The 72,089-nt window shown below is 40.2% G+C and overlaps 2 long non-coding RNA genes across 2 annotated transcripts; both read right to left on the bottom strand.

Annotated features, from left to right (window-relative positions):
• Positions 1–36,556: 36,556 nt before the first annotated feature.
• On the bottom strand, positions 36,557–37,995 carry LOC311285273. The gene is made up of 3 exons (XR_014626330.1): positions 37,913–37,995; positions 37,696–37,807; positions 36,557–37,058 (listed from the first exon to the last, which is right to left on the bottom strand). It is a non-coding gene; the product is annotated as an uncharacterized lncRNA (long non-coding RNA).
• A 12-nt stretch (positions 37,996–38,007) lies between these two features.
• LOC311285266 lies at positions 38,008–40,032 on the bottom strand. Its single transcript, XR_014626327.1, has 3 exons — positions 39,726–40,032; positions 38,213–38,309; positions 38,008–38,110 (listed from the first exon to the last, which is right to left on the bottom strand). It is a non-coding gene; the product is annotated as an uncharacterized lncRNA (long non-coding RNA).
• Positions 40,033–72,089: the final 32,057 nt, after the last annotated feature.

The following is a 72,089-nucleotide window of genomic DNA, read 5'->3' as shown; positions in this document are numbered from 1 at the left end:
GATTGGTTGTGTTCACGCCGCATTTTGGTTGGATGACTCCACGCAGCATTTTATTTATTTTTAACCTCCCTTTTTAAAAAAATCTATTGCGTTTCGTGTCGTGGCTTCATTCAGTAAGAGTTGTCTGTCTGCAAATATGGAATTTAATAAAAAAACTGGTGGACTGACGACGAGTTTCAGGCTTTATTTTGTGGAAGAGGAAACTTTCTGCGCGTTCGTCCCAGCCATCTCACGGTCTGTCCGCAATAGCTGATAACATACAAATTTTATATCTAAGCATTACGAGCTTACTGAACACGCTGTATCAGTGCTCGTCTCTTTTCTGCCACAGCTTTTATTATAATATTAAGTCATTATGTTTACACATCATCTATAGGCACTCTAAAGCAAGGCACTCTAACGCCTCATTTACACTGCACACGTGTGCGGTGCATTACGTCTACGACAAGGTTTTATTCCGTCCTGCACGCGGTGCCAACTCACACCAGGAGCATTTCAGAAGCGGATCGACTGGATGCGCGAAACCACGTGATTTGCCTGTCTGACGTGGTTTTTCTTGATTTTGGGGTTTCTACCGTACAGTCTATGGTTTCTACCAAGGATATTGGTGTGTAATACGTTTGGGAGTTTGCACAGGGTGTTTATTTTGAATTTGACTATGTTTTTTTTACTTTTATTTTGTATTTCTGGTGCGACTTGGACGCGCGTCCGTCAAAAATAGACTAGGCGCCTATATTTAGCGAAGCGGCGCGGAGAGCCGCTTCTGGGAAGCTTCTGAAACGCGCCGCGTCGCGGCCGGTGTAAACACAAGCATTGACTAGAATGGGCGCGATCAGCTCCGGTAGCCGTGTCGCAGCCGTAATGCGCCGCAGACGTGTGCGGTGTAAATGAGGGGTAAAGTTATAAATTTACTATACCAGGATTGAAATAGCGCGTTGAGGTTAGTAACAAACAACTATTTGACTGTAACTATTTATGATTGATAGACGGGGTTCAGGCTTTTTTCAAGAGTATTTGCGAAAGAGGAAATTTTTGCGCGTTCGTCCCTGGCATCTCACAATAACTGATAACACGTTGTCTAATTTTATACGCATACGAGTTTTCTGAACACGCTTTAGTGTCAGTGCTAGTCTATTTTGTTTTGTTAATTACCTCGTTAGTAAACCAATACATAACTGCAGCACAGTTTGAATCTCCTCCATGATTACTGTCCGTCGCAGACTGGGAGGAACAGTTGCGCGCAGTTTACCTTCCCGGTACTTTAGACCGCGGTGTAAACGCAGAAAGCAACGGGTCTGGGGCAAAAAAAGTTCCTGGGAAAAAAGTTCCTGGGACAAATTGTTCCGGGTAATTTCGGTGGAAACGCGGCTTAAGTGAAAATGATCACAATCGCAGACATTTGATATTGAAAGTTTAATGTACGTTTTTTTTGTATTGTCCTGTGCATTACATTTAAGGGGGCACAATAAGGCTGAATCCCAATTCTCTGTCTTACCCCTTCCCCTTAGATTTGCACATTCACGTGAGAGTAAGGGCTATCCCAATTCTCATTTTGATCTAGGGGTAGGGCTAAGGGGAAGGGGTAGATACCCCTTAAAACCAAGAATTTTCGCGAGCTTACTTGAAACTAAGGGGTACCCAGAATGCACTGCGCAACCGGCAACAATGGCAGGCATACCATCAAGAGAGTCCCATAAATGTAAGTATTTTCGGCTTAAATGATTGATTGAAAAATTATGACAGTCTTGTTTTGTGCTCTACACAGTCATGTACATATATATTTGCAACCATGTTGTTAATTGAAATGTTTTTAAACGTTTTTAAAAAATGCTAGTCTGCTACGCTAGGCTATGCTAACGATACATTGCTGGTTTGCACAATCAGTCCCGCATTTCTCTGACTAGCCTTGAATGTCTACAGTTTTAACTAAACTCCATAAGCAGTGAATTTTCTTTTCCCCGGACATGTCCGGCCAGGATTTCGAGATCGCCCAAAATGTCCGGGATTCGGCTTTTGCTTTCTACAGTCGCCATTCATTATGTGTACATTATTTGACACTGACACGTATGTGCCAGCTTTGCAGGTCATGCATTCAGCTTCAAACGGATCCCGACTGATACGATAACACAGGAATTTAAGCAATGCTAAAACGCACATAAACCGATCACTTGTTTAGCGTTCATGTACGTTAAACACTACATTCAGATTCACCGATTTGAATGAATTCAGTCCGATTGAAACAACACCTTGTGCATGTAAACATAATGAATAGCGACGGCAGAAAGCAAAAGCCGGAAAAAGATGAGGACGTTGCATGGTCACCCTGGAGACATTGATACGTGCTTTACATATACTGTCCTGTATCACACAGGGACGCAGGAGGAAACCCGGCAGCTGATCCACTTTCGGGATGAAAACGAGCTGAAGTTTCTAAGATCAAAATATGATCAGATTTTTTTGCCTGTTATGTTTACTTTATTGGCTAATAAAGACAGATTTTTGTTAACAAAGAAAGTGTTTCTGAACATCAGTGACATTCAAAACAGTGATAACTGAATCAGATATACAAAACACCATGCAGTGTGTATAAAAAATATTAGTAACGATGTATGATGACGTAACCAAGTGGTGTCTCATTTCATAGGGGTATGTTTTCACCCCTAGCGCTTACCACTCGGTTTCGAGGGTCAAGGGCTAGGGGTAAGACGAAGGGGTAGGGGAAGGGGTAAGACAGAGAATTGGGATTCAGCCTAAGTCATTTGGGGGGGCACTGGCCCCCAATGCCCCCCCTTGACGATGGGCCTGCTTTGTTTGCTCCTGGTATTTACAGTATTTCTGTCATGATAAATCTCTGAGTGTTTGGCAAGGTAATGGGTATGACAATGTTAATAGAGCTGCTCGCTGCAACTGCAGAGCAAGTACGGGACTTGATACAGCCAAAACAAACATGACACACTGCTGTGAGCAAGTAAGACATGCTGCTGCTGTGTACAAAATAGAACATTAATTACCTGTAGCCAATCTTTACTGGGGAAGGTAGAGGGTTTCTGAAAGCGCTGTACTGCTAAGGCAAATGCTGACAAAGTATTTGAAGGTTGAGCACACAAGCTCATTGGCTACTGACACAGCAGGAACCAATCAGCTGTGACCTATATAAAATGATATAATTGTGTTTGAGTGAAGGACATATGTGATGCGATCTGGGAAAACCCGTCGGATGTCGTGCTGGGCCGTTTTCAGTAAATTCCAAAATAGTTTGAATGTCAGTTTTTTTGTCAAATTTTTTTTTCCATTAAATTATTATTCTATAACATCTTTTCTCTTATCTCTGAAAATATCTTGGCAAAATTCCCTTGTTTAGTGCAGAAAAACAGCGATTTATAGTGTCAAGCTGAAAATACTCTCTTTCTCTAATGCATTCTATGCGACCATTAACGCCCGGCAGAGGTGAAAAAAACAAAACAATCGCCGTATATCCCATACACCTGTCCGTCTCGTAACACTACAAAGATAGTTTACCTTTAAAATAAACCACATACATGTACAGTGAATGTGTATAGTGCGCATTTCGCGCCAATCCTGTTTAAACTATAACGTCACGCAGTTTCATAACAATCACGAGATGGACGCGTCTCAACGGTGACAGTTATTTAAACCTGTTTTTCTCAAAATTCCGTTCCAGAAAATCATAGAGATCGGCCGACTTCAGATAAACGTAACTTCTGCTACCAACAAGCTATGATAAAAATAAAAACAGATTTGGAAAGGGCTTGATACCAGCATCCATATGATATCAAAACCTGTAATAGGTAAAATTTCACCATGTGGTGGGTTTTCCCAGATCGCATCACATATTAGCCTGCGCCACCTAGTTTCATTACAGAAATACATAGATATCATATATAAACACTAGATGTCTTATGGCGCAGTCACTTCCGGCATCATCGTTCGGCCATCTTGTGACAGTGCTCTGTGCATTAAGGTGAATGATCAGCACGCACACAAATCCTCTTATCTCGCTGAAATCTTGACGGATTTACAAACGGTTTGGTTTCTTACAAACGTTATTAACGTAGCTATAATTCCGAATGCTTGAACATGTATGTTATAATTTTTCATATGTATGCAGTGTATGTATGCAGTGTCATAACTACATCTCTGACGTTTATAACAAACCAAACCGTTTGAAAATCGGTAGAAAAATGAGCAAGTTATGGTTATTTAAAAGTACATGCACCATTGAAGTAGTGAGCGAGTACACTGTGGCAAGATGGCCGCCACGTGCGGACGTCGACCTCCATTGGCCAGCAGTGCGCACGAGACATCTAGCCTTTATATATGATATCTATGCAGAAATATATCCCTGTGTTTCAGTAATTCCCTGTCGGTTCACATCATTACTTCCGTGTGGTTTTTCTTATTTTAATTCCTATTGATCCTGTTTGGTTTGTTTATTAAAGACTTTTTAAATAGTAATCTTTTTTTGTGCACATCTTTCTGCCAGCTCCAGACTGGAAGAGTTATCATTGCAGCCCGGAGTGTCCCGCTATGATAGAGAGAACTTCCAGCATGGACCCAGAGATGAAGCCCGCGTCCACCATAGAATCATAACCCGAGCCCACGCTCACCATGAAATCCACGATTAGAGGATTTCCATCCATCCATGGCGTCAGAGCCAGCCATTATGTTTGTCCTGGAGCCTGATCCAGTTGCCACATCTGTCCCGAGCAAAAGCTTGATGCCAGGTCCGTCCCGGAGTCAGCGCAGACTGAGCAGTCCACCTCAGAGCCAGAAGAGGAGGAGCCTCGAGAGCCTCAAGGTGGAGTCTCCACTCCCCAGGCCTCAGCTCCTGCCTCGAAAGGATGCCTGCTCTCTAATTTAGATTCCTATATTTAGATGCAAACACTGATAACTAAACAAGACACACCTGTGAACAATCAATACAATGAACCAATGCCAACATAACACATAAGATTTGGGAAGCACATGACAAGATCACATGAAGGTAGGCTATAAGGGAATCACATGACACACAGGAACATTGACTACAAAATAAAATATATGAACCATGAACAAAACCAAAAACAGACATGACAGTGATCAGATTTCTGAAATGAAAACGGGGGACATTTCCTATTTGAGTGGTCAAAATATCACTAAAATCTCATTTGTTATTATCTATTTATAAAAAAAAGACATTTTATATGAAGAGCTCTTTTCCAAAACGCGATAAACGCCTTTTTTAAAAAAAAATGAGTTTGTCGTGTCATTTTGCTGTGTACTGAACCTATTAACTGCTTCATCAACGTTTCATACCAAATCGCTATATTTCCTTGTTTAAAATGTACTGCAAGATGCAGTTTCGAACTACGCCGAACCTATTTTTAGCCTAAACGCGCTATATCCTCTGGACTAATCAGAATTCTCTCTCTCTTGCTCTCTCACCCTCAAATCACCCGCGCCAGACGCTCAATTCGCCTCATTTGCGCGTCCGCACCGCGCTAAACGCCTCATTCGCGCCGCAGGACCTCCAGATGCGCGTAAACGCGTCTTTACATTGACTTAACATGAAAATCACTTGCGCCAGACGCTCTATTCGCGTTTGGTGTGAACGCCACTCACTCACATACACAAGGTCATGTCGTGATTTGTTCTATGTAAAGTGGACAATGGTTCTACTTTTTATGGGTTCGACACTTTACTGAATGCCAATGTATTTATGCCTTTTTTTTTTTTTTTTTTTTTTTCTTCAAACTTCAAAATGTTGTTGTTTGATTTAATAATCATTGTTCAACATGTTCAGACTGAGCCAAAAAAAAAAACATTTTAACAGGATAAATTGAATATTCACAAAATGTGTGGGTCTAGGAAAAAAAAAAAAAAAAAATCCTGAAACCTATTTAAATGGATTTATAGCGTTTTGGAAAAGAGCTCCTCATATATATATATATTTTTTTTTTAAATTGTTGTGGGTTCACTATATTTTTATTAACATTAATAATTATTATGATTTAGTTTGATTATTAGGATTTTTGGTTTGGTTTTAATACAATCACTGCACCTGCAAAAAAAAAAATCACACAATGAAATCAGTTAATAGTATCCATTGTAAGTAGCAAGCAGTTCAAACCAATATTATGACAAAATTATGACTTTACAAAAACACAATGGGAAAATAAAACAACATAAATATATGATAAATTAAACTATTTGAGAAATATTTAATACTTTATAATTGTATTTAGCCTAATATTTTCATTTTCAAAAGCTGTTTATATTGTATACAGAAATAACAACTTTTTTTGTTTTGTTTCAAATGTTTTGTTAAGTTTGTGCTTGAAAATTACTTTTACTATCCTTAAAGGAATAGTTCACCCAAAAATGTAAATTAGCCCATGAGTTACTCACCCTCAAGTCACCCTAGGTGTATATGATCGGAGTTATATAAAAACATGTCCTGGCTCTTCCAAGCTTTATAATGGCAGTGAATGGCTGTTTCTGTTTTGGAGTCCATAAAAGTGCATCTATCCATCATAAAAGTGCTCCACGTGGCTCTGGGGGGTTAATAAAGGCATTCTGAAGCGCAATATGTGTTTGTATAAGAAAAAAAAATCCATATTTAAACCTTTATAAAGTAAAATAACTAGCTTCTGGCAAAACTAACATACAGATTGCACGTAAAGGCCATTGCACACTGAGTCCGAAATTCGCATCCGAAATTTTCGCACGTAAAAAAAAAAAATTGACCTCGCGTTATGTCAATCACACTTGCACACTGTCTACGAAACTTTCGTCCGTAATAAAAAAATTCGGATCGGGTTCGATTTTCTGCGTTTTTCGCATCCACAGCCAGTTTTGAGAGTTTTTTTGGACAATTCAGAGCCACCGTACAAGTCTCGCAGCACAAGTACTGTATGCAAAACAAAATGCGGATCACAAAGACACTGAATAAAATATAACCTGATACAGCTGTTCTGTCTGCCCAGCGTTTCCGCCGGCCGTGTGTGTGTGTGTGTGTGTGTCCATACTTTAGACATACTGTAGCCTACTGTCAGTCTCTGTTCAGGATCGATTGGTTCACGGAAATTGGTGGTCTTCTTTTTAATATGTGGCTCCAGTATCGCTAGCAAAGCATCAAACTGTTCCACTGACATTCTGAGGTAAATTTTTAATCGCTCGGGATAATTTCGCAACTCCTTGATAAGGAGGTGAAACTCTCCTTCCTCTCGGCGCAATCTCAGGATTGGATGGACCCAATATTTCCTCTTTCTTTTTCTCTTTTTAAGAAGAAAGAGGGCAACAAAATCATCCTCACTGCTTTACGAATCCATTTTGTATTTTTTGCGTTTTTTTCCGCAAAGGTTTAATAAATACGCATCGGACTCAGTGTGCAAGGTTTCTGTGCGTGACGAATTTTAAGTCTGACGAACACGAAAAAACGCATACGAAAATTTCAGACTCAGTGTGCAATGGCCTTAAATCTAAAGTGCAACTTATGCGTGCAATGCGACGTACTGCTAATATTTACGCTACGTCATGACGCACTACGCTAACTTCCGTAAGTAGACTGCGTTTGGCCGGAAGCTAGAATTTTACTTTGTAACATGTTAAATATCAATATTTTTCATGCACAAACGCATGGATTCTCTTCAGAAGGCCTTTATTAACCCCCTGGAGCCATGTGGAGCACTTTTATGATTGATAGATGCACTTTTATGGACTTCTAAACAGAAACAGCCATTCACTGCCAGTATAAAGCTTGGAAGAGCCAGGACATTTTTTAATATAACTCTGATTGTATTCGTCTGAAAGAAGAATGTCATATACACCTACCTAGGATGACTTGAGGGTGAGTAAATCATAGGCTAATTTTCATTTTTGGTTGAACTATCCCTTTAATTGGGCTGTTTTGCATTTTCATTTCATTTCATTTCATTTCATTTCATTTCATTATTCTCTTTTCATGGTAATGCAACACGAAATGCCACAACAACAATCCACACAAACACAACAAAAATACATTCCATGACAAGAAGAACAGGAGTAGGATGAAGAAAAAAGAATCTTATAAACTCCTACCCCATTCTTATAATAAGAAAGTTACAAATTAGATGGCCTAACCGACATGAAGAAAAATAAAAAAATAAATAACAACGACAAAAAATAAATAAATGAAAAATAACGCAGACCAGATGTAATCTACTTTCATTTTTAACAATTTTCCTTAATTTTTTGTGTTTGTTTTACTATTAATTCTGCTTACACAACACTAAACGAACAAAAACAACATTAATGCAATAATGACAACTCTGGCATCAAAGACAATGACGAGACCATGATCATTCATATTATAGTTTTAAGAATTTTCACCATCATCTTTATACAAGTTCAGTATCTTCTCTTTATACTTATATTTAAATCGAACTATATTTGAACAACATTTTAAATCATTCTCTAAACAATTCCATCTTTTCACACCAGAAATTGAAACACACATTTGTTTGAGGGTATTTCCAGCAAAAGGTTGTTTAAAATCATTATTTCTTCTACTTGTCTCACTATTTATAGTAAAAAGGGTTTGCAGTCCATGTGGTAACAAGCAATGTTTTGCTTTATGAACAACTAATAAAGTTTGTAAAGAAACCAAGTCCTTCAATTTAAGTAGTCCTGACCTCAGAAACAGTCCTGTAGTATGTTCTCTTGGAGCAACTCCATTAATTATCCTTATTGCCCTTTTTTGCAAAATAAATAAGGGCATTAAATTAGTAAAATATGAATTACCCCATACCTCCAAACAATACATCAAATAGGGCAAAATAAAGGAACAATAAAGGATTCTCATTGCTTTATAATTTAACATAAACTTTACTTTACTCAAAACAGCAATATTTTTACACATTTTATTTCTTACGTAGGCTATATGTGATTTCCATTTAAATTTTTCATCAATGAGTACTCCTAAAAACCTAAATTCTGACACTCTCTCAATAGTTATTCCATTTAGATTCAAACAAACATTATCAGAACATTTTTGATTCGTAAACAACATAAATTTAGTTTTACTTAAATTTAACGACAGTTTATTTTTGTTAAACCATTTCTGAAGTAGGACCAATTCTTGTTCAATAGTTTTGATTAAGATTTTTAAGTTCTTCCCCGATACAAAAAAATTTGTATCGTCCGCAAAAAGAACAAAACATAAAATCTTTGATTCATCACAGAGATCATTAATGTATAAAATAAATAATTTAGGCCCCAACACAGAGCCTTGAGGGACTCCACACTGTATTGTTTCCAACTTAGATTCATGGCCTAAATACTCTACATATTGTTGTCTATTTTCTAAATAACTAATAATCCAATTTAATACTACACCTCTAATTCCATATGTCTGTAATTTAGATATCAATATTCCATGATCGAGAGTGTCAAAGGCCTTTTTAAGGTCAATAAAAACTCCAACTGTGTGATTTTTATTCTCCAATTCTGTAGTAATATCCTCTGTGATTTTCATCAAAGCCATAGCTGTTGAGCGGGTGCTACGAAACCCAAACTGATTATCGTTTATCAAAGAATGTTTTTCAAGAAAATAATCCAATTTTTTAACAAAAAGCTTCTCCAGAATTTTTGAAAATTGGGAAAGCAAAGATATAGGCCTATAATTTGTAAGACTATGCCTATCACCAGTTTTAAAACAAGGAATAATTTTAGCCACCTTCATTTTATCTGGAAAAAAACCTGTATTAAAAGACAAATTAATTATATATTTTAATGGTCTAATAATGCAACGTAGAGTTTCTTTGACAATATACATATCTAAGCCATCACTATCACACGAATTTTTACTTTTTAATTTAGAGACAGTGGAAATAATTTCACTCTCACTAACTTCGTCAAGAAAAATGGATTGCATGACTCTGCTTTCACCTATCCAGCTTTTATTATGTAATGGTATAGTTTTGGCAAGATTTGGACCAACATTAACAAAAAATGAATTAAATTCATCAGCCATTTTTTCACCACATATCTCGACATTCTGTTCATTCATTAAATATAATGGCTGACTATAATTCATTTTACTGCCTATAACCTCCCTTAAAACTTTCCACATATTTTTGATATTACTTTTGTTTTCCATCAACAAGTTTATATAATAATCTTTCTTTGCACGTCTCATTATAGTAGTCAACTTATTTTTGTAAGCTTTATATTTATTTTCTACATTTACCGTCCGATATTTTACAAAATCCCGATAAAGCTTATTCTTCTTTTTACACGATTTCAATATACCTTTCGTTAACCAAGGTTTATTATTATTTCTTGCTTTATCATTCAATATTTTTATTGGGCAATTATTATTATATAACCATAAATACTTTTTCAAAAATAATTCATATGCCTTATTTACATTATTTGTACTATAAACATTGTCCCAGTGTTCTTTCATTAGATCATCCCTAAATCTATTTAATCTTTCCTCAGTTCTTAACCTAATAACTTTACTATACTTTTCTTTATTTGTTTTTACTTCACAGAAGTGAGTTACAAATATCGGTAAATGATCCGTTGTATCATTTATCAAAAGACCACTTTTGACCGTTTTTTCAAATATATTTACAAAAATATTATCAATTAACGTGGCACAACTGGAAGTTATTCGGCTAGGCTTAGTAATAGTAGGATAAAGGCCTCTACTGTACATTAAATCTAGAAAATCTAAACTACTAGTATGATTTGACACATTCAAAAGATTTATATTAAAATCCCCACAAATTATAGACACTTTATTTTCATTCAACCCAAATAATAATTGCTCCAGCTTGTTATTAAATGCTGTAATACTAGATCCTGGAGTTCTATATATACATGTGACAACAATATTCCTCTGTTTCTTCATTTCGATCTCAACAGTTAAACATTCCATTAAATCTTCTGTTGCAGTAGTCATACACTCAATTGTTTTGCATTTCAGATCACTACTAACATATAGAGCAACCCCCCCTCCTCTCTTATTAATCCGATTAACATAAAATAATTCATAACCCTCAAAATGAAATTCCACACCTTTCTCATCCGTTAACCAAGTCTCAGACAAAGCTATAACAGTAAATTTATTTTGTAATGTGTTCAAATAATCATGTATTTTACCAAAATTTGAATACAGGCTTCTACAATTCAAATGAATAAGAGAAAATGAACCAGCCGTTTCTATATTACTAATAAATTCTGCGTCTGTGTAATATTTACATGTATCATTTATGTTTGGAAATAAATTAGACTCCGAGTCCAGTTCATCATAGTCATAGACACATCCTTCTGAATTTTCAGCTTGTGTAGGGATATGTTCACACACTGCGGACATTGCACTCATTTATACAAATTAGCGCTTGCCACAATGTAATCTCCACATACCTTATTCAGTATTTGTCTTTTCGTTTTCATAACTGACCAATGAAAGTCGAAGTGATTCAACGCTGGTTGTTATTTCCCCAGCAGGAGCATGTTTGCTCCTACTGTGGGGGGACTGCCATCCTACAGCCCGCAGCGCTGAGTCCCAATCCGGCTCTTTTCTTGGAACTTCCATCGTTACGCCAAAGTCCTTTAATCCCTCAGCTGCTTTTCGAGGGTTTTCAAAAATTTTAGTCTTTCCATCCTGCAGAAACAGCATGAGTTTTGCGGGGTAGAGAATGCGAGACTTGATTTTCCTCTCCTGGAGTTGTTTCCTTGCACTCCTGTACTTTGCACGCTCCTTAAAAACATCGGTGGTGTAATCCTCATCAAAATATATCCGTTGATCCTTGATCCGAATGTCCTTTAGAGACCATGCAGCATATAGCACTCGTTGTTTCTCCTTAAAACTACGGAAACATACGATGATTGATCTTCCAGGCCCTCACACTTCTCCTCAAGGTACTTTTGTTTACACATCAAATGAAACAGCACCTTAGTCAGATCCATGTTACGATCCTCATTGTCCGCAATCCTCTGTTCGGCGTCATTCACCCTTGTTTTCAATTCTTCAAAGTTCAGTTTAATTTCGCTCACCTCCTTCCTCAGCACACCAAAATTTTCAGCCGTTTCAGTTCGAAATAATTTGAGTTCCTTCAGTATTTCTGAAGTATTATCGGCGTTACCATCGCCCGTTCCCTCCCGGCAGGTTTGGTTTCCTGGCACAATATCCAACAACTCGCCTCGTCTTTGATTTGGTCTTGGCATATTTAGGCACTCTTTTTTTTTTTTTTTTTTTAATGATAACTTGAAAGTTCAGAACTTAATACACTTTATCTGAGTCCACAAGCAGTAGTCAGTCTTCAAGTTTAAGCTTTTGTTTGTCAAGCGTTACACCCTGGCACCGGCAGTTCGGCCATCTTTGATGACACGATTTTAAGCAGAAAGTATGTGTATTCTACAAATGTATTTGTTGCAAGTGTAGTTGTCTAGTTTTTTTAAATATAGGTAAGATGTGTGGGAATTACTGTGTTGTGACTGCAGAAATTTGGGGACTTTTAAAATTGTGCAAAACAATCCCACACCCTGTTGAGGCCTTATTATAAAGCACATACAAACAGTATTACTTAAATTTAACATGAATAGTTAGTATGGTACTACCTTGAAAGCGATAATGATATTCCGTTTGATATTTGACGATAATGGCATTATGCTTGCATCCAGGTTACATTCTTCATACGTGTCCCGTCCTTCGGATGAGACGTTAAACCGAGGTCCTGACTCTCTGTGGTCATTAACAATTCCATGGCACTTCTCGTAAAGAGTAGGGATGTATCCCCAGTGTCCTAGCCAAATTCCATCCATTGGCCCTTGCCAATCATGGCCTCCTAATAATCCCCACCCATTGAATTGGCTCAATCACTCTCTCTCCTCTCCACCTATAGCTGGTGTGTGGTGAGCGCACTGGCGCCATTATACTGTGGCTGCCGTCACATCATGGATGCTGCACACTGGTGGTGGTTGAGGAGAGATCTCCTGATATGATTGTAAAGTGCTTTGAGTGTACAGTAGTACATATGAAAGCGCTATATAAATGCCTACATTTTTTGTCAAAATGTTTTTTCATGAAGTACCAATTACAGTCAGCGTAGCTCGTGTAAGGGTGGATTTCCTGCAGGGGTTCAGGCTGCAAGACTGCCGAATGACTAAAGAAACGTTATTAGCAAGATGGTAGAAAACTGTACATTTCTTGTCTATTACAAACCCACTGCTACTTATACCAACGACGGAAATTAGCGCAGTTACAATAGATTAAAATGTGGGAGAGCGTTGCTATAGAGAGTGACAATATTGTATTGCAATAGGTAGCACTTCAAAGTCAATACCAAATCAAAACTAGATAGCACATCCTTTGTAATTGAAAAGGTTTAATGACAAAATATGTCTATGGTTACACTTAAAATAGTTACAAAATAGATGTATGAGATGATGATAACTTATACCATTAATTGTACTCAGCATATATGTAAAATGTTACCTGAGAGATTACAACTTCCCCCACCATACTAAAGGTGTGACAATTCATAGACCCCTGAAGTACACACATCTTGGCCTACAGGCCTTGATCGCTATCAGCACCTATGTGCCTTTAGGAACTCCAAATGGTCATTGGGAAAAGAGGGGGTGGAAAACAGTAAAGCAAATGTCTTTGTTCATTTCAAATATCTTGGATTATTTTCAATCCTACACTCGCAAAGCCATCTTTTGGTGAAAATAATCACTACAGGAATGCTCCTATAACCAGCAGCCTGCTGTATATTGGTCAGGCTTTTTTGCAATGTATTGTTGTAAGTTGTAAAACGGGGACACCTGGTCACCTTAAATTACAGTAGTAACATGAATAGTTGTAATTCTTTATTCCCACTTCTGCTATTGTTTTTGCTGTGAAATCACAGAGAGAAAACTTGTAATATAAGTAACAGAAAGTAGAGGTTAAGACTGTCTTAAGGCATTACTGGGACATGAAAATGACATTTAACCAATACAAGAGAACTAGCCCCCCCACCCCCCTCAGCACCTTAGCAAAATGAATGACAGATAACCCTCACAGAATTAAGATAAGAAAGAGGGCTGCTGTCAAAGTGTCAGCTCAAGGGCTTTTTGTAAAAAAAAATTTAACCAACAGAAATTTACATGCAATTCATGCAGTCAGTAGAACCTCTGGGATTTCTTTGATAGGAATAGATATGAGCCCAGCACAGATTTGAGATACAGTATTTTCAGAGGATTGAGGAAAATCCTCAACTTGTCAAAGAGCTAAATTGTCTAGAGCAATGATGAATCAACTATTTAACCACTGCATCACATCAATACAATAAGAGGCTTCTATGCAAATTCAGTGCGCAAACTATGCTAATGAATTATGGAACAGCACTGAGGTCACAGCTTAGAATGTGAAACAACTTGTAAAAAAAGTATACTAATGTAAGCTAGTGAATCTAAATCTAAATAAAAAAATGTATTCTGTTATAATTTACTCATCCTTGTGCTTTTCCAAAACTGCATGACTTGTTTTCAAGTCTTTTTATCCCTACAAGTATTACAGACCTTAAGCAATTAAAGCAACACAATGACAATGTATGGTTGGAAGGCAAGAGCATGAAGGCAATAATAAAATATAAAAAATATATAAAAGAAATAATACTAATACAAAAAAGAGAAAACAACACTTTTAACTAGTTTTAATGAACAAACTAACTTCCAAACAGAAAATTGGGCCCTGTTTACACCTGGTATTAAGATGTGTTGCCTATCAAAAGCTACACTCATTGCTGCGTTTCATAACATTAATGAGAACATTCTTTGTTCGACCGGTTGTGAAGCATGTGTGGCAAACATGCTAAGAACTTGGCTTAAATGACCTCTGAAGATGACATAATTGGAAGCCATTGTCATGAGAAGCTATAAATAGACGTGAAACAGACACACCTTCAGGTTTCTTTGTCTTCAGAGACAGAATTGTGTGCTACCTCTCTCTTTTTCTTACTGTCACTCTGTCAGGAGTTAATACTGTGTATCACAGTTCAGATGTTATGGGAAGAAGGAGGCGGGAACCGGCAAACATTTAAAGAATTTAATGACAAAATAAAATAACTACAAAACGAAAGTAAAAGACAGCAGCCCCTCACGGACGGCTGCTGTCACAGAATAAAACATAAACAACACAACATAAATCCAGGCCTGGCCTCTCTCGATCTTCACTGTTGTCGCTCCTCCTTTTATGCTTCCGCTCCTCCATGAGAGATACGAGACCGGTGCGTCTCACAGGTGTCGCTCATTATCAATCACGCCACCGGCCTCGCACCGTTCTCCCAGGGCCCTCAGCCTCGTCCTGCTCATCACATACTGTTAGTCAGAAGTTGAGCCTTTTTATCAAAAAAAAAAAGAAAAAAAAAAAAGAGTATAATCATGTTGAAAGATTCCACTAAGAGATGTGTGCCACCTTGCTTACAACCCATCTCTGAGGATGACCCACATGATTTTTTTGTCTGGAATGTCTGGGGGAAGAGCACGCTGTTCTAGCCCTCCAGGGCACCGAGTGTGAACACCATGAGTTATTTCCCATCAGGGTGCTCCGGTCTCGAATCAGGAAGAGCGGGAAGAGTGAACCTGTGCGTCCTCTATGAGATCATGGGGCTCACGTGTCCCTCTCTTTATCTTGTCCTCTCACCAGATGGTGAGGTCCTGGAGCCTGCTTCTAGACCGCAATCCCGCACTTCTTCAGACTGGGCTGAGGACACTGGTTCTTTTGCAGATATGTAATTTGAGAGAGCTGCCTCTGAGCACTCCTCTTGTGACGAAAGAGCTTACAAGCAGTTAATCGAGATAGTGGTTCATGCTGTGGACAGTCTTCAGTTAGAGTAGACCAAACAAATGGCCCATGCCATCAGTCGTTCTATGGGTGCTATGGTCGCCACAGAGAGTGATCTGTGACTCAACCTCACGGGCGAGAAGGAGAAGGCATTTCTCCTTGATACCCCTGTGTCCCCTTACAGCCTATTTGGCAAATCTGTTAACTCAGTAGTCAGTAGATTCTGGGAGGCTAAAAGGCACGCTGAAGCTTTTGGCAAGTTTCTCCCCCACTGTGCTCAAGAGTCTGGGCTGATGGCCACCCAGCCCCAACCAGGTCTGGCCCCTTTTTGGAGGGAAGCTCAGAAGCAGAGTGTGGTGAGTCGTGAGGAACTAATCAATTGAGGAATTACAATAAAACAGATTAAAATCTTTGAATCTCCTCTTTCATTGTTCAGGCTGCCATACAGCACATTTGATGGGGCAGCATTAGCCATTGGGGGAGTCCCTTTTATCTCCCCTATACACAAGTTAACGCGCCAAATCCCGGGCGGCGCCATAACTCTACACAAATGCATTTCATTTCCACCGGAAGTAGTTTGCTCAGCGTCTGCCGGTGTAAACACAGCTATTTCGTTGCTAGCTTGGGAACACGGTTCTACTACTTTGACTGGAGATGGCGTTACTCTCCCCCACCCGAATTCAGTACAGAACTGGGAGGATAACATGACGACGTGGCCCAGCATAACGTACAGCAAGATTTGCTCCTACTTCGTGCAATCCATGGCAATAGATGGAAAAGCAATGGACAATCTGAAAGCCTCCGAGGCATATCAATATCTGCACAGCAACAAAGTCGGTTGTGTCATGTCATACAAACATGATCATTTTGTTTATCTGAAAGCAAATGTAGAGCCTAGCCAGTGTTTGAACAATGCGTGGCATAATGCTTGGGTGCTGGTAACTGAAGCTGGAGAAGTCAAAACTGCGGGATGTACGTGTGTTGCTGGACCAGGGAGATCTTGTTCCCACTCAGCTGCGATCTACATCATTGGCTACTTGGCTAGAGTGCAAAGTGTGTGTGTGCCATGATTAGGGATGTGAATCGAGCAGAGAGAGAGAGACCCGGTCGCGCGCGCACTCTGTTTTCGGAGCTGGCGAAAGTGGAAACAAGACTTCACCGTCTAAATAAGTTGCCTTATCTTCTCTGAAAATCGTTCCGGACATTCAGCTGACATAAAACAACACTTTAATTAAACGAAAAAAACTATCCAGTGATGAAATGTTTTCTGTGTTGACACAAATCTTGGATGTCCATGTCCAGTGCCGGGATAATCACACAACGCGCATGACATGTCCAATTCGCGAACTAATGACTCCTTTGAACCGATTCATTTTAATGAATGGTTAAAACAACTGATCCAACAGTGAACTCAAGAGACGTCTGAATCGGTGTATAACTAATCAGTAACACTTTACAATAAAGTTCTATTTATTACATAAAAAGTACAGTTTGCTTACTCAAGCTTAAACTTTAAAATAAATAAAACCACTTTCTTTTTTGAAAAGCATATGACATGTGTGCAGTGAACCCATTATAATATCTATGCACTGTTTTTACTATATCTCTCTAGGTAGAAAATGCTGTGAGACAGGGGAAAACCGGGCGTGCCTGCACAGACGGACAGAACCAGTGGAATGCTGGGTCTAAAAGAAATGCTGGTCAGAGGAAGATGAAGTATGTGCGCTTCAAACGATCTCTACCAGCCGCCACCAACTTCACAGCCATCCTCTACCACTCCATAACCGGCACAGGAGGTGACACTCTTTAGGACTCATGAAGAGTGGAGGAAGAACGCACTTGCCTCACCAATGGCAGAACTTTTCAATTGCCCTGGGAATAGCCTCCTGCAGCTCTGCTTTAATGCTAATACCTCCTCCATCACCGAGCCAACACCATGTCCACACCTCCATCTCCTAAACCATGATGAGCACCACACACCACTGGCTTGTGTAAAATGCAGAACCTTCTATGATGAATACATTAACATGTCCACAGCCCAGCTTGAGGAGATTGAGAAGGTTACAAAAGCACAGAGCAAAGAACAGGTCTGGCATGAGCACTACAAATTGGGATGCACTGGACAGGGCTTCAGCACTCCAAGTTGGTGATCTGGAACAAAACTGAGCACCTAGAAATTGAAGTACCCTACGACCAAGGCTTTGTCCAGGGGCATATCATAAGGCTGCGCACATTCTACTTTGCCCACATGCTCCCGAAAATTGTTGATGATTTTGTTGAGGGAAGGTTACAGTTCTGCAGTAAATATCTCAGCATTTTAAAACCAAAATAAACTGCCTTATTTAGGTCATGCCCACAGGAGTCAACAGATGTCCCTTGTTTACATAATGCACAATTTACATTATCTCTTTATGCTGTGCAATATATCAGTGTGCCTGTACTGTTTGAGTGAAAATAAAGTTTGATGTAATTTCATTTCATTTAATTATTGCACTGAACTACGATCATGAATGATAGGCCTTATGTTCCTTAGAGTGCTACAATTTCTTTTAACACAGTTCATCATTCATAGTAAGCTCATACTGTACATAAATAACACTGGATGAATTAATTGTTTTGAGGAAACTAAACAAATGGCTTCAACAAGAAAGATTGCGTGTTTAATCCTAACAGGTATTAAAAAGTAAAATACAAAAGCAGCCCACACAATTACATCACTATGAAAATATTAATATATACTATTAAAAAATGCAATGCATGCAGTATTTGTTGTGTTTATCTGTATTTAATGAACAACATGGCTGGGTGTTGGTTGACAGGGACACAAGGCAAGATTCTAAACCTCATGAGGCACTCTGATCAGTGGACTCTTCAGGCTAACTAGGCCAGCACAGATGGTTAATATGTTGTCCAGTTTCGGTATCATGCTGATGGGAACGGTCTGGGATAAAATCTTAAAGACCTTCAGTCTCTGGATTGCTCTTTCCATGTGTATGCGGACATTGGCTACTCGCCTGGTGCGTGTCGTCTCCTCATTGGTCAACTGATTGCGCCTGTAGTTGAATGCAGGGATGTTCAAACTGACCCTTCTCTCATCAAGCAAGTCTCGAATGGTGAACACACGGTCCGCCATGACCTCATCACCAGCCCTCAGATAGTCTAGGAACCCAGTGTCCATGTTGATAAACTTATCGCTGCTTCTGCCAGCATAGGCATCAGATATAAACATGATTAGCCCATTAGGGGCCACAGCGACGAGATTGTGTTGCGTGATTTGTACTGGCTGAAAGTGTCACTCCTTGAGTCATGGATTGTGGCTCTCTGCATGGCACTTTTGGCACAGTCAATGATGCAGGTGGTTCGAGGGTAGTTCCTCTGAAACGACAAGGGCATGGTGGCACGAATGGTCTCTCTTGAAATCCAGGGGATCAGGACTTTGAACTGTACACCCATCACGTCAATCCAGTGACTAATCACAATGCTTGCCATGGATGTAGACAAACTGAAGCGGTGAGCAATATCTCCTAATATTAGGTTTAGTTTTAGCTTCATCACCTTGATCAGGATTTGGTCAACAAAAGGAAGGGTAATTGATGGCTTACTGAAAGGCAACAACACCGTCACCAGGGTGAAAAATTGAACCATACACACTCCTGTATACAGCCGGGACCTAGCATCATCAATGACCGTAGTGCTAGTCACAGTAGGACCCATTTCTGCCTCGCACTGTGTGGCCTTGTCTACTTTAACAGACTGTGTTGTTGAACAGTACATGTGGTCAATATGTGACGGATCCTCCCATTGGGTCTGGGCATCTCGAAATTTTGGTGTAGCAGGCTCGGCCTCACAGGCAGGCTGACAGGTTTCAGGAGCATCTAAAAAAAGGGGAAGAGAAAACATGAATGGAGCAAAATTAATGGAGGCATAGAGTCCTCTCACTACAAACATCACAATGGCAAAATTTGTACTACAACATTGCACTCACACGCACACACACAATCATCATCACAACAGCCTGCCACCTTGCATTGTATTTATGATGTAGACTAAGGCACATGCAGGCACACACACACACAGACACACACACACACACACACACAGACACACACACACACACACACACACACACACACAATTAATGATGTAGCTATCGTGGGCATTGTTTGTCCCATCTCCAAAACAATCAACTGCCTTAGCAAAATACCGATAGCAATGTTAGTGTATGACAACTTCTTCATAATTAACAGTATTGTCAGCTTCATAGCTAAAGTTGCTGAACTTACCCTCAGATTCAAGTCTGCGTTTCTTTATCTGGGGGGAAGCAGTGGTCCGCTGGGTGAGTTGACGCCTCTTTGGCTGGGGAGGGTGATTGTATCCCAACCACAACTCTGGGAAAGGATTATCCTTGGTTGGTTTTTGGTCAACAAAGTGATAGGAACAAACAAAAACGTTGCAGGGTGGTTTCTTTAGATTCAATGCCTTCAGCCAGGTCCTTGATTCCGAGTCGGTATCAGGCTTGCGAAAAAATTTAAACAATGGAGCACATGGACATTGCCTCTTCGTAGCTGGTTTGTGGTCGTAGCACTCTCTATCTAACCACTCATTCAGGTGCTTTCTCGAGTGTTTGCAACCAACTACCGCACACGTCGTTCCCGAACCACCTTTCTTCATGTTGTAATTGTTATATCCTCTTTGTCACTGCGATATCAGTGCTTTGTCGGCACAATGAAGCTAGCTAGCAAAACAAACCCAGCCCGCCAGAACGGAAGTGGATTGCATCGATGGGAGGAGTTTAGGATGTAGAGCGGAAGCGGCTCAAAAACTTGTTGTTTGTGAATTAGTGGTCAGAATGATTTTCACATCATTTTGTAGTAATAATTCTAGCCTTCAAGATTGATAAATCAAAAGTCTTGTGAACTTGTCTCTCTTCAGACAAAGTTACAACCGAAGGCGTGTCTGTTTCACTTCTATGTATAACCTCTCAAGAGTGCGCATTTCAATGACATTGTCAAAGGTTATTTAAGCCAAGTTCTTGACGTGTTTGCCTCACATGCTTCACAACAGGTCTAACAGAGTTCTCATTAGTGTTATGAAACGCAGCATTTCGTCCCCGCTTTTTCAGGGAACAGGGTTACAGTCAAGTAACATTTTGGTCAATCAGATAACAAGTAGACGAGGGAGACACATTCCTGGTTTACACTTGGTGTTTTAATCAGTCTCTTTGGTCCACTTTCAAGCGCTTCTGTCTTGATTTATTCAAGGGGAGGTTCTATGGGCAGGTAAATGTATGTACTTTTTCTAATGGATGAAATAAGCTTGTGCAATTTACATACGAATGCGATCAGAGAGGATGGAAAAACATATGGAGAGCAGCAGCTTTAGTTTCTGCTCTGATAGTCGCTAGACTATAGCCCTATTCGGACGGGACTAGTTTAAGCTTCTCTGTGATTTTTGTCCCGTCCGAATGTGCCATCTCAGTAATCACTACGAAAAATGTCAGTATAAATTTCGCCAACTTTTACTTTCATTAAAAAGGTCCGGAAAAATTACCTCAGGTAATACTAATCCCATGCGAATAGACCCGCTGTAAGTATGTACGTAAATATTTTGTCATTTCGTGTTTAAAAGTAGTTTTCCGTGGTTTTTCAAGTATCGAGACGCTTGAAAAAGAATTCAGTTGCGTTCTAGATGCTGGGACAAGTCTGTGGCAAAACTCAAGTGTTTTCTACATACCATTCAGATCAGAAAGAAGATCGAAAGCACTTGTTAGAGGCACAAATTTATTTTTTTCGTTATGTAAGTGCCTATTACCAACACAATCCAATCTGAAGTTAATTAATACATCATTATACATAACTGTTTTATATATATAAATATAGGTTCCCTTTCGAAAGGACACTTGCACTGCGTCAGAACGCTATGGGGAACGCCTCCACGTGAACCGGTGTCTGAAATGCTAATCTAATCACAGCAATCCTATTGGCTACAGCCTATTACATCATCACTAGTGCGACCCGGAAGTATATAAGGGGAGCCTGGAGAACATGTCAACAACTTTTTCGTCTTCAGGGACTGTTTTATTTGTACGCTTCAACCTGAAAACTTCAAAAAGGTATTCATGGCTTGTGAAAAACGCTTCAGGAAGTGTGTGCATCCGTGTCTAAGAAATTGATACTTGATGACACACACCTTGTGTGTTTATTGTTTGGCCTCAGATCATGCCCGATCAGTTCCTGAGGGATCTGCTTTTCCCTTGAGAAAACTCCACTCTCGTCTGCTCTCTTCTCGAGGGAAGAGGGACAGACATCTGTACCAGGCAATTCAGGTCCCACTCGTGCTGAGGCAGAGCAGAGACTGGAATCATGGGGTTTTTCAGAGGGAGCTCGCTGAGGAGGTTGAGAGAGTTGTTAATCTCTCACGCCCTTCAGAGACTCGCGAGAGTGAGCTGCAGGAGGAGGATGTGTTGTCACTAACATCCTCTGATCCAGCAGCGAGTGCTCTGCTGTGTATAAAAACAACCAGCCCAAGAGAGCAGGCGATGGCTGATGAGGGTGAAGAGGATATACAACCCAAACCCCCACAGCCACCCTGCACTACGTATATTAAGCTGTTGAGTGTTATAGAATGCACTTCAACAAGGCTTCTGCTGTCGTTGGAGAGCGTGAGGGAAGAGACCGCTCTTGAGAGACTTGACGAATGGTTTCTTTCCAGCCATAAAGCTCCAGCTCTTGTGAGCCTTCCATTCCTGCCGGATCTTCACAATGAGATCGGAAAGGCATTCAGCACGCATTCATCGCCATCAGCGAACTATGCTGATGTTGAGGGGATGCGCGAACACAGGTATGTGTCGATGCCCCAATTGACGAGATGTTCGCAAACTATCTCACGGCTGGAGAGGCATCGACACTAAGTGCTCCGGCCCTGTCTCTTAAGCCACTAAAATATGACAGCACGCTTAAATGGCAGGGCATACGCGGTGGCGGGTCTGGCTGGTGATGCCTTGCACACAATGACAGTGTTGCAAGCATACCAGGCTGATCTGCTGACAGATTTGAAGCATTTAAATCTCTCACCCCAAGCGCTTCTTGCATCAGCCTGAGGCTGGACCAATTATGAGTTGGACCTATCTGGCGATGGGTTTGGCAGTAAGTGCGCTCTTTCGTGCTCTTTCGGTGATAGGCCTCCATTTTGTGAATGTCGTTTAGGCCATCTCTCTATGGGCAGCAGGTTGAGCTCTGTAGGTCTTCGCCCTTTAGGTCTTCGGTCTTCAGTTGTCAGGCTTATAGTAGTGCCAATCTGTAGTAGTGAACAGGTTGGCTGTATAGAAAATTCTCTAGTGAGGCCACCGTTCATCCGAGCACCTAATAGACAATTTTTTTGTGTGAGATGGCTTCCTCCCTATCGGAGTTATTCTACTCTGTCAAGCTCCAGACAGAACTACAAAGCCAAGCATTGGCCCTCTTCGGGCCACCTTGATAGCCACCTTATACTAGTGCAGCAGTTCTCCTCTCACTTTAGAGAGCAGGGCTGCCAACTCTCACGCATTAAGCGTGTGACTCACGCAATTGACACTTTTCACACGCTCTCATGCCACACATCCATTTTCTCACGCACAGAAAAATTGCGGAGCAAAGAGGTACTTTTAATATTAAACTAATTCTCAGCTCTTAGATTCCGTAAATTTTATTACCAAATTGTGAAATGTGACGTGACAGATCGCTGAGCGCCTCAGTTCAAGTGCACATGAACCGATCATCTGTTACTTTTTTATTTAAAGATGCAGTACAACTTACCGAAAGTATACATAATATCGACCAATTAGTGTTTTTCAACCACTGAAAGAGGTCAATATATAACAGCAGGAGAACATTTATGTCACATAACGTTACATTTACCTCAGGAAAGCCATTTAATGACCATAGCATGTTAATTGAATAGAAAAAATAGCTTGAGAGGAGATTTTGCTGAGCACTATATTACATATTTATTATATTTTTACTTATGCCATTAAATAATTGTTATTATAACAAAAACTGCATTATATTTAATTTGTTATTTTTAACCTTTAATAATACCAGCAGATTAGGCCCTCTATGTTTAGAGCATTAGGTGAGATAATTTTTTAAAATAAAATTTAAAATAAACATGTATCCAAATTAGTCAATATTGAATCAAAATTGGAATCAAATCACAAGAATGGAATTGAAATCTTGAAATTTTTGTCAAGCAATAATAAAAACTGTATACTACCAGTCATTGTACATTGTAAACATTGTAACATGTTGTCACTAAACTTCATAAAATTCTATTTAGTTACCAAATGTTTTGACAATCACAATTACACTTATTATGATGCAATATTTGCATATTTGCAAACTCCTTTGGGGTCAAGCAAAACGTCACTGGTCCCACTCACCGTCTTAATCATACACTAGTTTTAATTATATCACATGGAACCAATCCAACCGATATAGATATTATACCGCAAAGTGATGATGTCACTGACCATTACATGGTACAGTAACTTGCATTCTACGTACTGCTGAAATTTGTCATGTTGCGCCACGCTATCGACCAGGCAAAACAATCCTTCCAACCACTATAGATAGATTCTCAAGTAGCTTACCTGATCTATCTCAGCTGCTCAGTGAACCCAAACAAACAGATGAACTAGAGGAAATGACTAGCACTATGAGCACCATTTTCTCTAGTACATTAGACATTGTTGCACCAATTAGATTAAAAAAGGTTAGAGAGAAAACTAAAGCAGCTCGTAATTTAGAGCGTAAATGGAAACAAACTAATTTAGAGGTCTTTAGAATCGCGTGGAAAGACAGCATGTCACATTATAAAAAGGCCCTAAAAGCAGCCAGGGCTGAGCATCTCCGCAAACTAATAGAAAATAACCAAAATAATCCAAGGTTTTTATTTAACACCGTGGTTAGACTAACAAATAAACAGACATCACCTGAGCAAAATATTCCGTTACAGTTTAGTAGTAATGATTTTATGAATTTCTTCACTGAGAAAATAGAAAGCATCAGAAACACAATTGTAAATGTACAATCTTTAATGGTGTCTTATGATTCAGCCTCAGTTAACGCCCCACAAGAACAACTACAGCGCTTTACAACTATAGGACAGGAAGAGCTAAATAAACTTATCATTGCATCTAAACCAACAACATGTTTATTAGATCCAATACCCACTAAACTACTGAAAGAAGTGTTACCTGTAGTGGAAGAGCCTCTTCTCAATATTATTAACTTGTCTTTAACTTTAGGTCATGTTCCAAGAATATTCAAGTTGGCAGTTATAAAACCTCTCATTAAGAAAACACAATTAGATCATAATAACCTAGCAAATTACAGACCCATTTCAAATCTTCCATTTATGTCTAAAATACTAGAAAAGGTTATGTCCGCTCAGTTGTGCTCTTTCTTGCAAGAAAATGATATCTATGAAAAATTTCAGTCAGGATTCAGGCCGCATCATAGCACTGAAACTGCGCTCGTTAAAATTACAAATGATTTACTTCTAGCTTCTGACCAAGGCTGTATCTCAGTACTAGTTTTACTCAATCTTAGCGCTGCGTTCGACACTATAGATCACAAAATACTCTTAGATCGACTACAAAATTACACTGGTGTTCAGGGACAGGCATTAAACTGGTTTAGATCGTATCAGACGTTATCAGACCGCTACCATTTTGTCTGTTTAAATGGAGAAAAATTGAAGATAACGTCAGTAAACTATGGAGTGCCGCAAGGATCTGTGTTAGGCCCTCTGCTATTCTCAATATATATGCTGCCACTTGGTAATATTATAAGAAAACATGGAATTAATTTCCACTGTTATGCTGATGACATTCAATTATATATTTCATCACGACCAGATGAAAACACTAAATTATCTAAATTGACAGAGTGTGTTAAAGATATAAAATACTGGATGACGTGTAATTTTCTGCTATTAAATTCAGATAAAACTTAAAACTCAGGTATTACTTATTGGTCCAAAAAACTGCCCACAAAACCTCTTGCAATACAACTTTAATTTAGAAGGATGTCCTGTTACTTTATCCACTACAGTAAAAGACCTGGGTGTTATACTAGACCGCAACTTGTCTTTCGAAAATCATATTTCATATGTTACAAGAACAGCCTTTTTCCACCTTAGAAACATTGCTAAGCTACGTAACATGCTATCAGTTTCTGATGCAGAAAAATTAGTTCATGCATTCATGACCTCGAGACTAGATTACTGTGATGCTTTATTAGCTGGTTGTCCTGCATCCTCAATAAACAAGCTACAGTTAGTCCAAAATGCCGCCGCTAGAGTTCTTACTAGATCAAGAAAATATGATCATATAACACCAATTCTATCATCTCTACATTGGTTACCTATTAAGTTCCGTATCAATTACAAAGTATTGCTACTGACCTATAAAGCCCTAAATGGTTTAGCTCCAGTGTATCTAACGGATCTTCTATCGCCCTACAATCCATCGCGCTCTTTAAGATCACTAAATTCGAGGCTTCTGGTCATTCCTAGGATATCTAAGTCCACTAAAGGAGGGAGGGCGTTTTCACATTTAGCTCCTAAACTCTGGATTAGTCTTCCTGATATTGTTCGAGGCTCAGACTCGCTGTCCCAGTTTAAAACTAGATTAAAGACGCATCTCTTTAGCCAAGCATTCACATAATACTTACCTTATATACTACAGTTAAATCGGATCAAATGCATTAATATTATGAACAGCAGCTATGCTAATTATTTCCCATCTGCTTTTCTGTTGTTATCTCGGGACGACTCAACGCCTGTGAAGAGACGACTCGACGCCAGCGATGTTATGCCCTAAATTAATACATGATTAACTAACTTTATTTTTCTATGTACATTCTGAAATGCACTTTCTGTAAAGCTGCTTTGAAACAATATGTATTGTGAAAAGTGCTATACAAATAAATTTGAATTGAATTGAATTGAATTGAACTTTATATTTGTGTGTCGGCCCACATGGGGCCAACTCGATTTATGGTTTAGGATTAGTAACTAGGAAATTGGTGGTGATTTGCTAAGCATTCTCGCCTCAAGCCTCTCAGTATCTGAGTGTAGGTTCCTTAGAGCTAGAGCCCATCAGGATAAATTATTCCTGTAAATCTAGTTGTTCCTAGTACTGGCCTTCTCTTACTACAAGAGTCGTCTAGCCAAGGCCCGCCTTTTGCACTAGGCGTAAAAATGCTAGTGGTGTTACAGGGTAGATAGCAGCATAAGTAGCAGGCTATCTTCAAAAAGTCTCCCATGCAGATATCTCATGGGCGTTGTCAGGCCTTTTCTCTCTAGAAAGTAAGAAGCAGTATGCTCAGGCCTCCGCCCTAGTTTATCAAGCTATGCCTTACAATTGAAAAAGTATTTTTTTCCGCTGAGCCCCTTGAATAAAATAATCCAAGTCATAAGGCTGAATGTCGCTGGCCACTTAATGTGGCCTCCATTTCCTTGGGTTTAATAGAAAATGTACAATCTGTCTTGTAAAAAATACAAGATACAAGACCCTGATACATTCCTCAGGGTCATGCTGATAGTATTCCTTGTTAGGGTCTTTATTTAGAGTACGTTGCTACCCATGGCTTTTATGATATCACCCTTCACCACCCAGGCTCAGGTAGAGACAGATTAGTTACTCCCTCCCACTTGGGATGGTTGAGTATGCTCCCTTAGAGCCGAAGCACTGCCTGGGCTGACGCCCGTGACATTCGAAGAAGTAGGCCTTACAGTAGGCCTCCTTGATAGTCCTTGTAGCGTAAGATTGTACTCCCCTTGCTTTAACCCTCTGGGGTCAGCGGTCGGGCCGGCGATACCAGCTCGCTTTTTTTCTTATCAGTGCAAAAGAGACTCAAAATACTCTGTTGATTTTGATCTTATATATAAGTGTTATACATCATTCAAAACTGTTAAATGTCTTCTTTTATTTGTGTACACTCATAATAAAAACATAATGTTGTGCTTTTCGTAAAATAAAGAAAATAAACATGATGCGCATTCTGCCATCTCTCTCAATGGGAAGTTCATTCTGAAACGAGACAGAAAATTATCTGTAGCTCTGCGAATGCTTGTCACACTGACGTGAGACATAAGTTTAAGGTAAGACATGTCCACTCATAACAGTAAGCATGTTATTGTTGCATAAACTTTACATTGTAGCAACTAGTCAAACTGGTGCCAGACTAAAATGTACATTATGAAATGAGATTGGAGTAAAAACGTGAAGCCTAATGCTAAATTTATATACATGTATGACACGAGGATGTTTTTATGTTCGATAATAAAACACAGCATAATATAAAAGTAGGCTAGTATGAGTGTTTACTCTACTATGGTGAATATTATAATCTTTAGACCAGTGTTTACTGTTAAATACTGTGTTTGTGGATATCTGCTCAAACGTAGATATGTATAATGTGGTAACAATAATGTTTCATAGTTTGCAGCAGCTCAATCGCTTAGTAAATGTTCTCTGCACGCGCTGTGAGTTTGAGTCAATCGCGCTGTGCATGTGAAAAGCAAAACGCGCCAAACATTAGGCTTCATGTTTTACTTACTCCAATCTCATTTCATAACGCTATAATGAATGGAAACATTTGAAGTAACATATGATAATCCATAGGCTATATTTTTCTCTAGTGCAGTGTTACTGAAGTGTTCATTTTTAACGATTTATAGGCTGCATGCTATAGGCTTGCAGCCTATAAGTGTAAGCTGCCCTATATGTGTATGCCTACAAGGCACAACACACCTGGTATTCATTTTATATATATATCTATATATATATATGTATATATGTGTGTGTGTGTGTGTTTTGTACATTTTAAATTGCAATTTTAACCAGAAAAATTGAAAAGGTATTCCCAAAATCGTACAGCCCTATAGTTTCTCTTGACATTAGCATGGTCACAATTGTTTTGTTTTTTTTTGTTTTTTTTACAGGGACCATATGCCACTGATGAGTCCTGCTGACTTCAACATTCACATGAGTCTCTGTACATGAACATGCTAAAATGAAAAATCAAACACCTTGGAAATGACAGGTATGTATATGTTTCAGGAATGGCACAAAGTTATGTGACTGTTCAAGTCTCTGTCTTTAGATCAGGGTGTTCAATAATGGGGTGTAGCAAATTTGCTCTATGCAATATTAATAATCAATAATAACCGGTTATAATTGATTATGAATATTTGGATCAGTTAATATAATTAACTTAATGTCGTAAATTAATATTACAATCAATTAACCTGTTTGTCCCGTGAACACTCGGGATTAATTGTTTATTAACTCTAAGAAATGTACATTTCCGGGGCATGGGAAATGTCTTTCTTAATTTACAGAACTACTAAGAGCAAGCAGTCAAAATCTATATGATTAGTGACTCCAGATATGAGCTTGAGACACGGACAACTTTATGTGTGACATGAACAAGATTTTATTAACTAGTCTAAACACTTAAACTACTCATACACATACATGCATACAGTTTACCAAGGGAAAGAGAGCTGAAGCAGAATACAGGAAAGCAAGAAGTTATAGCATTGTTTGAAATTCAGCAGATCAACAGCCTTGAGCAAACCATCAGTTTAGTTCTAACATGCCCTTCTTTAAAAGGGGTAAGGATACTTAATGTATCAAATAATGAGACTAAGTTTGATACTTGCATGTCTCGCCCATTTGAATTAAACAAATTAAACAATTTGGGGCAAACCTGACCAGTTGAAAAGAGATGGTATTCATCCGTCCTGGGATGGTGCTGCTCTTCTCTCTAGTAATTTGGCTCATAGTCTTAGAGATAAAAAATGACAAATTGGGCACCTGGGGTCTCAAGTACAAGACACATTACATTAATAAAAATCAAGTAGTTGCCTATATCTTGGCTTGTTTTTGAATACATAAATCAAATAGTGTAAAAAACATTTCAGAGAAAGTTTTCTCAATCTTTTCCACTGGCCGAATTGTATTTTTAATTTATTTATATTTTTAATGGAAACAGATAGGCCTTGGGCATTATTTGCACAAAACTATTTTCTCAGACAATCTGGTATTATCATGATAAGCAATTATCTCTGTGGTTAAAACATTAAAACACAGCACGCCACAGGAAAAGTGTTCAAAAACATCGCATCCACAACAAATATTTATATTGATTGAATATAAAAAAATGTTGTAACTTCTCAGTAATGATTTCATGTTTAAGTGTTAAACTCCATTAATTTGAATGGCATATTTAATCTAAATGTTTATATCAGAAGTAAAACATAGTTTAAATCATTATTTTATTTATTTAAACTGTTATTTGCATCAGTTTCACTAAACGGCCCAACGCGCTCGCTGGCACGGACATTTAAGAAGGGATGGATATTTGCTTCAAGTGATAGGCTTGGTGAGTGAAATTATATTTTGTATTATCTTTCTGTATATGTCTTTAGATTTTCTGTCTAAAAGTGACCAAAAAGACATTTAACTCCAGCTCACCATCGTTGTCGCCAAACTGCTCCATCTCCAAAAAGTTTGTACGCATGGGTAAGAGTTTGCGTGCAGGTGCGCAAATTTTCCCGTCAAGTTTGTTTTTATAAATCACAACTTATGCGTCGGAAGTGGCGTACGCCTCTTTCAGGGCCTGTTTTGTGTGTACGCAACGGTTATAAATGAGCCCCCAGGTCAGGAAGCAGACAGACTGGCTTAACCGACTGTCTGCTAGAGGCCTCGCGTCACCAAGATCAGATAAATCCCATCACATAGAGCCTCTTTCACCTAGATATCATCATATAGAGACTGTGTCTGTTCCCCGAATTTGGAAATCCAAAAAACGTCCAAACCCATCTAAGGTTAAAAATGTAACTGATGTTCAACAAATAAAAAACAGATATAATACAGATGAGCAAATGCTAAAGCTTGGGTTGCTGAATATTCGATCACTTACTCCAAAAGCACTCATTGTTAATGATATGATTTCAGATAATAACCTAGATGTGCTGTGTTTGACAGAAACCTGGCTAAAACCAAACGATTACATTACTTTAAATGAGTCAACCCCCACAAGATTACAGTTATAAACATGAACCTCGACTGAAACGCAAAGGGGGAGGTGTTGCTGTAATTTATAGTAATATTTTCAAAACCACTAAGAAATCAAGTTTTAAATATAATTATTTTGAAGTGTTGGTGCTTAATGTAAAAATATATAGTGTAAACGATAAATCACGTTTGAGATTTGTCCTGGCTACTGTATACAGGCCACCAGGGCACCATACAGACTTTATCAAAGAATTTGCGGACTTTCTATCAGAATTAATATTGACTGCAGATAAAGTACTAATTGTTGGTGATTTTTATATAGAAATAATGAAAAAGATGCATTGGGATTGGCATTTAAAGACATTGTAAACTCAATTGGAGTTAGACAACATGTGTCAGGACCTACTCATTGTCGTAATCATACTCTAGATCTAATATTATCACATGGAATAGATGTTGATGCCGTTGAAATTCTGCAGCAATGCGATGATATCTCAGATCATTATCTAGTGTCATGTAAATTACATTTATCCAAGGCTGCAAAGCCGACTCCGTGTTATAAATATGTTAGACCTATCACTTCTGCCACCAAAGATTGCTTTATCAATAATCTTCCTGATCAGTTTCATCATCTCAGCATCCCGGATAGCTTAGAAGAACTTGATATTGCAACAGAAACTTTTAACTCTCTCTTTTCCAGCACTTTAGACACAGTTGCTCCGTTGCGCTTAAAGAAGATTAAAGAAAATAGTCCAACGCCGTGGTACAGCGAGCACACTCAGGCCCTTAAGAGAGCAGCCAGAAAAATGGAGCACACCTGGAAGAAAACAAAACTAGAGGTATTTCGGATTTCATGGAAGGAGAGCTCGATTACTTACAGAGAGGCTTTAAAAGCTGCTAGATCTGCTTATTTTTCAACCCTATTAGAAGAAAATAAACATAATCCTAGGTATTTATTTGAAACAGTGGCTAAACTAACGAAAAAGAAAGCTTCAAGCCCAGAAGTTTCCAAGCAACACAGCAGTAATGACTTTATGAACTTCTTCACTTATAAGATTGATAATATCAGGGACAAAATTATAACTATGCAATCGTCTACTACAGTATCGCATCAGGGAGAGCATTGTAGTCTCCCTGAGGAAAAAAATGATTCATTTATTGCTATAGGAGAGGAAGAATTTTGCAAACTCGTTAATTCATCTAAATCGACAACATGTATGTTAGACCCTATTCCGACTAAGCTATTGAAAGAGATGCTCCCAGAGGTCATAGATCCTCTTCTTAATATCATTAATTCGTCTTTGTCTCTAGGATACGAACCAAAAACCTTTAAGCTGGCTATGATTAAACCGCTTGTTAAAAAAACGCAACTTGATCCTACAGAATTAGTCAATTACAGGCCAATCTCGAATCTGCCTTTTCTGTCAAAGATATTAGAAAAAGCAGAATCCTCACAACTGTGTTCCTTTCTTGAAAGAAATGATATCTGTGAGGATTTTCAGTCCGGATTTAGACCGTACCATAGTACCGAGACAGCTCTCGTTAGAGTCACAAATGATTTGCTCTTATCATCCGATCGTGGTTGTATCTCTCTATTAGTGTTACTTGATCTTAGTGCTGCATTTGACACCATTGACCACAACATTCTTTTAAATAGACTAGAAAACTATGTTGGCATTAGTGGAATTGCACTAGCATGGTTTACATCATACTTATCTGACTGTTATCAGTTTGTAACAGTAAATTAAGAGATGTCTTATCGAACACAAGTTCAGTATGGCGTACCACAAGGCTCAGTACTAGGACCGCTGCTGTTCACTCTGTACATGCTACCATTAGGAGATATCATTAGGAAACATGGAATTAGCTTTCACTGTTATGCTGACAATACTCAGCTGTATATTTCTCCAAAACCTAACGAAACTACCAATTCACAAAATTAACGGAATGCATAGCTGATATAAAAAATTGGATGACTAGTAATTTCCTACTTCTAAATTCTGAAAAAACAGAGATTCTAATTATTGGACAAAAAACTTCCTCACGTAATAACCTAGAATACTGTCTAACACTTGATGGCTGCTCTGTTAAGTCTTCGTCGTTGGTTAGGAACCTGGGTGTGCTCTTTGATACCAATCTTTCATTTGAAAGTTACGTGTCTAGTATCTGTAAAACTGCATTTTTCCATCTTAAAAATATATCTAAATTACGCCATATGCTCTCATTGACAAATGCGGAACAATTAGTTCATGCGTTCATGACATCAAGGCTAGATTATTGTAATGCTCTACTGGGTGGTTGCCCTGCACGCTTAATAAACAAACTACAGCTAGTTCTACCAGAAAGACTCGGGAGACTAAATACTGTGACAATTAACCATTTATTAGCAACCCAGCAAGCAATAAAGTTCTTTGGCGTAGGCCCCGTCCGTAGCTCGTAATCTGAGGGTCCGGACTCTGCATATCCTGCCTGAAGATCAAGGCAGGGGCGCAGCCGACCCCTGTGAGGTATGGAAGGGACCATCCTGGTGGTGGTGGTGAGGAGGATGAGGGAAGGATTCAATTTGGAGGAGGTGGGGAGGATGGTGGTGAATTGAAGCGTCAGCACCTGCGAACTCAAACATGAGTAAGTACCGATCTTATATACCACAAGTGTTGGAATGTGATTGGATAGATAAAAAGTAGAGTGACGTAACAATTAAGTCTTCCTGGCAGAACTTAATGCTAGAGCTTTCATTTCAAAACGCAGCAGCTCGAGTTCTTACCAGAACCAGGAAGTATGACCATATTAGTCCAGTTCTGTCAACACTGCATTGGCTGCCTATTAAACATCACATCAATTTAAAAATATTGCTGATTACTTACAAAGCACTAAATGGTTTAGCTCCGCAGTACTTGAGCGAGCTCTTAACGCATTATAGTCCTTCACGTCTATTGCGATCTCAAAATTCCGGCCAGTTAATAATAGCTAGAATATCAAAATCGACTGCTGGTGGTAGATCCTTTTCCTATTTAGCACCAAAACTTTGGAACAGTCTTCCTACCATTGTCCGGGAAGCAGACACACTCTGTCAGTTCAAAGCTAGATTAAAGACACATCTCTTTGACCTACCATTCACATAATACATTATAGACTTCTATAATTCAATGTTAGGCTGCATAGATTAGGTCAGCCGGAACTGGGAACACTTCCCATAAATCCTGATGTACTCGTTACATCATAAGAAGAATGGCACCTACGCTAATTTTAGTGTCTTTGTTTATCCCGAGGTTTTCCCGCAGCCTGCCGGATCCAGGCCGTATCGCCTGGATCAGGAAGGACCTTCGCCTGGACCCGATGTCAGCGCAGTGCTGAAGTGCCAACTAGTCTCTCCCTATGGAGGATACCTTTACCACTCTACAGATAAAACGTTGTCGGGAAAATTCGTTTTGCGTACCTACCCCGAAGTGACAAAATAAAATAAAATTCTGTATAAAAATTTATAAGGAAAGACCAGTACTTTGTTTAGGCTTGGTTTGTAGGGAATTACAAACCTGCGCACATATATTCAAACGCACATAACTATGAACGCCATCAGCGTTTATCACAGGTTCGCGTTTAAAGTCTGTGTAGAGAGAATGGTGTCGTCTTAGCGCCCCCTAATTTAATAACAAATGATCGTTGCGACAGAAGCGAATCAATCAAAACTAAATTTAGCTGGAAAATAACTTTATTAAAGAACCGCTATAAAGCCAAAACAATCTCTGTTACCTTAAATTATACGTTTATCTCTGTAAAGCTGCTTTGAAACAATCTACATTGTTAAAAGCACTATATAAATGAAGATGACTTGACTTGACTATCTGCAGTCCTCCCTATGGGATGCCTCCACAGGTGAGGCAAACTATGTTAGAGACTCTGTTTAGGAAACAGACAGGTTGTTGGCAAGACTAGGTCATTAAATTAGACCAGGTCAGCCTCCCTGGTGGCATGTGGGGTTGACTTCATGTCCCCCTCAGAAAGTGACTAGACGGGACTCCTTTGGACCCCCTGGCTATATTCCCTTAACCCTCTGGGGACCAAGCTGTTTTTGGGGCCCTTGAGATGTTCTGACATGCTCTGACATTTGTGCTTTTTTCAGTTATTTATAAACATGTTAATGGCAAAGGTGTAAATTCACTCTATATAGCACAAACAGGCCTACCATAATATGCGAGCAACATGTATGTAGATGTTTGTATTTTTAAGAGAATAATGTTTATGCATGGTTATTTAAAAAAATAAAAATGAAAGTTGCTGAAATAAGACCACAAAACTCATACAAAATATGTGCCCACAAGACTTTTGACTAATGGATGTTTTCTCTTCGAGTTCTAGCTTCAAAATTATGTGAAAATAGTCTTGCTTTATCGTTCACAAAAAAAAAATACATTGATTTAAATGGTGTAAAACAGGTTTTGCTTGGAAAGCCAATATGCGAGGGGGAGGAGTAGTTTACACCTTAGTCCCACCCACTCTGCATAATGACTCTGCATAATTAGCCATTCATTCAGGTGTGACACTGACTGAGCCACAATGCAAGGACAAAATATATATTTTGAAGAAGACTTATATTGACCATTTAAGATTTTGCTTACATCTATCTTGTAAATATGTTTTGCTATTTTATTAAAAAGGTTACAATTACAACAATAATTACAATTTCAGCAATATTTCTGCAAAAAAGTACTCTTTCTTTGTAAAAAAAAAAAAAAGATTATAGGCCTACATTTTATCATATGTATTCATTAGTTTGAATATAGCCAACATTGGAACATCTTAGTCTATGACTTTATTTTTGACAAAATAGTATTTTATATATATGAGCAGAAAAGCTTATTTGATGTGACAGTATATTCTACAGTAAAAACTGTACCCAAATCTAGTCAACAAAATGTTGTCTTTCATACTTCGCCTGACTGTAACGTTGTTTTTATGAAATATTAGGGCATAGCCTATAAATGTTAATTTGCAGTTTAATACGTTGCTTATACAAATACATTTTATTTCAACATATTTCAGTCGATTTTTACTCATCTCAGTAGGCTATAGCAAAGCAGTTTATTCTTTCACACACAGACGCGCAATTCATATTTAGGCTAAACAGTCTTTACAAATATGTACCCTTCATTCATCTCACAGAAACGCGATTCATATTTAGGCTAAACAGTCCCCAGCTAGCAAAAATTGTGCGGGCCGAAAGCGGCTCGATTAAGGCTAAAACAATCGGCCGATCCTCGGCATGAATCTAGGTCCGATTGCTCTGCGAGCGCTCGGTTTTAACGCGGCCCGATTAAGGCTAAAGACACTCGGCCAAGCGCTCGGTTTTAACGCGGCCCGATTGCGGAACCCCGAGTGAGAGGACATAAGCTCGCCTCCAATCCCGTTCCTTATTTGGGCTTATTTTAACTTTGATTTCCATTCATATCAGGTTAATACTAAAATTGCTTAGCAGCCGTTATTTATGCAAGATAAACAGAAAGTAAAACAGCACAAGGAAGACAGGTTTCATGTTTAATGCATTTTTTATTAGACCACACTACAAAAATAGGATAAACACACTTTTTAATAACAGATTTGAATAGAATAGAAATAATAATCACAGCATTAATGTAGAATCAAGGAGTTCAAATACAACTTTCCATTATCAACATTTTTTACTTTGAAACATTTAATTCTGGCCCACTGCGTTTAGTTGTCTATGCACACACACTTTTTAATAACAGATTTGATTTGAATTGAAAAGAATAGAATATAAATAATATCACAGCATTAATGTAGAATCAAGGAGTTCAAATACCATTTTCCAATATCAACATTTTTAACTTTGAAACATTTAATTCTGTCCCACTGCGTTTGAGTTGTCTACGCACACACTTTTTAATAACAGATTTGAATTGAAACGAATAGAATAGAATAGAAATATCACAGCATTAATGTAGAATCAAGGAGTTCAAATACCATTTTCTAATATCAAAATTTTTAACTTTGAAACATTTAATTCTGGCCCACCGCGTTTTTGAGTTGTCTGCCTGTTCGCCCTCTGGCTTCGGCCAGCATCCCTATCAGAGGCTAGCCACAGCCACCTGGTGATGAGCAGCTCTGTTTCCTCTTCTGTAGAATCTTTGGTCAGGGCATTGCGGCGGACTGCATCTGAGAAAAACACAAGATAGAAGAGGGCAGCATGACCACGTGATGTTACTCAGCAACCACCAAAACTTCATTTGGATGCAGGGCTCTACACTTACATTTCTTTTTAATTTAAAAAGTTTAGGAGCACAGTCAAAAATTTAGGAGCACCTTCTGATCAATGACAAATTAACCTACCCATTAAAAGGCGATATTTAATCAAATTACTTGCAGGGGCTTTTTTTTTTTTTTTTAAGCGCATATTCTTAACTAAATCACAGCCTTTGTGATTTCATGATAGCACAATGCTATATTATGATTGTAAATGGTTTTAAATAGATCGCGTAGCCTTAGAAAACGGTGTAATAATGTTATTCATGGATTCTCGTCTGTGGAATGCGCCACTTCCGGTATTTTGCCGGTTACTCAACACGGGTAAATTGCAATTGAGTTTTTTTTTAAATCAAGTACTCGACTTTAATCGAGGAATCGTTACAGCCCTAGTTTCAATGGAGGGTGCACCCATAGAACCTGATCAGGTCAGTCGCACTGGTGCTCCTAAATACTTTGTCACTGTCACACCCAGTAAAAAAAAAAAAAAAGTCGCACTGTAGAGCCCTGGGATGTCACCACAGTGCAGTTATCCAGAACTGACACTCACCCAGAACCACACTTTTAATGAGTCTCGCCAGTGAAGTGTTCATTGCTCTTTTCAGGACCCAGCCCACAGTGTCTTTAAGAGTCATGCCTCCGACCATTCCAAGGAGAACAGTCTGAAACAAAGACATGTAACTCGTTAGTTATTTAAGGAATATAGCATGAGTGAGAGTGGGCACTGTCTTTTAGGAATGATCTGATTAATGCATAATTTAACTCACCAAATTCTTCTTCTCCTCTGGATTCTTTAATGTCTCCTCCAAACATTGTAGCTCCTAAATAGTTGAAAGTGGGAGGCCAAAATGTGTTGGGTCTAGCGTGAAGTCTGGAACTGCTGGAGATTTGTAGGAGCTGCATCAGGATGAGCAACTGCTGCTCTCTGATAGAATCAAGCTGGATAAGGATCTCCTTAGCAATTGCTGTAAGACACAAGAAAAAGCAGGCATAACAGATTAGTAGCAAAACATTGTATGTAGATATGTCAGAGTAAACCGAGAGAGATCACTTTGTAGAATTCCTACCTGTAGACACAGCCTCCTGAGAAGACTTGGTGTTGAGACTCCATGGTCTTCCATGGTGTTGTTTTCCATGGTTGTGTTGACATTTCTGCCTTTATAACTGAGGGGATTATAATCAGAGGAAGGTTAAGTTTAAAATAAAAATGTTGAATGTAATATATTTTTCTCCTGGTCCTTATTTTAAATAGGTCATAAAAAATATCAATATTATCGATATGACCGATATGAAACGCTTACATCATGATACAGTTTTCAGCCATATTGCCCAGCCCTAGGGTAGCTAATAAACTTTTCAAACCTGTCTGTACAGACCGCATTTAGCCAAAGGTAATGTTGATGTTAGCTATAAAGTGCGATTTCAGTTTGCGCCATAAAAGTACAACTAGAGGCCAATTCACACCGCAGACAAACGCCAGCAAACACCAACAAAAAAAGTCACCAACAAAAGTTGGCCGTTGTATTCAGAATGTTATGAAAAATAAGTGTCATGTTCACACTGCCCCAACAGACAGACACCGACAAACTCAAGCACCCACGGAAAAACGAGATATTCATTCATTTTAACCAATACAAGTAAAAGATTGCAGCTTTCAGACACAACTTTCTTCTCGTTTTATATTGTTAAATGTCGAGAGTGCATCTGTTACAGGCCCCTGTGCAAAAGGCCATTAAATGCACTTCACGACGTCATGTCACAGCATTCACAAAATGGCGGACGGTCTGCACATAGATCTTCACAACCCAGAACATTAATACACAAAATATTTGCAGCATGAACGAATGACAGGACTCGTGTGCATATTAAGTTGTTGTATCATACCTGTAAAAACAGGAGCGAACGTGTCAGCATAATCATAATCCCCAGCAACTGTGAGGTCGCCGGCGCAGCTGCTCCTCTAACGTTATAAGAGTCCTCAGTTCATTTTCATAATAAGAGTCCCGATCTCACTCAGCAACAGACATGACCCAGCTTTCAGCAGACCAAAGTCCCACATCATTCCTCTATTTACATAAGTAAAATAAATATTTTCTTACAGGATCAAAATGTGCACATACTTTAGGACAAAACGTGTTTGTTGGCGTTTGTCTGTGCGGTATGAATTGGCCTTAAGCCAGCTAACATTTGTTCCACTTTATTTTCTTCCACAGATCAAAGACTGTGCTCGTAAATATCATTCACGTAAATTGCATTCAATAAAAATGGTGTCTAGCCTAGCGACTAATTCTTTGCCAACTAGCAGAACGAAAATATGATCTGCTAGCGCAAAAACAGCGCAGCTACCGTTAGTCAACATTAGCTTCGTTCGCGCCATAAAAGTAGCATATTACCCCCATTTGCACTACTTTACTCAGACAAAAATTTGATATTGTTGTCCTAATCTTTCTTTTCGTTTCATCTACATTTCAATCAACATTTCAGCAACAGTTCGAAATATGTAGGTCGACGTAACTCGATTGAAACTATGCTCGGCATGAAATGTTGATGCTTTTTAAGGAAATTGAACACAAGACTTACCTCAAGTTCACTGTAATGACGCAGGATCGAAAAGGGATGATTTTAAGTCAGGCGTTGAGTTTTATCTCACCGAAAGTGAGACACGTCATGCGTGCTGACGCTTGCTGCAGCAACTGTTGAAATCGGCTTCATACTGGTAAACGCATCTGAGCCGAGCGCCCAGAGTTTAACCGTCACTGCTGGTAAACATTTGAAATAGCAAGTAAAATGAATTTGAGACTCAGTGTTGCTAACAAGACGTTGTGCATGTAGGCTACCCATCCCATCAACCCAAGTAAACACAGGATAGCTAACGTTACATCTTAAAAATTATGTTGGCCGGTAGAAACATATTTTGTCCGGCATTTTGTTTCTGTTACCCACCATTGGTAAACGAGCCAAAAGTTAACAAATAGATGCCTGCCTGCAGGTGGCAAAGTGACTTGGCCTTATTGCGGTTGCCACTACTCAGCCGATGCGCGACTGACTGCAATCACCGTGACTGTGCGAGTGATGTCAAGCGCCCATGCATGTTTAAAATACACGTAAAGAATCTTCATGACAACTAAATATTTTTGCTATGGTTATAAATATTAAAGAATGCTCTGTGCAAAATGACACTCGACGAGTATAACAAATACAGTCAGGAGTTTACGTCAATTTTAAAATAATTTTTATGTTAATTATTGCTACATTAAAACCATCCTTTATTTAACCTAAGCCGAGACATTTCCAGAAGTGGTCCAGATCATACAGAAGCTAGAGCCGAGTTACCAGTTACGGTGAACATGAATCGGCCCAGTGCTTTACAGCCGTAACAAAAATGCATGTGCCAGAGCGAGCTGCGGGCCACAATCGGCCCGGTTAACACACGCCGATGCCGAGTCTAATGCTGGGTACACACCAAAAGATTTTTGACATCTTATAAGATTTTCAAAATGTGACAGACCACAAACATGAGGACAAAAAATCCTAGATTTAAGCGTTTTGCTCCTATAGTGTGTGGTGTGCCATGATGTGACAAAGACAGCACACCACACACAAACAGATTTTCAACCAGGGTCTCGACTATGAACACAGGAAATCTCGCAAAATATCGTGAGACTTCAGAATAAGCATGACAGACAACATGCAGGAAGAAATTGCGATAGTGTTTGGAATGATTTTCACAGAAAATTCACGTGAAAAAACCATTGTACCTACCATTGTATATAACCTTTTATACAGAAATATATTCATTCTTTATTGTCTTTATTTATTCTTTATTGGATTTATTGTCTCTTTAGAAAAAGTTATTTAATCCCTCTATAGAACCTCACTGAACCCTTAACACTCAGCTTCTTCTTTTTTTTTTTTAAATCTTTTTTTTTTTTTTTTTTGATTTTAAGAATTACAGTCAGGGGGGTACAAAGAGTAAAGCCGATAAACAAACATAAAAAGACAAATACATAAACAGTGACAAACTTAAAAGTTAAACAAAAATTTGAAAATGTTTACAGATTGAAACGCACTTTGCAGCTTTCTTATTTTTCAAACCCAATTGTGTTTAGGTATTGTAAAATTTCTGCACTTAAAATGAAAAACAAAGGCTTGTTTCCTAGAAATTTACACTTATGAATACTAAATCTTAACATTAAGCTTCCTGCAAGTGTGTGTGTGTGTGTGTGTGAGAGAGAGAGAGAGAATGACCGTGTCTTCCATCCAGGCACGGCGCCAGGATTCCAGTTTTGGATGGGCCAGACCAATTGTGGGTGGGCCTTAAATTAAAAACGTTAAATAAAAAAAATAAAAAAACGTTATCCAATCACTGCTTGGATATATAAACTGCAAAACTATTGACTAATATAGCCTACTGTTATATTATCTGTGCGTATACATAATATAGATTTTAATAGCTTGATGCTCTTTAAATATTTTGTTGCATTGTTAAAAGTTTCGGTGCATAGGACAGACCTATTCGCGATCGCTCTCCATGGTTCTGACCAAAGAAGAGCGCTTTGGAATCTCCATTACGCATCATACGCATCATACTGGGCTGCATTTTCCGATAACATTGTCTCATAGCGCGCTACGAAGACTATTAAGGTATAACTTAACTAAAGGTATACTACCACTAAAGGTATATCATTGCTAGGCGTCTTCAGAGCTATCATCCACTCGCGAGGCAGAGGCGCTGGCGCCCTCCTAGCAACAGCGCTGTTTTTGGTAAAAAATGATTTTGACGACTTCATTAAGTTTTGTTTTATAGAAAACTCCTTTTAAAAGATTTTCGTTTTGTATAAATTGTATCTTAATTTTGATAAATGTTTTATCAATCAATTTTCCGTATTTAATAAATAAGAAGCATATACAAGCATATACAGCAGACAATGTAATAAGGCGCCGGCACGATCACTTGCATTGCACGTGAACTGGAGGGCGCCGAAACTCAGCTTGTGCCTCACAGATTTGAGAAATATGGGTTATCTATTACAGAAAGCTTGAAATGTCTACTTTTAAACGAAAATATTCAAACCAAAATAAATAGGCTAGGCCTACTCTCTGATTATGTAGCCTAATCCATGAAATGTGCATTTCTCTCTCGCATTGTCAACTTCATCTTTGCAGCGACACAGAAAACACCAGTTTATTCCTAAACAATTAAATGTCTCCTTGCTAATTTAGACACATTCATAATTACTTTAACCGGTTCTTTGTGGCAAGCTTTATGCGTGCGGTCATAACGCTTATTATCCTGTAGGATAGCAGCCTAAGTAATTAAATTAATATAAAGGGGCGATTTGTCCATGAATGGCTTAAATTAACAACTACTAGTCGACTAGAAAAAAAAAAAATTAGTCGGAGGCAGCCCTTATTCCACATATTTTCGAACCAGCAGGCCATTCTTGGTTGAGCGAGCGACGCTACGGAATGAGTGAGCGGAGCGGAATATTCAGAAATGCGCTCTCTACTCACGAGCTCTGATCGGAACAAACCCGAACCCCACTGTCTGCTGAACTTGCGCAGAAACATCCAAATAGACATAGCCAGCTTTTTTAAATTGTTTTTAAAACTAAACATTTAGACTATTTTAGTACAAATTATGAGCTTATTGACGATTTTTTATAATTCTTGACAAAATTTGAATATATTACGTTTTTTTTGTTGTTGTTTTTTTGGGTGGGCCTGTTGAAAAGTGGGTGGGCCCAGGCCCGTCAGGCCCACCCATGACGCCGTGCCTGCTTCCATCATCTCGCTTTCTGATTGGATATTGTTTTGTTCCACATGATGATCTCCAGAGCATCTGGGGGTTCCCCCCACACATCAGGATTTCTGATCTTAAATATTAAACATGTTTAATATTTACGATTCGCGATCGGAGCGGCTCCGACATTCTTCCGAGCAGGTTCGGACACTCTTAACACACCTCACACCAAGGGAAAATCTGATAAAATAATCTGTTAAACCATCAAGATAATCGGGACATAGCTAGGATTGTCGGAAGGGGGGAAATCGGCCCAAAATCAGCCCGATTATCTTTTGGTGTGTACCCAGCATGCCGCAGGCGCCGCGGGGCAGCCGAGCTCGGGCCGATTGCTATCTGGGTCTTTACAAATATGTACCCTTCGTTCATCTCACAGAAACGCGATTCATATTTAGGCTAAACAGTCTTTACAAATATGTACCCTTCGTTCATCTCACAGAAACGCGATTCATATTTAGGCTAAACAGTCTTTACAAATATGTACCCTTCATTCATCTCACAGAAACGCGATTCATATTTAGGCTAAACAGTCTTTACAAATATGTACCCTTCATTCATCTCACAGAAACGCGATTCATATTTAGGCTAAACAGTCTTTACAAATATGTACCCTTCATTCATCTCACAGAAACGCGATTCATATTATAGAAACGCGATTCATCTTTTTGTTTACATAGGCCTACAACGTTATTCCATAACGTTATTCCACATTAACACTTGAGAAAGGATAACTTAGCCTACCTCACTCCTCAGCGGGATCTGCTCCTCATATCAGCACGGAAGATTTTCTCCATAAGGTAGGCTATATTATGCCTCTTTGTTTACAGCTGATGTGGGGGCGTTTCACAGACTGAAATGGTTCTCAGAATTTGCGTTTGAATAGCACGCGCTCTCAGGGGAGTGGTCAAATTACTTTTGAATGGCTCGTAATGAGCTCGACTGGAGTCGCTCTCTTTTTATACAGATTACAGAAGCTGATAATATTTGTTTTTTATATAAATTACTTCATTTAAAAGCTGCGATCTCAAGCTTTATGCCCGTGGGTCTGTTTGCCTGTTTGACTGAATTTTCGCGGAGTTATAGATCATTTTCGAACGCGTTTCAAATGGGAGTTTACTGAGAGAGAAGGCAGAAATAGCATCATGTTAGTTTTTCTTTATTTGTCAAAAAGCAAAGCACTTTATTTTTATTGTGAGTATAGCCTACAGAAAAAAAATAGAAACTGAACAGGATCGATTGATGTATTACACGAAAATGAAAGATCAAAATTAACAGAGCATTTTGTGTTTATTTTTCATTGCTAAAAAAAAAAACGAGCAAAACGCACGAGCGCGTTTTTGGTCCCCAGAGGGTTAAAGGAACCCCTTACACGGAAGTTGTTGGTTCCAAAGCCTTTGAGCAGCCTTGTTAGGCCTTCAATGTATCGGAGGCCTCTTTGAGGATTATAGCTTGGGCAGTGGCCGTAGGGAATACTGTTACTGACAGCCTGTATGTGACCCGAAGGGGGAGTGTTTTTGGTATTTCAGTGAAACTGCCGTTTTTTGACGTATTTTTGTCACAGCCATAATTTGGCATGCACTCCCCTCAGCATGGCAGCATAGGTAGATCGTTCCCCTTAGTGTTCTGACGCAGTGCGAGTTCCCTTTCGAAAGGGAACATCTCAGGTTACGACTGTAACCTATGTTGCCTGAGAACAGGGAACGAGACACTGCAGCTGCGTCCCAAATCAAAGGGCGCATCTGAAGCGTTCAGACCGGTCTAGCCTACGAAGGATTGTTCTTGTCGCCTGGCAACTGTGACAGCTAACGATGACGAGCGGAAGAAATACTGGACTTTTTTATATTCAATTGGGTTTTATATTCAAAAAGGGCTACACGGAAAATACATGACCCGGCAGCGCCGGGGCTGAAACATCCTCACCATGTCCTCCAGTAAAATATAAAATATAAAAATGACAATAGCCAATTCTGGCTCCATAGCTGTTTACTCAATTATATCAAATGAATTATCAGGATGGCAGCAATCCTCTCGCACCATTGCTTGGCGCCAGGAACGGTGATCAGAAACACCTGGTTGCGCAATTAGGAAATCCTACGAAGGCTACATGGTGCGTCCTTCGAAGGACGCATAGGCTGCATCCTTGAAGTCTGCAGTCCTTCGAAGGATGCAGCCTTCACATTGGGACACAGCTAGTGTCTTTTCGCCATGCCTCGGGGATGCCTGCTGAACAGTCCCTTCAGACGATAAGTTGTTGACATGTTCTCCAGGCTCCCCTTATATACTTCCGGGTCGCACTAGTGATGATGTCATAGGCTGTCGCCGGCCAATAGGATTGCCATGATTAGATAAGCGTTTCAGACACCGGTTCACGTGGAGGCGTTCCCCATAGCTTTCTGACGCAGTGTCTCGTTCCCTGTTCTCAGGGAACATAGGTTACAGTCGTAACCTGAGACGTTATATGTGTTTGCGCACATGATATCAGGAAGCAACGTAATACGCACCTGTCGACAGGAGGGTGACGGCGATGTGCAAATCGAGTTACCCCTCCCACTTCTGCTAGTTTTACTGAAATATCTTATCCTGTGCAAATTAATCTTACAGACATCTTGTGGTACAAAATTGCCTTGCCTTGCCTTGCCTTGCCTTGTAAAGTTAATCGCGGTCGAATAGGGCTTATGCCACACAAAATGAGTGTGGGTGAGAAAACATTATGCTTGGTACGTTTTTCATTCAAACTTGGGTCTTTAGCCGACAGTTTAAATACCGTCTGGCTAGCACACTTCCTATAATGTATACGCATTAAATCATTAGGCAAAGAGTAGGTGTTTTTTTTGTGGCTGTTCGAACACATTCAACCACACAAAAAGCTACACTATGAAAGCAATCCGGTTGAATGCGTTTTCGACTACCTCTGGAAGTGGTCGAAAGTGGACAAGCTCAAATTGTTTTAAACCCTGTATTTAGTGTTGTAGCGTTTATACGCCCACGTATAAATATTATTAATTATTGTTCATAACGGAATATGACCAATAATTAATATTTTAATTATTTTTAATTATTTTCAGAATTTACTGTAGCAGAATCAATAGTATGATCATTTTATCAGTTCATCCAATGAACAGAAAGCATAAACAAGTATTAACTCTAATATCTTCCTGGCCAAGAAAGAATTAATCCCCAGCTAACAATAAATTACGAAGTAAATTAAGGGTAAAAGCATAGGTAACTTAAATCGAAGTTCAAGACAATAAATCTGATAAGCACACACGAGTAATCTCTTTTAACTACAAACAATACTTTATTGATTATATAGGCTACTAACACATAAAGCTAATATCTAACACAAACACACGCACACACACACATACACATTCATACGCGTTGCAGAAAGGGATAGAGTGAGGAAAGAGTGGGTTTAAGAGTGAAAGGATGAAATCTCACGATTCCATATACACTTAGACATGACCTGAACGAACCATCAATCATTAATTTAACCCTTCTATCGTTTTAGGCAGGTTATTAAAGTTATATAAATACACCAGTTAAGATTTTAGCCTGCATGGAGGTACTTGCTTGTCTTCTGCGTTCCTTTTGGAATTCCCTTTGTAGCGTAAGAAGGGGGATTCCCTTGGTTCGTCCGTCGGCTGGCCTCCTCGTGCTTGGATAAATGTCTGTGGCGTTCCAGTCACGTGGTGTGCTGGAGCTGCTGAATGAAAAGTCTCTGAAGTTGAAAGTGTTCGTTTGCAGCCGTGAATCGTTGTCCGAAGCTTTGCCGCAAAACTTAACTTATAACCGAGACTTTCAATCGGAAAGGGAAAATAATACAAAGAAAGAAATGAAATGAGATATGGAGAGTAGTTAGATGACTGGAAATGAATCTAACCCATCTGATGTTAATTTGGGTTGGTCTGCTCTTCAGTTACATGGTTACAAGTCTTGCTTTAGATCTTCATCTTTTTCTGCATTTGTTGAGAGTTCTTCTTCAGAGCGAGAACCGATAGAGAGCTTCGAGAGCAGAGAGAGAGCGGGCTTTGTTTTTGGGTCTAAGGTTTTAAACTAAAATTTTGTCCAACCTCCAGGATGAGTTCTGGCCAATTAGACACTGGCTGAATTTAGGAGGTGACGTTCTTTTCAGTTCTGATCGTAAATCATGCTTATCTGTGCTCTCCTTACTAACAGAGAGAACAGGGGCCACAGTTTAGACATGATTTCTAATTAAAAGAAGATCAAAACATATTACACCGATATCATTCAAGCCATCTTGCTAGTTGTGTTCGTAAGATAGCATTGATATGAAACAGTACACACTTTCATTCATTCACTCCTTCTAATAGTTAATATAATAACTATTACCTGAATTAAATGGGATCAAAACATATTATCTTATATGCATATAAGTGGTGGAAACAACCCAGGATTAGGTAGTTGCATGATTGTTTGATCATGAGTCCATTGAAAATTGTTCTTGAATGATTTTATGTATAGTTATTGATAAGAATCAGTTCTCTGGTGAAGAGACAGAACTCTGTTTGTTCAGAGGTCTTAAGGAGGAGGTGTTCAGGAATGTTGTCGGGGGTTTCAGTAACATCTGCTGGTGTCGATTCTTCTTTTAAAGGGTCTTTTGCAGACTCTCTGGCACCGGGATGGGTGACTTATGGCTCTGGTCTTGGTGATTTGACTCTGGAATGTGCGGACACTGTCTTTATCTTAACCAGTCCGTAGTAGGCCACAAAGCTAGCCATTGACCAGTTATGTGTTAGTGCCGGGGGCTCCTTCAATTAGTCAGACCGGTGATGATCATGAGACGTTCTGAACAAATCTTCCCCCCTCAGTCATCGAGAAGTAGAGAATTTGAATTAATATTCAAAAAGAAGATTAGTTGGTGGTTGCTTTCTACCCATTGTCGCTACAGTGTCGTCCACTTGTGATCGGACTGACCAGACCACATCTTAATACCAGGTGTAAACAGGGCCTTAGAAAACAAAATATTCTGTGTTGAAACGCCTTAAGGCGAGGCACGGCAGGCAAAAACATCGTTTTTTTTTTACTGGTCAATTTTGAGATTTTTGGATATTTGTCTTCAATAACATGTCTTCTTTCAGACTTGTGGTGAAAAAAAGTCTGAAATACACATTTAGGTCTTTATTTTATTACACTTTGTCTGTTTGCGTCTGTAGATTTCTCATAAATTCAACAAAAGTTTGCGTTCTTAATCATCCCGCTGCTCCACGATCTCTGCCTGCACACTGTCATCACATGCACCGCTGGAAAGCTCTCTCTCTCCTGTACAATGCTGTCGGATCCAAATATGGTCATTTCCTTTTTATCAGCAACCAATCGTGAAAGTAAAAGGGCTGAATGCGCAATCTCATTGGCTGATGATAAATCTTTAAAGCCCGTTTTCTCAAAATGACTTTTCTCTCATACTCCAAGTCTGAAATCTCCACTTCAGTAGCACCTATATACACCAAACTGTCCAGTCTTGTACCTAGTTATATTATGAAGACATTTACAGAGGGATTTGTAAATATATTATTCCTAGCCTGATTTATATAACATTTTATTCCAAAAAACATGACGACAATATATTTTTTTAAGGCTATTGACAGTATTACAGGATAACAAAAGTAGATATCCATAAATCCCTCTGTAATTTGTTTCCCATCTAATATGTGAACACAATGAAAAAAATATTTTTAACCTTGCTTTATCCAATACTCAGATTTCGTTTTTTTTTATATATATATGCAAATTAGCGCATGTTTAATTAGATATTAAAAGTTTTTACAGAAAACTTGTAATACATTTTTTTTCTCATCTTAATATAGGTAATCAACTGGGAAAGTTTCATGGTGATATCTGCTAGTTAAAAATTTTACCCTATTCACCTGTAGTGTCTCGCTTAACTAAACTTCTCTAACTATCAAAAACAAAACATACAGGGGGTGGAACAGTAAATGCTTACATACTTACCTGCTCACTCCTTCCCAGCCTTACACATAAAACAAAAATTGACTATACTTGAGAAAAGACATGAACAATGCAAATCAGTCTAAACTGTACACTCAGAGGCTGCGTTCACACTGCAGGGCTTAATGCTCAATTCCGATTTTTTTGCAAGGCCGTTCACATTTCCAATTGACCTATGGCTAAGCCACGCCCCCTCCACTCGCTCGGACAAACAGTCAACATTCGGTAACAGGCGCTATGGCAGCTGTCACAGTAGAAGACATTTCACAGGAGGCAATTGATGATTTTTGGAGACAGAAAGATTATATACCATCTCGAAGTCACCAAAAGGGCATTAACTATGCATTGGAGGGTTATATTAATAATTGTATTGACGAATGAAAACTGACTAACTGCAATGCATTTCAATGGACGTGGAAGCAGAGAATGTCCGAGTGTATTGGGCAGGGCTCCAGACTAACTTTTTTCACCTCCGTCCTGGAACCGTCCTGAAAAACGATTTGAACCGTCCTAAAGTGAATGTCAACCGTCCCAAAATAAACATGTTGTTTCTGTACTTTGTTATTATCATCTATAGTTGTTAGCTGTTAGTCACATAATAAAAACACCATTAAAATGTTTATGATATATATTATTATATTTATTTAGCTCCATTCAAAGTAGTTATCTGTAAACAGGTAAAAAACAGATTTAATAAAAAATAACAGGAGTTAAATGCTTTTTTGTATTCATGCAGAACAAATATTTTTTTTTCCTTTTTCTTTTTTTACATATACGAAAATTAAGATAAAAATACATACAGCTCAAAACGTTTTTGAGTTGGTTGGATTAAAAAAATAACAAATAAATACTGGTGACTAGCCTACATATCTCAAAAATATCATCATTCTTTATTCTTTCAAGCAGCAGACATACTTATTTGTATGAATTAAATATAATGAATCATTATTAAAGCTATTAACGAGCAGTGAATGCTTTTCTCTTTTTCTTTTGTTGCTTGATCAATATTAAGGACACAGACCGCATTATTAGGTTTATTACCCACTGTCACTTTAAGACATCGGATCATGTCCAATGACATGCGGATCCAATTGCACTGATGCACATCCGATACACTCAAAACTGTTTAAGACATAACCAACATAGTTTACGTGAATACTCTCCAAAACGGACATTTCGACATAATGTTGTGTGTATTTGTCCATTCAGACACGAAAGAGAGCTCAATTCAGTACTCGCGCGCTGTATAACTTAGGTGTCTATGTGCATGGCTGCACGCTTCGGGTCGGGTGTGTGCGCACAGAAAACCGTACCGAATAGAGCTCTTTTTTTGCGTCGTCACTCTTATTCAGATCTATATCTGTCTGCTCTACTCATTCTCCCAGACGTTTACATTTTTTAACGTTTTATGAGACATGCAGCGCATGTCAACCCGTGTGCCGCTGGGTAGATCAGCACGTTACAGTACAAATGTGCGCATCTACCACAAACGCAGGACATCAGTTCTGACTGGATCGCTTCCCAAATCGTCACTATCTAACATTTTTGTCTAGTTTTTATTCGTTGACGAAAATGTCAATAGATTTTCGTCATGGTTTTTGTCATTAAAAACTAGTTTTTATTTAGTTATCGTCTCGTTTTTGTCTGTGAAAATAAGCCATGTGATAGATGTACCGCGAAACAAGTCTCCGGGTGAGTAGCCGGCCAGTGATAGTAACTATAGTAACAGCATGAGAAGACGCGCTCCGTTGTAGTCAGCGCTTGGTCAGTTAGTATTTAAATTTTCTAAGTAAGATTACCCTAATAGTAATAAATGAACACACATACAAAAATGTCTTTCGTCCTGTAGGCGTCCTGGAGAATATTTCTGTTCGTCCTAAACACATTTTCTGCCGTCCCCAGGACGATAGGACGCCGTTAGTCTCGAGCCCTGGTATTGGGTTAGCTATGCGCACTGTGATTGGCTCATCGCGTTTGGGGATGTGGCTTAGCCATAGGTCAATTAAATGTGACCTTTTGTGATCTCCTGTGTGAACGTGAAATGACCCAGAAGTGACCCGCATGCGCAAAAGAGTACTCAACGGTCAACGACGTCACTTGTTGTTTGCGGAAGTAGCTAAACTTCAACTGTGATTCACTCACTCACACACACACACACAACACACGAGCGCGCGCAGCGACCGTTACACAAGAGCCAGACAGCAGCCGCTGACCTAATATCAGCACAAATAAGTTAACATAACGTTAGTCTACTCTTATTCACATTGGATATATAATGATGGTGGCTGTGGGCTTTTATTTATTTTTTTAATTAACGGGCTCGTCGAGGTCGACCCGTTCGGCAGATTTACCTCAGCTCGACGAATATGCAGTCCGTTTTCAAACCTATGTTTCAAACCGACGACTACTTCAACGCAGACTTATGACGTTTGTCGCGTATCAATGACGTGCGGGTCGGATACATGCGACCTGGCCGTTCAGACTGAAGTCGCATTTCAAAAGATCGGATACGTATCGGATTTGGACCAATTACCCAAGTGGCCTGGGTCGCATTTGAAAAGATCGGATCTGTGTCGTTCAGACTGTCATGAAAAGATCAGACACAGGTCGCATAGGGGCAAAAAAATCGGAATTGGGTCGTTTCAGCCTGCAGTGTGAACGTAGCCAGAGTCACAACTTACAGTATTTAACAACTTGTGAACAAAGTGTACTTATATATAAGTAAAAGGGATAGTTATTCCAAACCTGTATGAAATTCAATATCTTCTTTTGGTTGAAATAATATATCAAGACTTCAGATGCAAAAGCTTCTAAGTGCCATCTGAAATTTTCTTCTAAAATGAGCATTTTTTTCAAGCTTGTATGTTTAAGGTCAGTAATTAATAGGTCATTTTCATTGCCATTAAAGTGAAATAACTGAACATAAACATACAAGCTTGATAAAAATGATCATTCTAGAAGAAAATTACAGATGGCACTTAGAGGCTTATTTATGCTGCCCTACTAAGGCAAAAGACCTTAACTCGCCAGAGTGTTAAACTTAGAAAAATGACTTTAAAGTTATCTTAATGTCCTGACAATTGAGTTATAGGTATAATATTGTAATTTTCACATGTTGTAGTGTATACCTGTATTAACCTATCTACAAAAAAAAATTGAACTCAAATTTGACCTTTGACCCTTTTTCGGAAGTTACTGTATTCTGCCTTAGCATTGCCCACAAAATGACAATCGGTCATACCAAGGCAAAAGACCTTAACTTCTATTTTATAGCACAATGTTATGATAACACTTTAAATGTAACCAATATTAACCCTTTTGGACTCACTATGATAAAAATGGCTTCACATGTATCAAGAAGTTAAAGTAGTGAGAATAGTTGGAAAAGTATGAATGGTTTTACTTAACATGAATTTCATAAAACAAAGTTGATTAACATCACTAAAGTATAAAAGATGTGGAACATGTAAAGTTTTTTTTAAAAACTGATTCTAAAACTGATTCTAAAACTGAAGTGTGTGTGTGTGTGTGTGTGTGTGTGTGTGTGTTTAAAGATCAGAGCTGTGTGAGTCTGCAGAAGGGCATGAGGCCTGATTGTTCCCCTCCCTATTCTTCATCATCAAAGTAATTTCGCACAGTTAGTGACCTCCAGAAAAAGCTCCTGGTAGCTGGCATCAGGGGAACAAGTTTCTGCAAAATCCCCTTCTTCTTAATCTCCTCAACACCCAGGTCCTGAGATCTCAAGGTAAAGGGTATGCAGGTGCTGAACTTCTTTTGTAGGAAGTCCACCTCCATGAACTCTTCTGCTGTTTGAACTCTTCTGCTGTATGTGATGTCTTGACCCACATGGACCTTGACCCACGTCGCAGTTGGATCACTTTCAGGTCCGCCAGTCGGGGCATTTTCTTCAGCTTTGCCATGGAATGGCAAATGGTTTTTGAGTTCCATGACCTCCATCTTCTTAGAATTTGAGTTTTTGACAATTGAAACAAAATCCTCAAAATCATACACCACTCCTCCTGGTCTGCGTCTCATCTCTTGTTCCACGCCATGATGCACACTGTCAGCACTCATGAAAGTGTGACCAGGCTCAAAGAATTTTAGGGTGACATCTTCAGTTGCTACAAGATTGGAGTTGACCAAGGACACAAGAGATGAAAGAAGGCACCAGTTCTTGTTTTGGGCACTGCAGTTGTCAACCCAGTAGATTATATGTTTGCAGTCCCTCTCTTTTTCTAGTGCCACCACATATGCAGATGTGATCTCCTTTGCACTCCGCCCTGCAATTCCTTCGTGCCAAACAACAGAGATGTTTTTCTTTTTGTTGGTCTTCCCTCCCACAGATGCAAATGTCTCGTGGTAAACACAGATGCGCCTGGTGAAGAGCGCAGATTTCACACCAGGCATTCTAGGAAGCATTATCACTTTCTGCAGGTCTACACTTCTGACTGTCATAGCCACACTGGTGGCCTCTCTCCAAGTAGTCAGCAAACATCAGCTTGATGCTGATGTCACTGGGGAGATACTGGCGGCAGGGTGCATGCTCCCTCCTGTAGTGGCTGACAGTTGGATTAAAAGACTCAATAGCCGCTTTCCGACCAAGTAGTTACAGGAACTTAGTTCTAGGAACTGTCCACTTCTAAACAGTTCTAAGAACTACTCTCCCCCAAACTCAGTTTTGCTGTTTGCGTTCGCACTGGCCAAGCGGCCATAGGAACTGGTAGGAGGGGTAAGGGAGTGACGCAAGCACGGTGACTTTTATTTTGACGGCGCGACGGACCTTTATTTTGGCGGCGCTGAGAACGCCAGAGCAAACAATGCTCGCATTCTCTGTGTTTATTAGTTAGCGATCTGTCTAACAGTACTGTTTAATATGTTATTAGATAGAACTGTTATAGAAAGTAAACAGTATATTAAAAAAAGGTTATTAGCCTATGCCGTGTGGTTGATGTCCAGTGTTGCTAGCTGGGCAGATAAACATAATCATGTTTGGCTTGGTCCCCTCAAAGTTGCGTTGGATTTTCTCTTCAGCATAAAGGTTTAGAGGCCCATCTATCACTGTTTTCCATGTTTGTATAGTTAGTTTCTGGAGTAAATATATAGGCTATAATCTGTGTGTTTACATTCTAACATTAGCTGTTTTAAAAATGGCGGGTGCTGGTGCTCCGCGTGCGTTCGGTCAATCAGCGTACACTAACATCACGGGTAGTTCCTATAGTGCTGGTTTAGACCCTACTCTGAAGTAGGACCTAAATTAGTTCCTCCAAATGGAGTTCCTAGAACTAAAATTGTTCCTAGTTCCTGCGGTGCGAACACGCCGACATCCGGGTACTTTAGCCAATAGTTCTAGGAACTGTGAAAAGGTTCCTCCGGTCGGAAAGCGGCTTATATGAGCATATAAGGGTTCCAGGTTGAGCTTGTTTGCAGGCTCATGTCTCCCTCTCTGGTCAGCAGGTGGGGCTAGGGCTGATGTTAGTTCTTTGCCCATCACTGACAGGACTATGCTATCATTAGTTGGATGATAGCCTAGTGTAGAAAGAAAGAGGAGTTTGCATACCTGCTGTGGGTTTCCGCCTGCATCTTTCAGCCTATAGATGAAAGACCTGCTTCGCCTACTTGGATTTGCACAGACCTTTGCCCTTGTGACCTGGCTGACACAATTAAATACAAAGGCTCTCTTTTTTTGGTATGTAATGTCCCAGAAATCCCGCCATATCTTCCTTCGGTGGTCCTCTGAAAATTTGGCAGAGCATTGCCGCCGACACTTGATTCCACATGGGGCCCTTAATGGTGGTCTACTGATGGGCTCTGGAAGAGGAGCAGGAGTTGATGTTGCTGTGGCCTCACAGCTTGGGACAAGCTCCTGGACAGACAAGGGTTGAGGGGTTGTCATCTCTGGGACTGAGGCTGGTACAGCGGGTATAAGTTGTGGGTCTGGTACATAGACGTGGATAAGCTCAGGGAGTGACATGGAGGGCTCAGCAGTCACAGAAATGAGGGCAGACAGTGCATCGAGGGAAGGCCCTGGTGCCATCAATGAGAGTGGAAGGGAGTCTTCAAAAACTGCTGTGGCATCTGGTGTGCTGGTCATGAAAATGTAATCTGCTCCATATAAGAGATCATCACTAATATCTAGACAGCTATTCAAAATGGTCCACTCAAGTTTTGCAGGAGGCATGCATGAACTGTCCACTCTAGTTTTGCAGGGAACATGCTGCGGAATGTCCCCAGAAGTAGGTGTAACAGAAACTGAAATTAATAAAAGAGTATTAATTAGAAACAAGCAGCTAATTAATATTACATACAGGAGGATGTCTATCCCCCTTTAAGAAGCACCCACTATAGCCAGTTGGACAAAAAAAAACGTACATTTAATTATCTATATACTATGGGTGGAATGGTACACAGAAGTCATGGTTCGGTTCATACCTCGGTTCAGACATCACGGTTCGGTACGAAATCGGTACAATGGTGGGAAAAGCAAAACTAAATGCAGAAGGCATTTTTTTATTATTATTGTGCATGTCTCAGGCTGTACCACCAAAGGAAAATAAATGTCTTAAGCCTTGTATTTTTTAAATAAGTTTTATCAATAAAGTAAAGTCATAGAACCAGTTTATTTGTAGTGCATTGACAATAGTTTTATATAATTAGTTTATTAATGAAATGAATAAAAAGACAAAAAGACCTTGAGATGTTTGGTAATTGTACCTGAATGAATTTAAAATTAATTTGCTATATTTCAGATCAATATACTTGTTTTCCTTAAAATTTTAATTAACACTAACTTTATTCTCATCTGAATTATAAATAATTAATTTCTGTATAAAATAGTACTACCATTCTTTTTTAGTTAATGTAGAATGTGTAACTTAAAAATAAACAGAAATGAAAACCAATGCACAATGCTGTGTTTTATTGCGAGTGTACACAAATATAAGTACACACTTTGCAGTTTGAATGATGAACAAAATGACCAAGTATGTTTTTATGTTTCCACTGTTCTATCGCGCCTGCGCCTTTCTCTCTCTCTCTCACGCACGCACGCACACACACACACACACACACAACATATTCCAGCATTGCAATCTTGACATCGCAGAGCTTCAGAGCTAAGGCGGGGCTACAGATTAGGTGTCCCTAAAGAACCCGCGTATCTGTACTCTAAACTCTAGGATTGCATAGATCCCAGCCTGTAACAACCTGGGAGTTTTGACTAGCCAGTAGCAAGTTTTAAAAACTCGTGGTGGATGTAATGGATTTGCTTTCTCGTCGGTAGTTTGACATGGATTTTAACCAGGGTTCAACAAAAGGTAGGCTCTCTAAATTATTCCTGCTGCTGGTGTATAATGGGTGTGTCGTTGCGGCTCCAACCAACCAACTCGCGTAGTTTTCAGTCAGTGGACTGTCATTGGCAGGCGAGAGCTAGCCTATGAGATGCATATTTTATTTCAGTTGTACATGTAGCCTTGTATTACGGGCTGTGAATTAAGATATCCTACAAGCCTGCTCTATGCAGCGCTTGTTACTGGATAAGTTGTTGATTATGGCTCGAAAAGTGTTTGTGTCTAGTTTGTGAAGTAGCATCGCTAGCTAAAGGCTGCTGCTAGCTATTACTGGATTTTAAAGATTATATATTTTTTTATGCACCAGTCTGTCATTCTTACCTTGATCTTGGTGTTTACGTTTCAAAGACATCTCCACCATCATTTTCCCCCGAGAGTATGCCATTCTTCAAACCTAGATGTCAATAATCTAACAAAAGCAATCACTGTGAAAAATGTACGTGTCGTGTGTGTCTGAGGTGATTTAATTGCTACATCATAACCCCGTAACTCCAGCGCGGCAATACTTTGATGGTCGGTTAGAACAAGGCAGAGTGCCGTAACTTCACGGCAGCGCACCCGTAACTTCATTCGAGTGTTCAGGAGCAGCGAGAAACGAAGGCATAAAGCCGTAACTGACGTTACGGCCTTCTACCATAGTTTCCCCTTGGCTTTTTGAAGTTACGGCAAAAACATAATCTTATTTCCCCCAAAAAACAATCGAACTGAAACTTGATGTTTGTCTATATGATAAAACTTATGTTTATTGTCCTAAAAATTACAATAACTAATTTTCGCCAAAAATTGAAGTTACGACCTTTTGCCTTAGTGCGGCAGTATGCATCTGAAGTATATCTTTTTTGGATTGAAATTTGAGGTCAAAATACTGCCAAATGAGTCAAATCTGGCATGAAAAAGCGAGAGTGTGAACTATATAACTACAGTATCTACCAGTGAATCTTCTGACCTATTGAGCAGTTTTAAATGGAAACCTGTGCAGCTAGTCACACTCATTTTCACGGCCAAGGCTCAATATCTCCCAGAGAAGCTGGGTTTATATAACTCTACTTTATGAGACACTAGATCTTGACAGTTGCCTAACCATGAGACACATCTGCTTCGGGCCACAGCCAAGTCGTGACAGGAGGAAAGAAGGTGACCCTGACAAGCTAGTGAAAGGGCTTAGTCATTGACACACATTCACACATACACAGTTACTTGAGTGTACTGTATGGAGACTGAGATGATGCATCACCGGTGAAATTTACCACTGTTATAAAGGAAGGTGTTTACAAATGCAGAAGTTTTACATGCACTTCACTTTGCATGCTACATTTACATGCCTCAGTACATGCATAAATATTTACTATGTTTGGATGGTCTTTATTTTGGCTATAAAGTGTGGTTAGAGAGTTACAACTGAGGCAGTAGTAAAACATTAGTACCCTTAGGATTTTCACAGGATGTAAAAAAAAAAGAAAAAAAAAGGTGTTTTAGTAATAAAATCATAAAAAATATGATGTTTAATGGTTCTAGCTTTTATGTTAGTGAAACTAAATTAAACTATTTATTTTTAGTTTACATTTCAAACCACATAACAATTAACTTAGCCCTTGGCTGAATAATTGCTTTTAACTTTTTATTTATTTAATTGTTTTTATTTTATCATTGTACACTTCATTTAGTCAGTATTTAAAATGAAGTAGTGTGTATTTGTTTTTTACACTTTTCAAAAATCGACAATCTAAACTGTCAGGTAATACCTCTAATGGCCATTTTAAAGCAGAATAAGTCATGTGAAGAAAACGTTTCAGGTTACGTATGTAACCCTGGTTCCCTGAGAGGGAACGAGACGCTGCGTCGAGACGCGGTGGGATGCGTCGTGAAGCACGTGTATAATCAGTCCAATAGAAAGACGAGACGTCATAGGCGGGTGACGTCATCGACCAGGAAGTTATAAAGCACCCCTGAGACAGACCGCGACAGCTTCTGAAAGCCGAAGCAAGTCGATCACAGGGAGTATGGCAAGGCGACGCAGCGTCTCGTTCCCTCTCAGGGAACCAGGGTTACATACGTAACCTGAGACGTTCCCTTTCAAGGGAACTCGAGCTGCGTCGAGACGCGGTTGGAACCCTATACCCACTACGCCATATGACAAATGCCTGTTCTGTATGAAGACCATGTGCACACTAGGAAACAAGCACCCTAGGCCCTGGAGTGGAGCCTAGGTCCAAGTCATAAAATCTGACAAATGTAAGCGGTGAGGACCAGCCTGCCGCATTACAGATGTCATAGAGTGAATAATCCTGATAATAAAGCCTTAGAGGCAGCCATACTCCTGGTAGAATGGGCCGGGACAGCCAAAGGTGAAGGCTGTCCGGCCGCTGGAGGACAGAAGGCCTGCAGCACAAATGACCCACAAATTTAATAGGGACCTATGAATACAACCCGGCAAGGGGTGAGGAAAGACTATCACCATACCAGGTGCAAATCCAAGTACGTGCAGGCCTCAGCCTCATGTACCACGGAGAAGATGAAATAAGGATCTCTCATCAGAGATAACCCAGCAAAGAAACATTCATTGCAGAAATCAAGTACTGTACCATAGGGCAGATAGCAAGATTCAGAAAGCGTTCTCCACACCAGGCAGAGAACAGTTTCCATTTCAACGCATATTCAATGAGTCTTCTCGTGGAGGGAGCTCTAGACTGGAGTATGGTCTCCACGACCTCAGTCGAGAGACCTGAATCTATGAGCTGGGCACCCTCAGAGACCGAGCCCACAGTATCCATAACTCCAGATGAGAGTAACTCCCGGGAGCAAAGATATTGGGAAATGCGTACAGGTGTAGCCTCAACCACACCTAATACGTTGCATCCAGTTCAAGCAGAGCTGGATGTGTCAGGGAGAACCACATAGGGCAATGCATTGTATAAACGATGCGAAAGGTAGACTTGAGTTTTGAGCGAAGTTCTCCTAAAGGAGCTCCACCACCTCGGGGTGAAGTCTCCATTCCTCGGGCCTCAGCCCCTGCCTCAACAGGATATCTGCTCTGATATACGAAACCATCAGTGTGTTGTCCGGAAGGACAAGCACATGGTGACCTCTCGGGTCTGACAGGAAGTATTGAGATTCTGGGAATACCACCATCACTTCTAGCCAATCATGTGCCAAAAGGAAGATGGTCCTGCCAAAGACCCTTCGCCGAGCGACCACTCATGATCACCCCCCACTTGTGAGGGAAGTATCCGTCGATAGCATTATGCGTCGACAAGAAGCCCCCAACACTGGGCCTGGGCGAGGAACCAAGGTTCTTCCACATGACCGAGGCACGTGGGCATAGCCGCGTGACCATGATCATGCGAAAACGGATTTCCCCCGGAGAAAACCCCTTTGTCCTGAGCCACCACTGCAGGGGTCTCACGTACAGAAGGCCAAAAGTAATTACATTGGACGCAGCTGCCATGAGACCCAACAGTCTGAAACTGTTCCACAGTGAGTGACTGGCCAAGTTTTACCCCATCTACGGCGAAGCCGCAACCCCAACATCTTTAAATGAGACAGAACGACATCTCGATGCCGAACTGCCATCTGCTCAGATTGAGCTAGGATCAACCAATCGTCGATAAAGTATAATACGCGAATGCCCTGGAGTCTCAGAGGAGCCAGAGCTGCATCCACGCATATTGTAAAGGTGCGGGGTGATAAAAAAGGCAGAATGGAAGAACCCGATACTGGTATGCTTCGCCCCCGAAAGCAAACCTCAGGAACCTCCTGTGATGAGGATGGATAGATAAGTAAGCGTCCTTCAAGTCTATTGTGACAAACCAGTCCTCGGACTGAATCTGTGACACAATCATTTTAGCGTAAGCATACTTTGAACTTGAGATTCTGAAACCTGCCGTTTAATTGACGCAGGTCTAGAATAGGACGCAACCCCTCATCCTCTTTCGGAACAATGAAGTAACGGCTGTAAAACCCTGACTGTCTGCTGGGAGGAGGAACCCCTTCTATAGCTCCTTTTGCAGAAGTGTCAGTACTTCCTGCTCCATAACCAGAGCCTGCTCGGGGTCCACCACTGTGGGGCCCTGAAACGGCGAACCGGCAGGGAACAACCGAACTGGCAGTGCTGCGACCCTCCTCAGAGAGTCGCACCCCAGAGGGTGTCGAGGAGAAACGATTTCTCAAAACCGTCCCTGCCCCGAAGGAACCTTCAGAAGCCTGATAGCCTCAGCATCAGGACTTCTTGTCTAAGTTTTATTAGAGATAACGACAGTCCTCAGATCTTGCCTACCTCTAACTAGCTTTGTTCCTACGACCCTCCTCGGAGGATCGTTGGAAAAAGCAGGCACCTCAGCGCCCTGAAACGGCGAACCGGCAGGAAAACCGAACTGACTGCTCTACGTCCCTCCTCGGAGGATCGTTTGGGGACGCTGACACCTCGGTGTCCTGAAACGGCGAACCGGCAGGAAAACCGAACTGGCAGCATTGCGACCCTCCTCAGAGAGTCGCACCCCAGAGGGCGCCGAGGAGAAACGATTTCTCAAAACCGTCCGTACCCCGGAGGGGACCACCCTCAGAAGGCTGCAGCCTCGGCGTCAGGGCTTCTTCCAAGCTATTTTAGAGATAAAACAGTCCTCAGATCTTGCATATCTCTAACTGGATAGACTGCGACCGCCACCCAGGTCCCCCTCGATTGTGGATGAGCCCGAATGGCGAATCTCTGTTTTGCCGCACTCTATTCTGCGAGGAGCTTAAGTATGCTGAGACTGCTCCCGCCCAGCAGTCTCAGGAACATTAAATCGGTGAGGAAGAAACCTCTGGAACGCCGCTGAAGAGTTTATTTCTTTTCTTTTTTTTGAAAGCGGAGCGTCCAGAAGAACAGACATATTTTATCTCAATTTTTCTTTACATCAGAAAAACTATATATATATATATATATATATATATATATATATATATATATATAAATATATAAATATATCACTCCGTGGCCACCAGCAGGAAATAACCGAACTGGCAGCGCTGCAACCCTCCTCAGAGAGTCGCCACCCAGAGGACGCCGAGGAGATTTCTTGAAACCGTCCCTCCCCGGTATAGTTTATCTGTTGCGCGACGCAATTCTCGAATAGCGTCAGTGCTGTTACATCCTCACTTTGCTGCCTAATAATATGTATCTATTATTTATGATGGCTGTTGGGTAACGTCGGGGTTATGATGAAGCCAACACGGAAGAGAGATAGCTCGCAAGCGTCTCTTTAACCCGAGGCACTGTCATACCATGATACTTAAAGGGATAGTTCACTTTGAAAATAAATGTTGGTATGTTTTAGCTTACCTCAAGGGCATCCAAGATGTAGGTGTCTTTGTTTCCGCAGTAGTTTCAATTTTGATATTTTTAGGTCAAACCGTTCTTGTCTGTCAGTCATTTCATGCAGGTCTATGGATACTGTCTCAAAGAGCATGCACAAAGTCCAAATTAAAACAATTCCCCATCGTCCAAATTAAACAAATCCCCATCGTAAGTACACATTGATGGCCTAAGACACGAAACGAGCGGTTTGTGTGAGAAAACGAACAGTATTTATATCGTTTTTACCTCTTATAACACAACCACGTCCAAATGATCTGAGGGCGCGGGCGGGTATAGATATATACACTAGACGTTGCCTTGGCTACTGCAGTTCATTGGAACGAAACCGTAGCCAAGCGACATCTAGTGTATATATCTATACTCGCTCGCGGGCGGGTATAGATATATACTCTAGATCTTGCCTTCGCTACTGCAGTTCATTGGAACGAAACCGTAGCCAAGGCAACGTCTAGTGTATATATCTATACCTGCCCGCGCCCTCAGATCATTTGGACGTGGTTGTGTTCAAGACGTGAACACCTCCCAAGGTTTCAAAGCTGCAATGCACGCTTGATTGACCTTGAAGCGAAGCCGACCGGAGGCCCACGCTGTGCGTGGCACTCTCTCTCTGAGCCAGAACTGCAGTGGGCGCATGCACAGAAGGCCCAACTGGAGAACTGATGATGCTGAGGCCATCAGACCTAGCATCCTTTGAAATATCTTGAGAGGGACTATCGCGCCGCAGCGGAACGAGCCGGCTGCGCGCCGAATGTCCAGTGTGCGCTGAGATGACAGGCGTGCTGTCATTGACAGCGAGTTCAGTTCTATTCCCAGAAAAGATATAATCTGTCTGGGGAATAGCGAGCTCTTTTCCCAATTCACTGCGAGACCGAGATTCTCGAGGTGATCGAGTAAAATGGTCCTGTGCTCCACGAGCTCCGAGTGAGATTGGGCTAGAATCAGCCAGTCGTCCAAATAGTTCAGCACTCGTATGCCCCGCAGTCTGAGGGGTGCGAGCGCTGCGTCCATGCACTTCGTAAATGTACGGGGTGCCAGGGACAAGCCGAAAGGCAGGACTGTGTACTGATATGCCTGGCCCTCGAAGGCGAATCTCAAAAATCGCCTGTGACATGACGCTATCTGTATTTGAAAATACGCGTCCTTTAGATCTATTGACACAAACCAGTCCCCTCGGCGGACATGCGCAAGGATTTTTCTGGTCGTGAGCATCCTGAACTGACGCTTCATAAGCGCTCTGTTCAGTTGCCGCAGATCTAGTATGGGTCTGAGACCCCCGTCTTTCTTGGGCACCAGGAAGTATCTGCTGTAAAGCCCCCCTTCACTTTGAGCTTGAGATAGGGGTTCTATAGCCCCTTAGCTCAACAGTTTTAGAATCTCGGCTCGAAGTAGGTGAGCTACTTTCGATTCTACCGTGGTCTCGACGCGCGCCATGTAGCGGCGAGGGCGCCGGCGAAACTGCAGCGAATAGCCTTCTTTTATGATGTTCAGCACCCATCTCGAAACCCCGGGAAGCTTTTCCCACGCATGTGCGCGAGTAGCTAGGGGCTGGATGCGAAGCACGCTCTGATCGGCTCGCGATACAGCGGCTTCGGTGTGCTGTGACATAAGCGTCGCGCTCATGACATCTGAGACAGGGGGCGCGCTGATAACAGCGGGCAGAATGCCCGCGCTCGACTCCTCTGTAGTGTTTAACCGAGAGGGGGAGGGCTGGGCTAGTTCCATGTCTGTGTGTGGACGTGGGCGCAGGGTAGCGGGCACATACACCACTTTTACAGCATTGCTCGCGTGAGCAGAGCGTATGCATACTGGTCTCGTTTTTACAGAGACCGTGAGACATGTGGGAAGTAGCGTTTGTGGGCACTGGGTAGTGGGCACGTCTGCTACGTTTAATGCGCAATCGATCTGAGTCGATTTTATGTGCGCGAGCCCTGTGTGAAGGGCTGTGCTTGTGTGTAGGAATGGGCACTGAGTAGTGGGCATTTTTTCTACACATGAAACACCATCGGCTGTGGCCGGGACACCAGAAAATACACTCTTTAAGGGATTTATCTGGGTAGCCATAAAAACGGCTTTTTTGTGCAGGCAAGCGGGCAATGGAACCGGCTTGTTGGCTGCTAAATACGCTGGACCAGTCACATTTCCTGGAACTGGACGAGCGGCAAGCTTTGGTGGAAGTCCGGCCGCAGCGGGACTTGGACACCGTCGCTTTCCTAGGCGTGCTAGGACGATTTCGGAGCCTCTGGCTTCAACGCAACCTTCGGCCGCGGGCCACGCGGGGCGGGGCGGCGGCTGGATGAGCGAGAGCGCGGTCTCGAGCTCTGGGTCTGGCGGCGTTGTGAAGAGGAGGCGGTGGGCGGAGGCTTAGGCTGTGAGCTCTGAGCAGACGGTTTCGCACGGCCTGCTGCAGAACTGGAGCGCTTCGGGAGGAAGTGCCTCATGGCCTGGGTCGCTTTCTGCACCTCAGCGAACCTATCGCCGAAGTCTTTGACCGAGGTTCCGAAGAGGCTGGCAGGGGAAAGCGGCGCGTCGAGGAACGCGGTGCGCTCTGACTCAGACATGTCCGAGAGCGTCAGTTGCGGTCCCCGTCGCTGAGTGTGGCTCTGCACGAGCCGCAGGAAGGCATCTTAAAAAAGACGCAGCTCTTTCAGACAGTGTGTGTCGTGCTGGCAAACACACACACAATGCAGAGAAAAGGATATAGGCGCTGGATAGCGCAGCAGGAAGGCGATGAAGGCGGCGCGGCCATCGACTCGTCCCGCTGAAGTGTTTTCTTCAACAGCGCGGCTTCTTCTCGGATCCAGCGATGTGAGTTGCTTCGCTGAAGGATGAAAAATCAGAGATATGAAGCCTGCGAGCGGTATTTATAGACCTAAGCCACGCCCGTTTCGGCGGGACGTGACGCAGAGGGCGCAAAGCGCCCTCATTGGGTCTGACGTCACTCTAGGTCTCGCTCGATAGGCTCAAGCAGTTGCCAGCAGACCAGCCAATAGGCGCGCGAGCTGTCTCGCCTATGTCTGTATGCTGCCGCAACGCGTTTTACATTAATACAAAATTAAAGGATAATTTTTTGGCTTCAGTATTCTCGTGGAAAAGGATTTTCCCCTAGCGTATTCTACGCAGTACGAGAGTATCTCTCGTAAGAGAACGGTTTATTCCACGATCTCGACACCTCAGTGTGGAGATAGGGAAAAAACGGCACTCCCCGACAAGGAGGCTGAGATATAGAGTTTTCCTTATATTTTCACTCTCATATATGTTCGGCTGGCCAGTAATATTTAACTTAGCAACAGCACTAGATAAACCCTCCTTTTATAAGCTCCTCTTTATTCAACAGAGTTATGAGCTGACTTATTTATTTATTTATTGAAAACTCATAAACATCTGCCTTATTTTGATATTTTTTCTTTTATTTATTATTTATTTATTTTTTAAACAAACACTAACGATACCAATTCCTCGGAACTGGAAATCACAGCATGAGTGCCTCATCCCGGGGAGGAGAAACCGCAGAGCGTGCTTCTCCCCGAGATAAGGCACTGGATCTAACAGGTGTTTGTTAGAACCATTTGCGATCCCCAAGATGCGCGTCGACGCCATGCCTCGGCAGCAGCGGGACCCTCCTCGAAGAACGGCCGGCGGGAGCGGAGCGTCCTCACGAACAGCTTCTCGCAATGCTCACAGTCAGCCCCCTCGAGAACTGACTGTTGGCATGCTCCACTCCCAAACAAGCAACACAAAGCTGAAGTGTGTGTCCCCATCCGTGATATAACGTGGGCAGGGAACAACACAACGCTTGCTTGCTCTCTTTTGCCATAATATATATATATTGCAACTTGACAGACAACAATAAATATGACAAGGACAGAATACACAGATCGCTTGCTGAAGGCACAGAAGCTGTCGCGGTCTGTCTCAGGGGTGCTTTATAGCTTCCTGGTCGATGACGTCACCCGCCTATGACGTCTCGTCTTTCCATTGGACTGATTATACACGTGCTTCACGACGCAATCACGCAGGGCGTTCCCACCGCGTCTCGACGCAGCTCGAGTTCCCTTGAAAGGGAAACTGACTTTTGCTGACTGGCAAAAGAAAGCTAACTCTTTGATGAGCATTGTACTTTGATAACATTGAATAGTTCAAAAGGCAGCACTGCGGTTTGGATAGCGTACTTTTAATCATTACTGGGAACTCCTTGACTTGCTTTTGACATGTTTTTGCATTTGTAAGGTTTTAAAGGTTTTTATTTTATTTATAACTCAACAAAAAAATAAAAAAATAATAATTTAATTTATATGATCTGGCATGCAGTTTTAGGAAATTAAAGAAATGTAAGATCAGCTGGCTGCAGGGGAATAGAAAATATAAAAGGAAAAAAGAGAAGAAAAGGAAGAACACGTGATAGAGAAACCCCCTTTCCCCTGATCTCTGATTAAATCACTAATACGATGCTTCAGCAGAGTTCATGTTTATACCTAATACAGAATATCAATACCTCTTGCTGTTGCTGAGTTTGCAGACAATATTTTAGTTAATCTTGGTACTTCCTGGTGAGTCTATCTGGCTTTTTTCAGTTCCTTGCCACTGTTGCCTTTGGCTTGCTCAGTTGGGGATATTTTGGGGATATTTAATTTTATCAATAAATTCCACTAGAAACAAACCTTGTTGTATTATTTTAATTTAATACTGTGAAGCTGCTTTGATACAATCTGTATTGTGAAAAGCGCTATACAAATATACTTGACTTGACTTGACTTTTGAAAAGATAAATTATTCAGTAAATGTTGAAACTGGTATATATGATTCAGTTGTTAAGCTTGAGTTATGTAGGCATGTCCTGCTTGGAAATCCTGCATTGGAAATCCTCCCCTAAATATTTTTCAATAGTCTTTGATTGGACAAATACTGTTGGTGTTTTTTTAGTTTTTTTTTAGGAGTGAGGACAATCTTAGTGAGGTATTTCTACCATATCAAAAATGCACGTAGGTCCATTTTCTTTTTATTCTTCTCACTTTTCTTTCGCAATAGTTACAGCAGAAAACTGAGCTGCACAAAATAAGCAAATAGTAAAGTCTTTAATTACGCAAAACTTCAAATATTTCAATGTTGTTTAAAATGTCCTGTTTTCACATCTAATCATCCCTAACAAATAAGCAATACTCATAGCAGAAAATCCTCCACGAAACATGCCCATTTCTACTCTGTCAGAATTTCAGCATGTCTGTTATTTAAAGGGGTCATATAATGCACTTTTACAAGTTGTACTGAAATGTGTGTTGGCAGTGCCTGTACACAACCATCATAAAATGATAAAAATCCATCCAGTGTTTTTTTTTTTTTTTATCTTCTTATATGTTTTCCCCTGTCTCTAATCAAGCCGTTCGACCGTGTGACGCAGTGGCTGAGTTTTGTTTTCGAAGGAATATTCCCCGCGATCAACGTCAATGCTTTCATGTTTGCGCGAATCATTTCACACACCAGACTGCTTTACAAACGAGGGTCAGTAAAGCTGGTTTTGCTAAGAAGCTGCTCCTGAAAAAAGGATCGGTACCAACTATTCGTGTTCCTGCTGAACCTCCAGAAGAAGAAGTGAGTGTAACGTTTTATTAACCTTTATATTAATCTTTATATTAATCTTTGCAAATCGCTAGCACACTTCACGATGAATGCGGCTGTTTACACTCAGGGTACATTACGGCATGTTTTCCATGTACGACGTTCTCAATATAATTCATAATCCCACGTTTACAATGAACAACGCGTTATGGTTATTGTGTTATTATTAAAAACGGTGTACGCACAGAACAGAGGGGCGGGGTGAGCAAAGCGCATTATCATTTAAAGACACATGCACTTAAACGGCGTGCTGAAAACAGAGCTGTTTTTGACCAGGTAAAATGAGTGTTTTCTTACAATACTAATGCGAATTTTTAATTAAAGTATATTACAAACTTTTAATTTAGACCCTAAAGAATCATATTAGCTTGTACAAAAATGGCATTATATGACCCCTTTAAAAGTACATCTGAGCCAAAGTAAACTGAGCCTATGTGGCAATTTTGTGAATTTGCAAGTACCTTTAAATAAGCTTTGTTTTTCTTTCTGTCAGTTAACTACTTAATAGAGGCTTATTTGAGTGCTGACTGCTAATTTACTAAGGAAAGCAAATGACAAAAGCAAGGAATAAAATAAATAGTGCACATTGTGTGATAAGGCTGTACATCTTACTGATTCTAGTGGTACAGGCTTGTAATTGATCTTTGTATTTGTGTTGATGCCACTTCAGAAAAACAACAGCACATTCAGAGGATAATAGGTCTGTTCAGGGCTGCTATTCGTCATCACTTAGCAACAAGTGATGTTCAAACCCATTTGTCCTTGTGCATTTTGTACTGCACGCTTTCTCTCTCTCTCTCTTCACACATCCCCTCACTCTTTGTTTGTCTGCATCTGGCATATTTCAGTATCATGACATATTAGATCATCAATACTACAATGAATGCACATCGGTTTACCTTGTATTTAGTGCACTTTTGCAACATATAGAGTGTTGTTCTATTTGCTAATATCTCTGCAATTTTATTTTACTATCACGTGAAGCCCATTTAAGACTCAGTCCACCAGGGGGAAGACCCTCACTGCTGACCCAATTCACTCAAAACATTCCGTAAAGTATTTAAGAGATGGTAGTGAGCAACAACAATTCATGTTTAGTTGTATAGAAAAGTTATTTGGCGTAGGCCCCTGATCCTACCTGAAGATGAAGGCAGGGGCGGAGCCTGCCCCAGATGGATGGACAGGGGCCAACCTGTTGGTGGTGGGGAGGATGGTGGGGAATGTCAGCATCATCAACTGCAAACGTGAAAACAGAGAGTTTAGTGCTTATATACTCCAGGTGTCAAGCAGTGATTGGACAGACCTATATGTATGAATGAATGATGTGGCACCAGAGTCTTCCCAGTAGAACTCACGCCAAAAGCTATAATTTCCTGAATATGTTGTCATATGTATCACTGTGCAATCCATGTAAGTTAAAACAGAAAGTAAATGTTGAAATTTAATGTTCAATGAATTTACTGTGGCCACAGAACAAATACTGTGCAAAGTTTCATCTTTTTTTACATTCTCTCTTAAAAAATGATGTATGATTTGTTTGAATCTGACAAAAAATGACTGAGCTACACCTATTTTAAGTCGATAGAATCAGCAAAGTGAATGTTGAGAAAAGTTTTCCGAGGGGTATTAACATGCCTAAGACTTTTGCACAGTACTATATATATATATATATATATATATATATATATATATATATATATATAGTACTGTGCAAAAGTACTGCTTAGAAAGTTATGCTTTTCAAAATCAGAACTAGCCATCCAAAGAATAATTAGTTAACTAATCATTAAGGTTATCAAAATGAGTTGATTGTTTCTCAGTCTGAAAATATGTATCTGGATGCTTGCAGTAACAACAAAGAGAACAAGCTGGATGAATTGGATATTTACCTTCTTTTAATTGGAATTTTTTTTTTTTAAGGTAACCTATAGAAACTAGTGCTGAATGAGGCCTTTTTTACACCAAAAGTGTGCTTTGTTCTGATAAGGTTATTGTGCTGCCTGTGTTTCTGTGCATGATTGTGTTGGTCTGAGTGTCTGTAATAGTCTTGCAGAAATGCTTTGGCCAGTAGTTGCATGAATACTATTTAATTAGAGAATGTAATGAATTTTAAGTTTTGGAGTTGTTTTTGCCAAAATGTTCTCCTGTGGTTCCAAAATATCTTTTATATTTTTTTATAAATATCAATTTTTATCTGTTCAGATTGTACAGTACATTACCTCTCCAGTTAAACAGTATGAGGGAGAGCGGGATGAGTTGAGCCAACTTTTACTTGAGGTGTCTTTAAAGTGCAGGCATGACAGTAATGTGTCCAATGATGTGGTGCATCCCTGGGAATAATCACTTTGGCCACTTTTCCACATTCATGCCAAACGTCTTAAGAACATTAAGGAACGGTTCCAGTTAAAGTTCCACTTGAGCCAAGTACAGCACGGCTCAATCACAAACTGTTCTCTGCCCTGAACTGTGCTGGTAGAATGTGTGTAGTGATGATTAGTCACTCAGGATTGGTCACTTGTCTGTTGCCTAGCTACCAATTTTTTTGTAGCTGGCTAAGCAGGCTATCTGAGTGACATAAACACCAATTAATAATAAAAGAAAAAAGAAAAAATCTGATCATCCTCCAAAATACGGTCGCTATTTACATCTCATATTGTCTTTAAACTCTTGCATTACCAAGGCAACATCTGTATTACATTTCAAAGAGCAGCCATTACCAGCCCTACAGTGGGATATGAAACATGTAGTAAAAAAAAAAAAAAAGTACAATATGTTTTCAATTAATGCAGTATTTCAGATTAATATAGAGACTGGGCCTTTTAAAGGGATGGTTCGGAGTAAAATCAACCTATAGGGTCCTTTGCCCCATGACCTCGAGCCAATCACCTTTCACCCCTTCATTGCTGAGCACTTTTTTTCTGCATCATGACCGATTTGTAGATTGTACACACACAGAGTTTTTGTCGATTTCCCATTAATTTCAAATCGATAATTTTGACCCATACAATGTATTGTTGGCTATTGCCACAAATATACCTTTGCTACTTGTGACTGATTTTGTGATCCAGGGTCACATATGAGGTGTTTCTCCATCCTATCTGCTTCAAGGTCTTGATAAATTCTGGCATTTCTTTGTTGTTTAGAAACCAGTATTCCCGTGATATTTTTGTCTTTTATGAGTTTAATAAAGAACTCTGTCTCGTCTTCTGTCCAAACATACCACGCCTTCTTTAAAGGAGTAGTTCACTTTAAAATGAAAATTACCCCATGATTTACTCATCCTCAAGCCATCCTTGGTGTATACGACTCTTCTTTTAGACGAATACAATCGGAGATATATTAATAAACACCCTGACGAATGGCAGTGGATTGAAACCATCAGATTGAAGCTCAAAAAAGTGCATCCATCCATTATAAAAGAACTACACATGGCTCAGGGGGGTTAATAAAGGCCTTCTGAAGCAAAGTGAGGAGTTTGTGTAAGAAAAAATAAATAAAAAAATAACTAGCTTTCAGCCAAATGAATATACGGATTCGTCTTAAGTCTAAAGCACGACTTATGCAAGTAATGCAACGTACTGCTGATATTTAAGCTACGCCATGATGCACTACGCTACTTCCGACGCCGTAAGTTGCGTTTCAGGCACAAAATACAGCGTATGGCCGTTTGGTCGGAAGCTAGATTTTTACTTTGTAACTTGTTAAATATGAATATTTTTCTTACACAAATGCATCGCTTTGCAGAAGGTCTTTATTAACCCCCCAGAGCCATGTGGAGTTCTTTAAAAGCGTTCTTTAAGAGTTATTTAAAGTGAACTACTCCTTCAAAGAATGATCAACTTGTACATACACGCCAGATGACCTGTAAATGCACAAACTGTTTCCATTGCAGTTTTGCAAAATATTCCTTTTCCAAATTACCTGAAAACCCACCTCATGCGAGCGTTGTGATATATGGGAGTTTTGAAGGTTAATGGAAACGAGGCTATGTCAGAATGAGAATGCTTAGTTCCCTTTCGAGGGAACTCGAACTGCGTCGATGACACTTTGGGGAACGCCCTTAGCGTAACGCATCTGAAGTATGAATGATACTAATCCAATCCTGATTGGTGCTGCGTCATGACGTAACATGTGACGGCATACACGGAAGCACACAACAGAGTCAGCTTTTTGCTCTTCAGCAAGCGCTCGGTGTCAAACTGTCTGTCCTATTTGGTGTTGTTTGTCCGGTAAGAACTTCAAATAAAGGTCTGCATTGCAAAACAGAATCTAGTGGCTCGGATATTGCGTTTGCCGAGGCAGCGTGTATATTACGGGTCTACTCTGCAAAAAAGATTCTGTGGCTGGGATCTCGAGTTTGCAGAGGCAGTGCGTAGATTAAAGGTCTGCATTGCAATTGTTGCGGGGTAGTGGAAGGGCAAAAGTTACACTTATGAACAAAATAAAGCAAAATAAAGAGCAGACTACGCCACCCCGTTCCGTGAACGGGTACATTTCAAAAGACACACAGGTTCGCTACCACAGAGGACAAGAGACGTGGATCTGAATACAAAATACTTTTATTTTCATAACAGTATTTATTTTAAATATATAAAATCTGTTGACTCAGGGGGCAAGAGTTTACACCACTCCGGTGTGCACCAGACCAAAAATAAAGAAAACAAACAAACAAACAAACAAACAAACAAAAGACTTTCAGGCTGAGGCTTACCAGTAGGGCAGCTATCTGTATCCAAGTATCCTAAGAACACACCACTCACCAAATTCTACTCCACACAAACACTCTCACTCTCACACTCACTAAGTGAAGGAAACACAGGTGCCAACAGCAAAACACTCGGTGAAGGAAACACCACCAA

The sequence above is a fragment of the Rutilus rutilus genome (assembly GCF_951802725.1).
Source record: "Rutilus rutilus genome assembly, chromosome: 2".
In the NCBI taxonomy this organism is placed as follows: domain Eukaryota; kingdom Metazoa; phylum Chordata; class Actinopteri; order Cypriniformes; family Leuciscidae; genus Rutilus; species Rutilus rutilus.
The sequence above is the reverse complement of the archived record's forward strand: the minus strand, read 5'-3'. Positions and strand labels throughout refer to the sequence as shown.